The sequence below is a fragment of the Furipterus horrens genome, unplaced genomic scaffold (assembly GCF_987537825.1).
Source record: "Furipterus horrens unplaced genomic scaffold, mFurHor1.1.pri manual_scaffold_3, whole genome shotgun sequence".
Classification (NCBI taxonomy): Eukaryota; Metazoa; Chordata; class Mammalia; order Chiroptera; family Furipteridae; genus Furipterus; species Furipterus horrens.
The window spans coordinates 186,067,836-186,138,062 of NW_028327173.1; the positions used below are offsets into that span (position 1 = coordinate 186,067,836).

General features: G+C 48.2%; 1 protein-coding gene and 1 pseudogene across 1 annotated transcript; one reads left to right on the forward strand and one right to left on the reverse strand.

The window, feature by feature from the left end:
* Positions 1–39,178: 39,178 nt before the first annotated feature.
* ZFP36L1 (ZFP36 like 1 zinc finger CCCH-type) lies at positions 39,179–44,513 on the reverse strand. The gene is made up of 2 exons (XM_090271033.1): positions 44,395–44,513; positions 39,179–41,943 (listed from the first exon to the last, which is right to left on the reverse strand). The coding sequence occupies exons 1-2, from the start codon at positions 44,449–44,451 to the stop codon at positions 40,984–40,986; spliced, it is 1,017 nt and encodes a 338-aa protein (XP_090127159.1). The 5' UTR covers positions 44,452–44,513; the 3' UTR covers positions 39,179–40,983.
* A 1,676-nt stretch (positions 44,514–46,189) lies between these two features.
* LOC150016962 (uncharacterized) lies at positions 46,190–60,098 on the forward strand (annotated as a pseudogene).
* Positions 60,099–70,227: the final 10,129 nt, after the last annotated feature.

Here is a 70,227-nt window from a genome sequence, read left to right on the forward strand (position 1 = left end):
TCAGCGAAGAACATGTCACATGCACTTGGAGGGGCGTAAAAACAGTAAAAACCTCACCATTCAGGTCAAGTTTTGTTGCCAGATAAGATCTGGCACCAAATGGACACAGACAAAAAAAAAAAAAAAAAAAAAAGGTCAACTTTTTTTTTTTTAGGTCAGTATTATTCATGGTTACACACTTGGATTTTTCCGTCACCTAGAATGTAGTATGTGCTTGATGACTCTTTCCCAGAAAGCCTTGGAAAAAGCCTTGGCTCCGGAAGTCCTCCCTACTATCTCACCCCAACCTAACTCCCTCCCTTTGCATCCTTCAACCCATGGAATGGCGCTAGACAATCTGAGATGGTTTTATATTGGTATCTGCTGTATAGCCCCATATAAATAAGTCAACTCTTCGAGGGCAAAAACAGCATTTTCTGCCTCTCTGGTTACAATGTTGCAGCACAGAGTAGGCCCTTGGGGACTGGCAAAAGTTGCAAATGTACACCTTGGGCTCCTCCTCTGCTTTGCTGCCCAGTTTATCTTTCCACTTAACTCACCTCACCTAGTAACTCCTTATTCCTTTTGTGGTTCTCCACAATCTGATGGTTCTGTCGCAACATCATTCTCATTGCACATGCCCCTTGCTGTCCCTCCCTTCCTCCATCCTGGTGGGTCTCCAGCTGCCCTAGAGTCCCCTGGGGACCCAGCCTGCCTTTAAAGTGTAGGAAAAGTTGGATTTTTCCATCCAGAAATATAAAACCCAGGTGGCCTTCTTTTGTGAAGCCTTCACAGATGAATCTCACCCTGGAGCTTAAGGTACTGCTTATTTTACCAAATCAATTTGGTTTTCAGCAAATTTCTGCATATGAATCCTCTCTCTCCACTATTTCCATTATAAATTAGAAAATAGGTTTAAAAGAAAATGAGCTCATGGAAGGCCTCCCAGCATTCTGCTGTAGCAACTACAGGTCCCCACCCCAAGGACCTGCAGTGTCCTGTCCCACCGCGTTCCATGGGGAACCTCAGCCTGGTCCTGTCCCACTGTGGACCTCGGCCTTCCATTTTCACCCTCTCCTGGCCCCCTTTCTGCAAGGGGTCTTTGGCAGGAGTCAAGCTCTGGCCCACCCCTCCACCCCCACTTTCGAGTAGACGCAGCCCCTCCTCTTCTCTGCAGTGGGAAACATTTTCCTAAGGAGCTGCTCACTGTTTTCAGCCCTTTTTAAGCCAACCAGCCCCCGAGAGTTAATGTCCCCTGACGTCTCCAGCTCACAACAAATTACGGGGTGTCCTAAATCCCAGTTTTCTCAAACTGGAACTTTTGTTTCCTTCTCCTCTCACCTCCCACTCAGTTCTCACAGCTTCCTTGGGGGCCCCTCGCCCATCAAGGGAGGAGAACTCACACTCAGCCAACGAAACATTAGCAAACCTAAAACCCACATTTACATTTTATTACCTTGTAGGAAGATGACTTACAATACAACCTACAATAAACTGGGGGAAGAGAAACAGAACAGTTCTTCTGGGCGGCAGCTCCTACATATTATTTTTAAAACTTTTCTTAAATGAGAAAGTGCTTGATGAAGTAACCAGGCCTGTGGTATGCTGGCATCTTATACCACTGCTGTTTCATCTCATTTATTCAGTTTTTTTTTTTTAACTAGAGGAATTTTTTTTTAATGGGGAATGCCCTGATTTTGCGTTCAAAGCTCTCCAGATTTAGTTCTTCCCCTGTGTTTGTATGTTTATTTGTCAAACAGACATGGCCTGGGAATGTACACTTTAGAGGACAGGGACAGAGTCTGAGGTGCCTGCTGTGGGCTATGCTCTTACACTCAAACCTTCAAAAATAGTAAGTCACCCTGAGCCAATGCTATGTGTCCCCTGAGTCTATGACGTGACAGTGGGACCCCCAATGCCCCTGAAAAGCAAGGGCCATGCAAGCCTTGGAGAAAACGTTTCTTCGTTGATGCTGCTAGCCCTCTCCTACTCACTCAGCTCCCAGCTCCACAAGGGACACGGGGGGGGGGGGGGGGGGGGCTATTGACCACCACCCATCACTGCTGGCTCCTCTGCCCTCAGCCTGTCTGCTGAGAGACTCAGCCTGCAATGCTGGGGACACCCAGGGACAGAATGCCTGGAGGTGCCCCTCAGCCCTTGCACTTCAGGAGAAGAACGTTGCCTGCCTCTCAGTGGCTCTGCTAAGATCACAATAAGTTCAGGGGGGAAATCAAACCATGCTGCTCAGGGACTCTGGGGAGGCTTCACAGGGTGGTGGTCGTCACCCTGTCTGTGGTGGCCCTGCAGCGCCCCGTCTGAGGTCAGCCCTGCATTCCACCTGGACTCTGTCCTCTGGTGATGCCCAGGGTGCTGCCCTGAACTGGGTATTCTGTCTACCCAGTCAGTTCTTCCTCTGTTGAAGCTCTCCCATCAGCTCACACACATTTTACTACCTCCCATCTTAAAAGAAAAAGAAAAAAATCTCCTTTGGAACTAGGTCACTCTTCAGCTACCACCCTATTATTCTTCTCCCTTTCAGAATAAAATTCCTAAAAAGAATGATTGATTTTTACAACCACTACCGCCTCTCCTATTTTTTTTCTTGAACCCTTTACAACTGGGCTTTGCTCCCCACCATGCTCCTGAAACCAATCTCACTAAGGGTCACAATAGCTCTTACTGGTCAGCTCTCAGTCAACCTCCTCCACCTCTCAGCAGCATTTGGCCAGCTGATCGCTCCCTCCCTGTAGGAATACCTCCTTCTGTACCCTGACCCCCACCCCTGTCCCCGATGCTCCCTCCCTGACTACCATTCTCAGTCCACTTGGCTCTGGTCTCCATCCCAGGGCTTCTCCTTTCCTTGGCTGTGCTCACTTCTTTTTTTTCTTTTCTTTCTTTCTTTTCTTTCTTTTTTTTTTTTTAGTTTCATAAGTGGTTTTATTGCTGGTTGTGCTCACTTCTAGGGCAGCCCCATCCTACCCCAACTCTGAGAAACTTTCATGTTCATATCGATGCGTTCATATCCTGGCTAGGTGACCGTGGACAAGTCAATTAACCTCTGTGCCTGAGTCTCCTCATCTGTCAAAGGAGGAGTACCCTGTTCACAGGGCTGTTTTGAGATTGAGTTAGTATTTGTACAGCACTAACACATGCCTGGTATGTTTATTCAGTAAATGCTCTTCCCACCTGTTCACCTAGCCAACTTCAGCTCACCCTTGAGGTCTGAGTGTAAATGTTACTTCTCGTTTTTCTGTGCAGCTTCTTCTCCTTGTCACATCTAGAAAATTGTGATCAACATCTGATCTCTGTGACTGTTGACTGTTAACTACCTGGTTAGCCAGCCCCTAGGGAGCAAGGATAGTGACTTCCTTCATTACTGCTCTGTCCCCAGCACCCAGAGTGGTGGGGGGCACAGAGGTGGGCACTTCAGTGAAGAGTCACTGGATGAATGATAGAAAGACCAAACGTATGAATGAATGGCCTCTAAGTGACTGGTGGGTTCCTGTGGGGCTTACGAAGGGGGATCTGTCCTAAGAAAGGGGCCTTGGAAGGATTTTGACCAGAGCCTGGGCCGTGAAGGAGGCTGCAAATTGATATCACCATGACCACCACAGAGGCCTCTTTGTCCCTCTGTGCCCACTTTCTGTACCCTGGATGACATGGCTTCATCCCACAACAGGGGTTGCTGCATCTAAGCCACCTGATGTTCTGTGGCCAAAGCCCAAGCTAACCCACAGGTGCATTAGCCAGGGATTCTGCTTGTACTTGGACCTGAATGAAACTCAGTACTGAGCTGACATTCCTGAAATGGGCTTACTCTGGCCAGGCTGACTCCATGGAAGTGGCAAGTGAGATGAGAACAGACTTGGGTTTGAATCCTGGCTCTGCCCCTGATCACCTGCAAGGCCCTGGGAAGAAATGGTTGAAACTCAGGTTCTTCCATTATAAAATGTGACACTATGCTTTACATCTGATGTACATGCACATTTTTACTTCCCTCCCTCCAACATGGAATAGAAGTTTCCCACAGGTAATGAAAATGGTAAAAATTAAGGTCTAGGAAGGAGTAGAGCTCTTCTCCCATCAGAATCACACATACAGTATTTGACCTTGGGTAGGGCAAATCCAAGCATGGTTCTATTCAATTCAACTCAATTCAAGAGAAAACTGTTTATAAGGACCCTACTATGAACATGTGTATGTACTTGCCACCTAAGGAGAACATAACGAAAATCCAATTCCATACCCCTCTCTTTTTGTTTCTCTAGTAGTTTGTGTATAAAGCAATAAAGGACTTCTTAAAGTCTTTAAAGTCCTGTTCTATTAATCCCATGATTCTGTTGGAAGAAGCTTATAATAAGGGGAGGAAATAAATATTGCTTGAGTACCGACACTGCCAGGTGCCTTCACGTGCTTTCTGATGAAATCCTCAGCACCACCCTGTGATGTCAGTATCTAAACAACATCACTGAAATGCAGCCCCGTCTCTAGAATCCCAGCAGCAGGGCCTCCACGAAGGCCTGGAAAACTGCAGAGCCTCAGCACGAACAGAATCTGCCATGACCTGGGTGTGGGGAGAAGAGACGGGAGGAGCCAGGTCAGATCTTTAGGAATCCTAAGCTCTAAACTTACAGCACCATCTGTAATGTGCTCCGTGCCAGAAACACAACAGACTCCTTACACACAAAACTCACACGTATGCTGAAGTTAAAATTGTTTCTTCCCAGATGTTTCCAAACACAATATTCTGGGTAACTATCAAAGCTGTATTTTATTTGATTGTTCCTCATGGCCCTGACCTGCTGGTACAATGACCCTTGGCCTGCCCACTGGGATCAGCAGCAGCCAGTGTCTGCTGTGTCATCACAGGTCAGCTGTGTCCGAAACCTTTTCCACTGATAAGGGGCTGCTTGACTGAGCGCCTCATAGGGGCGCCCCTTATGAACTCTATTTTAAGAAGCAGAAAAACTGATGAGGCCATGAGATAACTAGATAGAAATAACTAGAGAAGAGTTTCAAGGTCAGTGGGTTTGGTTGGATATTCAAATTCATCTTTGTTTCTCTTTTCCCCTTCCCATGAAAATAAAGAGAGATGTGTTGTGTCTCCATGAATTGCTGCAATATCTGCGTTCGGGTGGAAAATCCTCATCCTCCTTGAATAAACTCCCAGTGCTCAGAGGGTTCCCTGAGAATTCTGTGGACAATTTCCTGTGGTCTTAGATCCAGGGGCTGCTCTCCAAAAGGCCGTGGGATTACAATTTTAACTATCTCTAGGAAGACATTGGAAGAACAGTCTCAAAATAATATTCAGCCTCAATATACTAAAGAATGCATGGCAAAAATGACATAAGAGCAAGGAGTGAGGAAATAGGAAATCTCACAAATTGTTGAAAGGAGTATAAATTGGTACAGTCTTTGTTGGAGAGCAATTTAGAAACCTATCAAATTGTTAAATGTATAAATATGCCATTTGACTCAGTTATTTCATGTCTAGAATTTTATCCAGTCATACGAGTACTCAAAGATATATGAGCAAAGATATTCATTGCAGTCATTTTCATAGTTTTTAAAATGAAAATTTTTGTTAATTAATGTTCATTAATGAAGAAAAAGTTAAACAATATTTGGTATATCTGTTCTATGGTATACTATGCAGCAGTTAAAAAAATGATGTTAAGATCCATCTATATGAAATGACATGGAAAGAAAGAAAGAATTAGTCATTAAATTAGAGACACAAGTTTTCAAACAGTATAAACCAATCATGTATGTGTGTTTTAAAGTATGCACATATATGTATATATATATGTATATATATTATAAGCATAGGGAAATATCAAGAAGATATTAGGGGAGGGGCTCTGGGTGGAAGGAGGTAGAGGAGCAGAGAATGGGGGACTTCTATCTGTTGTTTTTCCATGTCAGAGTTTTAAATTTTCCTACAAGGAACATATGTGACTTTCATAATAAGGTTGCTTTATTTTCTCAGGCATGTACAGAGGCCTTTGGCAATGGACCTTGGGATGGTGTTTCATTAACAGACTTGTGCCATGACCAGAGTCAAGGCCATCTCACCTCTGTGAGCACTGTTTCAAGTTCCATACTCCCCTGAGTGTGACTGAACCCAAAACTGGCAGCCAGGTGAGATGTGTTCACTGCCCTGTCTGCTTGTTGGGGACAGATGGAGCTTTGCCATTTGCATAGTGCCTTTACTACCTTATCTCACAACAGCCTGCAAGATAGGCAGGACAGAAAATTCTATTTTCACTTCTCCAGGGGAGGTACAGTGAGGTTACTGACCCAGCCCCTAGTCATGTGACTGGAAAGTCGGTGAACCACAGCTGGGTTAGGTTAGAAGCTAGTTAAGCAGATGTGCTCATCTCTACTGCAGAGATGCATACCTGTCACCAGGACCAGACAGGTGGCAACCCTGGGCCCAGAGCAGGCTCTCCCTGGTCAGGGCTCAGTGGAAACATCCCACGTTGCCTCTAACTTTTCATCTTCAAGTTGTCTGACACATTCCAGCAGTTAAATCTGACGTGTCAGGGACCCATTTGGGCTCTTTAAATGAGGTGTCTTTGTACAGCTCTTCTTCTAGAGTCTGTTACCTAGTGATGCATTGTAGGGGCTGCACTGTGTGCCCCCAAAATTCATAGACAGAAGTCCTGACCCCCAGTACTTCAGAAAGTGACCATATTTCGAAATAGGATCTTTAAAGAGCTAATTACATTAAAATGAGGTCATTGGGATGGATCCTAATCCAATAGGATTGGTGTCCTTACAAAAAGAGGGAATTCAGGCACAAACATGTACAGAAAGAAGATGAGGTGGGGACCCAGGGAGAGGGGCCTGGAACAGACCCTTCTCTTGTGGCCCTCAGAACAAACCAGCTGTGCCAGCAGCTTGGACTTCCAGCCTCCAGGACTAAGACAACACATTCCTAGTGTTTAAACCACCCAGTCTGTGGTTTCTTATGGTAGCCCTAGCAAACTAACACATATATCTCTCAGAACATGGCTTTGTTTTCCTTATCCCCAGCTTCCTGAGAGAGGAACTCGCTATTTTATAGAAGGAGTCATATCACCCAAAAAATTCTCAAGAGACCTGCATTAAGATGCTTCAACTCTATGAAATAATCAGTAGTACCACTTCAGACTGAGAGTTCTTTAGGTGGAACTTCTTGGATAACTCTAGAAGTTTATCAGCTGTCTACAGGTGAAGCCAGGCAGTGAGAACCCTTCCCAGAATGTCCTGTGCCATCTGCAGATGAAGAACCAGCATTGCTTTGCTTGAGGGTCCCCAGTCTGCTTACAGAGAAAACAAAACCCCTCAGCATATGAATCCCAGGAAACAGGAAGTCCTTTAATTTGGTCCAAGGCCAACAGTTGCTGTTTTAAAAGTATTAATTTATGGGGTTTTAGGATAAAAATAATGCACTTAGAATTTTTGAAAAACATTGAAAATGGGGGGGGGTGGCGTATAAAATCACCATAACCCTACCACCCTGACACTTTGGTTATTTCTTTATATATTGTTGCTTTCTTTTACATGGTCGTGTTTCATAAATGGATACAGAGTTATATACTCATATACAATCATACATACCTTTTTATTTAAATACAAAGCATTCCTCCATGTTAATTATAATCTCTCTGTAAACATTGTTTTAAATGACTGCAAAGTATCCCAGCAATTGATCAGTTTTCTCAAATGTGAACTGCAGAACATCTGCCTCAGAATTAATGGGGTATGTTAAAAATGCAGTTTTCTGGATCTCATCCCAGAACCATTAAATCAATTTCTAGGGGTGGAGACTGGGAATCCTCATTTTAATAAGCTTCTTAAGAAACTCAAAGTTATAAAAATTTGAAAACCACTGAAATTGGTATCACCATAGCTATATATCACCTTACCCCAAATGCTGAAAATTTGCAATTTTTGCTTTTATAAATAATTGTGTAAAGAACATCTTTGTGTGTAAAGCATTTGGCACTTTTATAACATTTCTTCAAGATGGTTTCCCAAAAGTGATATTATTTTGTCAAAAATGTGAACCTTTAAAGACTCTTTATAGCCCTGACCTGTGGACTGGCTCTGTTTGTTGGGCATCGTCCCACAAAGCAAGGGCACATGCCTGGGTTGTGGGTTTGGTTCCCATTTGGGGCGTGTACAGTGAGCAACTGATGGATGTTTCTCTCCCTCTCTTTCTTCCTCCATCCCCCTCTCAAATAAATAAATAAGTAAACAAACAAACAAACAAGCTCTTGATAAACATGCAAAACACCTGTACACACTTTTATGCATAGCCTGTTCAGGTTTCAGGGAAAGGTCAGAGGCCATTTACTTATCTATATTCCTGGTTTATAGTAGCTTTTGTTTTCCAGGGTTTTTTCAACAGTGATCTATTTTTATTACCAAAAATATTGAGTTGGCTTACAAGAAAGTAGGCAAGAAATGAGCAAACAGTCAATAAAATGCACTTTATTGATGCATAAGAGACTTTGGCCCAACCCCACGAGCAGATAACCACAGGCACTTCAAGGAGTCCAGACAGAAACGGGAACTGAAAATGGACCCAGCAGCGCCCCAGCACACCCATCCCACCTGCCACAGAAACAGTGCGCCCCTCATGACTGATACTTGAAGGCAGAGGCTAGGCTCATCCTCCCTGATAAGTAGGAATCATCTTTCAAAGAATAAAGAACACAGCAGCTGGCAGGATTTGGGGATCCGGGTGAGGAAAATTTGTTCCCAGAGTGGTAGTGAGCTCAGGGCAACTCATGAGCCATGAAACGAAATGTCAAGTGCCTCGCAAGTATATTGTTTTTAGACTGTGTGCTGAAACAGCTCAGAGAAGAGGAAATAGTACAAAGATATGGGCAACCTCAAGCAGCCCACTCGACCACTGATCAGAGCAACAAGAACTCATTCATTTGCTTCATTCGCCTTTACAGAGCAATTACCAAGCGCTGGGCACGGGTCTAAAAGCTTTACAATACGAACTAATTCAGTCCCCACAAATCAAGCCTGTAAGATAGCATCACCCCTCCCCCCATTCTACAGATGAGGAAACTGAGTGAGACACAGAGAGGCTAGGTAACTTGGCCAAAGTCACACAGCTAGTAAGTGGTGGAGCCAATATTGAATCCAAGCAGTCTGGGTCCAGAGTCCAGGCTTTTATCCACTACCCTGTCCTGTCTTAGAAGAAGGGACTAAGAAGCGTGGGAACTTAGCACACAGAGGAAAAGAGCAGTGAGTGAAGGCAAAGCCACAGAGTCAATTAAAGTGACATTCAGAGCAGAGGTGCTATCTGCTGACCCTCACACCCCGGCACATCTTGGAAAGATCAAGTTGTTCATTACCAACCAGCCTTTCAGCCTGTCTCCTCCTAATCACCCCGACTCCCCCCAAACTCACACCTCTCCCTTGGTCACGCTGTCTGCTAGCCTCAGAATGTGGGGCCTAAGCCTGTGGGGAGCCATGCTCCTAGTACACGTCCTCCTCTTAGGGACCTCGTCTGCATTTTATATGAAGGACCACAAACTCCATCATGAGAACCCCCATGCCTTGCCTCCAAGGCCTTCCACTGCTGAGATGAATTACTTGTGCTGTGAACTCCCATGTGGAAACAATCTCCAGGCTTTCTCATCAAACCTGGCTGGCTGGTCTGAAGCAAGCTGCCTCCCCTTTTAAACAAACACGTTAAGTTAATAATAACACTGACCACAGTTTGACAGCCACATTTACTAATTAATTCTTATGTGTCCCTTCTGTTAGGAAGGCGGTAGGATTTGCTCAATTTACAGATGAACTGAGATTCCTAATTGATTTCTTTTAAGGTGGCACCAAAATGTTATTGGAGAGTTTACCTGAGAACCTCCCTCTGTTCAGCCTTGTGGAGGTTGGAGAACCTAGCATCACCTCCTGCTCACTCCAGGTGGTGACCAGCCCTGCTCCTTGACATGAGTATATAGTAGTCCCTCTCTATATCATGGTTCACTTATTGCAGCCTCACTGTGTTGTGGGATTTTTTAAAATATTATATTTAATTATCACGGATTTTTTGCTATATCGTGGGATTTTGCGGTACTGTATACATATGTCGTTAAAGTTACATAGGTTTAAGAGTGTAGAATAAATGTAAGGTTCCTACCTTGCGCGGGTGGGTCCAGAATGTAATACCCGCGATAAGTGAGGGAATACTGTAGCTTGCTCCTCACAGCCACCCCTTCCATTCACCTGGTGGGACCAAAGCACGTGGTGATGTCATTCCCTCCTCACAATATTATGATCGCCATCACAGATGAACAACTGTGGCTCTGAGAGGTCAAATGACATGCTCAAGGTTACACAACTCAGAAGCAGCAAGACCTATTGTCTCTAGCCTCACTTTTTGCCCAGGGATGACTGATTCTGAAATTTGTCCCAGGCATGGAACAGACACTTCCAGGAGACTAGAAGTCTCTCTCCCTGCCCAGCCTTGGGCTCTGATCACAGAAGCTGCCCTCTCTTACACCACCTGCCTCCAAAGGCCTGTGGGCTCTGGTGGGAGGAGGAACCTGCCCTTACTCTGTAACCTCTGTTCCCTTAATCCAAATAAATGTATTTAAAGAGAATGCTGTTGGCTGGGTCGGATACCACTGGACTGAGGTCTTCAGCCATGTTGTTGGATCTATGCTGGACTTCCACCCCAAGCTATTTTTGCTCATGGATCCCAAGGCTGGGAAAGGGCACTGGGCGAGCATGCTCTCTGTCTGCTTATCTTAACTTCACACTCTATCCTCTCTCCCTCCTAGGACATTTATTGGGCATTTTTGATGTGCCAACTGTTCCACTGGGACCATTAACATTCTAGATCATGTTTCGTTCTTACAACAACCCCACAAGGCAGGTATTGTTATTGGGGACACTGAGGCATGGAGAGCTTATGTGCCTGACAAAGGTCATGAGGCTGCTGTGCAGCAGAACTGGGATCTGCCTTTGGAGTCTAGAGTTAGGACACTGGTCCCCAGCTCCCCCACCTCTTACCCTCACACAGCAGAGGGTGCCAAACTCTCAAGGCTAATGGCTCCACAGTCACATTTTTCACCCGATGATGACCTGTGGGGCTGATTATAGCCATGCATTATTTCCCAAGAGGACTCAGGGGCTCCATTGCAGAAACAGACACCCTCACCTCCACCCTGGCTGCTGGGCAAGGAGTGTCAGCTGACTCTGAGGACTGAGAGACCCAGGTTTCTGAGGTTGTACTAGAAAAAAAGGAAGCGCACTTGGCTTCCTGCTCAGTCTGGGCCTGGCTAACCACACCGCAGCTGGGATCAGCATGGCGGCCGGGACCTAATGAGTAATAACACCATCGGGCTCATCTTGAACCTCAAACCTCCATAGTTTTCTAGGGTCCCTCTAAGGCCCCATAGCTCTATGACAAACATGACCTCGTGTAGCCGCATGATACCCTCATGAGCAAGAATGAGCAGCGTGGCCAAAGGGGAGGTGACTGGGTTTGCCAGAAGTGAGTTGCATCAACTAAAATTCAGGTCCCATTAGCTGTCAGGAAACCATAGCCACAAGACCCCTCCATGCCTCACTCTAGTCTAAAAAATAATGGACAAGTTTCTAGGTCTCTCAAAGTGGCTGGACTGGAGGCAGCTCCAGGGCACATGCTTAAGGAAAGGCAGTGACCCTGATGGGAGAAAGACCAGATAGCAAGAACGAACAGTTTGGCCACTACCTGCAGATCTGCCTGTCTCCCGCACCCCTCCCCTCTCCCAGCCAACTGCCCTGCCCCAAGATAATGAGGCAGCAATGCTGCCCTGGGCACAACTGGCCACCCATGGACGCCACCTCTCCTCCATGCTGGATCCAAACCTGATTGCAAAGAGACTGTTCGCCCAGAGAGCTTAGTTTTTAAGCCCATACTAGCCCAGCTGTGCTCCATGGCAAGGTTCAAATGGGAGGTTTCTCTGCTCTTCTCCTGCCTCCGACAGCTCTGCTCAGCAGAGAGCTGACCAGGCATGGAAGTCCGTCTCAATAAGCAGGGTCCCTCAGCTGACTCCAGCTTCCTCGGAGGGTCTCCCAGGCTGGACCTGGACCTTAGAACCTCTGTAAAGGTGCCCATTAGGATGGCTAGGCCTGAGAGGGTGCCCTGATTCTTCACCAACCTCCTGCTAACTCTGCCTTTCCAGGTCCTCTTACCTGACTCCTTGCCCTGGCTTCTGTGACCCCCTGCGCATCTGCCTAGTCCCCTCATTCGGAACCACCTGGGCCAGCTCCGGGAACTCAATTTCCCCTACCTTGTCTTCCAGGCCCGCCACTAGTATGTGGTTTCTGCAGAGAACCTCAGAGGTGGGGGAAAAGAAACCAAGAGCCCCCCAACCCCCACATTTTCGTCGGCAGCCGTCCGTCTCGAGAGACGATGGTGTAGCTTCTTAAGAGTCTATCTGCACCGCCGAGAATGGCTGTGCAGTCCGACTCGGGAGTGACACGGTATCTGTCTCCTCCCGTGTTGAATCGACATCTTGCGATGACGCTGGAGTGTCCTCTCCAGTGAAGCTGAAGCTACAGAGCCTGGGCAGGGTGATATGGAGGGTCTGCTGTTGCCCATGCAGCAGACCCACCCCCACATTTTACACATGAGGAAACCATGACCCACAAAGGTTAAGTGACAGGTCCAGGACCACCATTTGGTAATAGCAGAGCCAGACTGGTTTCCAGGAATTCAAGAAATGTTTGTTCCACCAACCTGCACACAGAAAGTCAAATTAAAGTAACTGGGATGGCAGGTGGGGGTGAGGCCCAGGGAGGTAAAGGGGGCTTCCCAAGGCCCCATTTCACACTGGATGTTGGTTTGAGCTCTCAGATACAAAATAAATGGACCAGGGGCCCCAGTACTACTGCTGACAGCTGATGTCCAGACTGTGGGATTTTGTCACATCAATTAGTCACCTTTTAACAAGCAGCTCTGAATATCCTCCTTCCATAAATCCTCTGCCTGCAGGGGACTGTGTGCATCGCTGCTCCCAGGAAAGCTGCTCTGCACGGGGATTCGGTTTCCCAGTCAGAAAAGAGCCAAAGAATCTGAAAAGGAATAGGGCTTGGATAATACTTTCATTAAAAAAAAAATTTTTAATGAAGAAAGTTCTTTTTTTTTTTTTAGAAAGTTCTAAGTTATTTGAATGACAACTCACTAATTGCCTAGAGAATTCCTACTCATCCTTCAGGTGTGGGTACCTTGGCACTGGACAGCCCAGCTGGACCTCCCAGCTCAAGTTTCTTGGCCCCTTTGAGCCTCAGTTTTCTAATCTGTCAAACAGGAATATTATCCCCCTTTCTGCCTCTTTGTGAGGTCTGAGATTAGAGATTGGAGGAAAAGAAGACTCTGCTTTGTAAGGTGTTCTACAAACATAAGCAATTATTCATTATTAACATAATACTCTCCTGGCGTTTGAAAAAGGCCCTTGGTGGAGGGACCGGAAGGGCATTGGGGTCACTTGGCCAGGTTGCTCCCACCATTCTGATTTAATGAGCTCCCCTCTTTGTCATGGACGCTTCCCTCTCACTGTATCTGGCTCATTCCGTCAACTCTTTCTGAACTCCGCAATCACAGCTCACCTGCCCACACACTCCACCATCCCTCGCCCCGGCAGCCCACCCTGACCACAGACAATGGAGCCTCCACAGGGCTCTTAGGAAAGGGTTTCTCCTGCCTCCTCCCAGTCCCAGCTTCCCTCCAATGGGCCAGCTGACTGGACAGCCCTGGCAAAGCTGCCGCAGCCCCTTCTTTTCTTGTACAGGTGTCAGTCTCGTTGACCTGTGGTCTTTAAGGCAGTGCAGAGTCCCTCTTGTCTAACGTAGGTTAGAGTCTTCCTGTGACACCTCCCATTTTCTGAACCCCATGCTAAATCAGAGGGTGGGGCAGGGAATAAGCGTTTACTAATCCTCTGTTATGTGCCAGGCACTTGGCCCATGTTCGCGCTCCTTCCCATAATCCAGAGAGGGTATTATTATCTCCACTTAAGAGATGAGGTGAAACAGGTTCCAAGATGCTAAGAAACGTATCCATAATCACACAAGACAGAAGGGATGGAACAGGACTATGCTTCCAGGGTTCTCACCTCTGGGCAGGGGTGTGGGGGAAGATCACATCCAGCAGTCATTTCCTGAGTCTATATATAGCAGGTTTACTGAAGCACATGAAAAGAAAAGAGAGCATACAGCTCCATGGACTTCTGGATTTTTTATTATGATCTCATGTTAAACACTAGAAGTGAATGTAAAAAGTAAAAATAGTTGCTGTTAGAGAGAGATCTGTAATATTGTTGTGTTACCTTCTCAGTAAAAAACACCAAAAAGGTTCCTTCCTAACAATTTTCTGTTCACAAAGTGAGTGGCCAATATAGCAACTAATATTCATTGATCACTTATTACGCACAAGACCTTATACAGGGATGCTGTCATTTAATCCACCAACTGCCTATACAATCAGTAAAAATGTTCCCTGTTTTACAGAGAAGGAAACTGAGGTGCACAGATGATTTCCCCAGGTCACTGAGGTAGTTAGAAAATTTGAACCCCAAGAGTCCGATATTGGAGCCTCTACCCTGACCCATTAAACTTAATATTACCGCCTCTGGGACTTCCTGGACCGACAGCATGAACCAATGAAAGTACCTACCATGCTCAAGTGCCAGAGTCAAAAACATGCAATAACCATTGGCTGGAATGGAAGAAAGGAAGGGATGAGTAGGGGGCAAATGGATGATTTGCTGTGGGGGTCCAGAGGATGACTACATACATGGAAGGATTGAGTTGGCAATGCAAGATGTTCTGGATCCTTCTAACTGCCACCCTACAAGGGCGAGATGGGAATGGTGGGCAGATGCAGACAGCGTCAGAGAACACAGGCCCTACCTGGATGAGCTGCAGCTCAGCCTTCAGTCTGGATCCTTCCCATCATGCTTGGGAGATGCTGACCACCAAGGACGACATCACCAGTCTGGCGTTATCTCCAACCATCCAAGACTGGGCTGAGGGACCAGATACTGATTAGGCTTGAGGCCAACAGGAACACCCATGGGAAGGAGCCCCAAAGTCACAAGCATTTGCTGAGCACTGACTCTGGAAGGCAACCAGGTAAGACTGAAGAGACTTCTGGCTCCAGGATTTACCTTCTAAGAATATCTCAGAGATGACTGTGGCTCCCATTTCCCTGTAGAGGACAGTATCCTGGAATCCTCCCACCTCCCATTTCCAACCAGTCCATCAAAGCTCCTATTCTTTTCTTCCCTCCAGGTCCCCCTTCTTCCTTCTCTCTGCACCCCCTCCCTAAGATCTAGCCCCTGCCTACCTCTGCAGCCCCATTTCTCATTATTGCTTCCTTCCTCCTCTGGGTCTCACGAAACACCACTATTTTCTTTCCTTTTGGAATAGCCCACTCCCTTTTCTTCTTCGCTGCTTTCATCTGCAGTATTTTCTCTGCCTGAGATATTCCTCTGGTCGGTCCCAAATGTCTAGACAATTCTGCTCACCCTTCAGGAGTCTTGCCCAACCATATGCTTCTATAGCACATCCTGCCTTGGCCCATGATTCGTAAAACCACTCAATTGCTTTAAATAACCAGGACATGGACTGTGTCTGTTTTGTTCATTACTCTGTCCCTATTCCCTAGCACAGCACTAGCACATAGCAGTGGCTCTTCAATCATTTCCAGCTCCTCAGATATAGTATAGTTCAGGCTCAATTTCTTTCAGGAAGGCTGAGGAATGCAGTGCAGAAAAAGCAGTGCGGAATTAGCTTAATTAAGCGCGTTACTATAAACCTCTCTGCAGCTCGAAGTACCCAGAGACCCAGGAGGCCAGGTGAGAGGCAGAGGTGCCATGTCCACTGCTTTTTTGTGAAAGGCCTCACTTCAGGTGTGGAAAGCCTTGTAGTCCAGCTCACGCCATTGCCTAGCTGGCTTCTTACAGGAAGTTGAGGCGGGGTGGGGGGTGGGGGGGCAGTAAGGGGGAAATATGTAAGCCACCCAGGCCTTGGCCAGCTGAAAGCAAGCCTCTGTCCAGGAACCCCATACAGTCCTCTGTCCACATAGTTCCTCTGCCCCACCCCCAACCCCAATGGACCAGTGGCAAGAACCCAAGTATGTGTAAACAAGGCCACAGGAAAGCAAGCACCCTTATCTGTTATCAGTTCTCCTTCTCCAGCTCAGCCACTTGGCTGGACCCTCAGCCAGGAGGTGGGAGCTGGCCAGACTCCTCCCCTTTTCTCCCTTATCTTTTCTCTCTGACCAATGTCTCCTCCCCTGCAGCTTGAACTCCCTGGGGTCCCTGCTCTGCCAGCTGGAGAAGGGAGGTGGTTCTATCTTCACAGTCCAAGTCAAGGCCAAGTCTCTTGTCTGCCCTGGAGAGGCTCCCTCCTCCCTCCTTCCTTCCCTCCCCGTTCTCTCAGGATGGGGTGGCCCATGTGTTTATCTTGTTGGAGGAGACAGGGAGGGGTGGTGGGCAGCAGTCTGGAAGTTAGTTGAAGGGTGTGGAGTGCCCATGGGGTAAGGCTCTGGCTTTGACATGCAGGACAAGAGGGTTGCATTTGGGTCCTCGTGATGTTCAGGCATCTAGTTGGAATCAGATGGACAAGAGTTCATTAGGTGCAAGGTCTCTTCCTGCTCGAAAATTCCATACAACCAGTTAGAAGGCTGCGGGGGAAGGTTGTTGGCAGGGGTGAGTCTGCCTGTCTGCCTGTCTCCTCTTTGGACTTCTAATTACACAAGCCTGGTACTGACCCAGAAAAAGGGGGTGGCTGGCTAATACTCTCCAGACTGTCATATTACACCAGAGACATTCCAGCCTGAAAAAATCTGTGAGTCTGAGGTATCAGGTTCCATGAAATGAAAATATCTGAGCCACATCCCTAAGAAAATAGATTCTATACTTCTCAGACCAACTGAAATATGAGGTGAGAGGTGAGCTCCTCCCCCTTCATCAACCACAGGCCCTTGTCTTTCCCCCACAATAGTCTAGGGTGTCCTTGTAGAAGTCAAGCGGCGACTGAACCCATGACCCAAAAGTAAGACAGATGGAGGTACCAGTGGAATGGAGCACCTGGGATTTATAATAGCACTGTGAGACCTAAAACCTGGCCAGGTCAGGGATGTTTGGGAATGAACATAGTCCCAGATAACAAGAGATCTCAAAACTATAATACTGTGGCCCTTCATTTTATGCAGATGAAAGTGAAGTGATAAATGTATGACCCGACAGTGGTCCTGAAAGGGATACTGGAGAAGACAAGAAGCTTGAGAAGCCATCCCCGTGGCTAGACTAGGATAGGCCAACTACAACCCGCCAGCCAAATCTGACCTACTGCCTGTCTTTGCAAATAAAGTTTTATTGGGACATAGCCAGACTCAGAACATTTACACATTGTTTATGGCTGCTTTCGCATTACAACAGACTTGAGTACGTAGTTGCAACAGAGAGCATGTAATATGGCCTACAAAGCCTAAAATATTTAATATCTGCACTTTACAGAAAAAAAAAGTTTTCTAACTCCTGGGATAGACCAAAACAGGCTAAAAACACACCATCCCAGTGCAGAAGGGGAAGTCCCAGCTCATCTGGTTCCATCAGAGAGCTATGGGTTCTGTGGAGTGTGTCTGTCTCCACATCCAAACATATCAGAGTGTGGGACACAAATACTCCTTGGCTGATGCAGGAATAGTAAAATTGCATCTTAAACCCATTTATAATTCATTCAGCAACAAATATATGTTGAAGAGCCAGTTCTTGGCCCTTCGGATATTCCAGCAAACAAAATAGACCAAGAATGGTTCCTCGTGGAGCTTCTACCTTAGTGACTGGTTTATAACTCCACCTCAAGCCAGCTGTCCTCAACTGGATTCTGAGGTCTCTACATTTCACAAGGAGTAAGGCTGGACCCCAAGTATAGCCTGAAGCAGAACTGACTTTAGGGACTTTGTGTGATAGACTTTATTATGATTCAGTAGAGGAGGATTTTACTCCCCTCTTCCAGGAGAAATTAGGCTCGGCCATGTGACTTGCTTCGGTCAATGAAATGTGAACAGAGTGACAGGTGTCCCTTCCAGACAGAGTTTTAAGGATCAGTGAGTAATTCATCATGTTAGTCTCTTTTACTTCAGCTAGGAAACCATCAGTGTCCCATATCAAAAAGTGCCAATGTCCCTCTATCAGCCTGAGAGCGAAAACCACTGAACAAACCTACAGCCAACACATTACAGACATGTGGTACAAGTGACAAATAACCTTCGTTATCTTGAGCCACCAAGATTTTGTGGTAGCTACCACAGCATAACCACATACACTCTGACGTTGTTTTTGTACAATAGGTGTGTCCCAGTAAAGTTGACTATATGTTTGTTTATTTTTATTTTCCTATTGACTTTCATTGGGGAAATAATTCTAGCAGATGACATTAAAGTGTCCACAGACTGTATGGACCCCTTCACCACACTTCCCGTACAACACGGGCCTCCCCAGAAGATTTTTTATTCTGCTTGACTATTACCCTCACAGCTCTGCATACCTTCTTTTGTGATTCTGAAAGGCCAGTGTAGAGCTGGATTGTCATATCACATCTTTTAATAGGCAGAACATCTAACTCATACTTATATACCCTAGCCTAAAAATTGTAGTGGCAGCCACTGGTTATATGAAGCATATCCATATCCTCATGTGTCAGTCTTATTAGTTCAAAGTCACATATGTCAAATTCATTTGTGCATTATATGTAGCCAGAAGTAACCTGCACATCGGTGCCCAGCTGACTTTTCTCTCTTCAGCCTACACCCTAAGTCCAGCGTGTTTCATGTTGGCCCACTCCATCCCATCTCTACACAAGAAGCCATTTTCCCCTGTGGCCAACATGCTTGTTCTTCAGTGCATGCCCCAGTTTTCTTGTCAATAACATTTGTGTTTTGGGTTTCTACACACCTATCTTCTGACTCTGTTACTTTCCTGACCACTCTGGGGTAGTCTGCAAGTGCTAGCTTAGTTTCCAAAGCTAGAATCCTCAAGTTGGAAAGATGGGTGTGCTGATGGGGAAATATTGGGGCATTTATTCAGGCCAGGACTGGGGCTGCCATCTGTGCCATTTGGCAGGAAGGAAGCTAGGCCTGAGTCAGTGTGGGAGACAGGTGATGACCTTTGCCTCACATGTTGGCAGACCCACAGAGCACTGGCAGAGCAAGATGGCAAGCCATGGGTGGACCTAGTCAGTAGGACAGATGAGGAAAGGATCAGGGGTTACAGCAATGTCAAAAGGCCCAGGAGCTCTGTTCCCTCTCCCAGCCCAGAGCTTCTCCCCTCTGGGAGACACAGGAAGAGGGGTTCTACCTTCCTTGCCTTCCAGGGAACCCAAGTAAGCCAGGTATGGGGACACATCTCTGGGAAGAAAAAGGGGGCAGAATTAAGGAACAGTGAAGGGGCTGCTGGGAGAAGCGCTCCTTCAGAGCTTTATCCCCTCCTGCCACCCTTCTACAGAGCTGCATACAACAGGATAGCCCAATACAAGTTTTCAGCCCTGGAAACAGGGAGGAGAGAGATGGGAGGGTAAAGGTTAAGGCCCTCTTGAGAGTATATGGGGTGGAGGCAACTGAAATTCCTCAGTCCTCACCCAGTTCATGAGCTAATAGATGTGAAAGCCCTTTGTAAACTATGGAACACCACACAGATGTAAAGGATTGTTGTGGTTGACTATTCTCCCTATCAACCCCAGAACCCAATTTCTTCTGAAGGACACAGGGTCTGGCCACGTCCCCGGGTGTGTAGAAAAAACCCTGTGGTCAGTCTGTGGCATTTCCAATGCCTCGTCTCCCCCATGCCCCTCCTGGTCAGGGTGCTCGTCCTTTGGTTCTACCCACTCAAGTCCCCATCTCTTTTAAAGCCACAACTCATTCATGCTTTCTCTGCACCCACTCCCATCCCACTCTGACACAAAGACAGGGGCCACGTGGGGGATGTCCGAGATGATCCTTCCTTGTCCCAACACCTCTTCTTTCTACCCCCATCTCTTCTCCACAAGCCACTACATTTCTCTGGCTGTTCCCAGTTCTGAGCCCCACTGCCCTGCCCTACTGTGCAGCCCCTTTTCTTACACAGCACCCCAAACTTCAGGCCTTTAACAGCTTCTTCCAGTCCTACCAGTCCTGAGACTCATCTCTGCTCTGCTCTGAATAGCAGCCACTTAACTGCAATAAGGCCTCAGCCTTATTAAGCATCTTAATAAGTATCCAGCACTGTGATAAATGATGTGTGGATGTCCGTGGGACATGGTCCTCACACCTTCAAGGGAGTTAAAGAAACACGTACCTGGAGAAAGATATTGGTTCAAGGCTGAGGAGGCTCTGCGTGGTGTTCAACGTTCTGTGTGTTCATGGAGTTCTATGGAGCTCAGAGGTGGGGCCCAGATCTTCATGGAAGATGCATTTCATCCGGGCAGGGAGGAAAGGGTAGGCCTCGCTACCCTACACATTCTAGGGAGATGAAACGCTATCCTGTTTGTGAAAGGTCTCCAGGGCTGGAGGCTTCACTGCAACCCAGCGACCTGGCTGGCTATTTTCCTCTGGCCCCTTTCAGACACGGCTATTCACTGTGGCCTGAGCTCCCTGCTTGTCCCCAGGAGACGAAGAACAGCTGGTCACCAGCCTCAGCGCAATCACCCTTAGTGGCCAAGAAGATAGGCAGTCAAGGAGCGCCGATGTTGCTGAGAGCCGAGAAAACCAGCCCAGATGGGCCTTTCGGAAAAGGACTGAGCGAACAGCCCTGGCCAGTCATCCGATATCAGCCTCTGGTTTCTGTGAGTGACGGACACTTAATGAACCACCACACCGGCAAGGGGGCGGGAGGTGTTTGGGGTTCTTCTGGAGATGAGAACCTGAGTGCTCTGGGTGAGCGAGGACGGTCAGCAATGAAAATATGACCAGGTCGTGGGAGGAGGTGCCCCTACAGTCCCAGAGCCAGGGAGTTTAAGCTTCCAGACAGAGGAGGCTGCAAAATGAGTATGGTTCTGTCACGGCTGGTGGTCATGGACCCACCCAATATGACCAGAGGAGTGGGCAGCGTGCTGCTGGGAGGGCTGTACCACAGAGGAAGATGAACCTGCCTGGCCTTGGGGGCTGCTCATTGCACCAGGACCAGGCTTCCTGAGAGAAACACAGAAAAAGCCAGGTGGACACAGATGTCACCTCCCTGTCCTTGCCCATTCCCCTCGCTCCAGCCTGCCACAGCCACCATAACCACCAACATTTATGGAGCGCTTACCGCTCACTCCTCATCACGCAGAGATTGCATTTGACCCTCCCCCAGCACACAGCAGTTCTTTAAAATGGGTCGGGCATGTAACCCCTACCACAAGCACGAGCACACCTCAGAAGGTTTGGTGATTTTCCCAGAGTCACACCACAAGAAGTGTCCTTTCCGGGACACTTGACTTCCTGCTCCAAGATCCCCTGACTTAATCCACGGGACCCAAGCAGCAGAGGCAGATGTAACCCTGCTGCAGGGGCTAGAGGGAGACCAGCTAGGGCAGCAGAAGGCAAATGGGGGCCAGTCCCCTCCTCTGTCCTCCACCTTGCCGAAATAAGATGGGGAAGAACTCAGGCCTTTCCAGAAGCCCATTACCTGCAGGTCCCTCCTACAAGTCTGAACAAAATGTCCTCTCTATTGCTCATGTGCCACATGCCTCGTGATATGATTTCTTATACCTTGGTCTCTAAGCCTTTTATTTTGTTGTATTGTCATTTAACTTGTGTGCCTATTGGTTTGATTTCTGAGGAAGAAGGACTGAATTGTATTCACAGCTGCATCCTCCGTAATGCCCACAGGCATTTAGTAGGTCTCAGTAATTCCTTGCTCAGGGAGAGTTAAGATCTATCAGGTGGTCCCTGCCCTTTCCCCACCCAGGGTCCACATCACCTTCTCTCTTCGTTTGTTTCTCACCTCAGCACTAAGAGCCCTGGACTCTGGTCCACTCTGTTGGACTTTCTAGCCTAGCACAGTGCCTGGCACACAACTGCTATGGGTATAGAGTTGCTTAACACGTGTTCCATTTCTTCCACCAATTACCTCTTACATGCTTTACACACATTCCTTTGATTTTTAAACCATTACTCCATAAGAGTCCATAACATGGATATTCTCCCATTTTACAGATGAAAAAACCGAGTCCCGGAGAAGTTAGCCGAGCACACCCAGCTTGTAAGGGGCTGAGGCAAGATTCAAACCCAGGCTCATCTGGTGCCCAAAGTCAAGCTCCCTCTTGCAGACCCATTGCCTCCCCAGCCTTGAAGCAATAGCCTCTCTCATCTAACCCTTCAGGACCTGTGGGCTACAGAAGCGCGCACCCCAGCGGTTAGCTTGTTTCTTCTGGGACCCAGCAGGAGGTCGCAGGGAGCTCAGGCCTGGAGCTTCCATCACTGGAGTTGCAAGCGTGGGAAGCGGGCGTTTTTCTTCCTTGCAGCCTCAGTGTATCCGCCCTGGAGAATGACCGGAAGAAGTGGCTTCCGCCTGGCACAGGGAGGAGCCAGCTTCTTCCCTCTCTACAGAAAGGAGGATTTTGCTCCAAAGCAACAGCTGCCTCTGCCTTGCTGGGGGCACAAGAGGGTTTGGGTGCAGGGTCTGGATTCTGCCCCCTGCCTATTCAGGGCCTGGCCAGCTTTGGAACTCACTAACTGAAAAGTTTCAGGAGATTCAAGCTTTCTGACACCTGACCTAGGAGCTCCCAGGAACATGAAACTGGGACCCAGGACATTTCCTGGATGGAGGCTGGGGGAATGATCAATGAACACTTATTGAGCATGTCCTAGGTACAGGGGACTCTGAGATGGACTCTGGCTTTGCCTTAGTGTGACCTTAGGCAAGGTACTTAATTGTGCTGAGGCTATTTCCCCATCTGAAAATGGGAGAAAAACAATACTTATCTTATCAGGTTACTGGAACATTAATAAAAAAATATAAGCAAGTGGCTTAGAACGATGTCTGGCACATAATGAGTGTTCAGCAAATGTTCGGAAGCCAGTGGGAGCACCCTGGCAGGGTGGCTCGGTTGCAGCATCATCCCGTATACCAAAAGGGTTTGATCTCTGCTCAGGGAGGCAGCCAATCAATGCTTCTGTCTCACATCTCTCTCCCCTCTCCCACCTTCCACTCTCTCTAAAATCAATAAACATATCCTCGAGTGAAGAATTTAAAAAAGCAAACCATGTGAGAGCTACAGCAGACACTACTATCAGGGTGAATTTTCTTATCCAAAAATTGCTTCCAATTTACAAATGAGAAAACTGACACAGACAGTAGGAGTGAAGCCAGACTTGAATCTGGAGAGCCTGGTTTCAAAGCCTTCGTTCTTCACAGGACACCCCCACTCTTCTGTAGACTTCACAGCAAAAAGTCACACAGCCAGCATGTGGCAAAGCCAGGATTCCATCCTGATCCTGGAGAATCAGAATTAGGAAATGATGAATTGGGGATAATCATTACATTTGTTTTTAATATAATTTACTTAATTATGAGTTTTGCATAATTTACTATTTCATAATGGCGGTGTGTAACAACAGACTCAATAGCATGCGTGCCCATTCTCAGGTTTGTTGTAAAACTAAAGTGTCAGCCCTCAGTGTGCTGGAACCAGCAGAGAGACCTTGGGCAAGTTTCTTACCGACCGTGCACTTCAGATCTTTCCGTGTGTAGAGCAAGGCTGTTGTGAGGATAACATGAGAAAATGTATTTAAAGAATCTAGCCAGGGCAAGAGCAAGGTGAAGCAAACAAGGAGCCTACAGGGCAAAAATCCAACCAGATACCCCCTTTCAGGGTGCTGTGCTGTGCAAGGTTGGCACTGGGGCGCCTCCTTAGATGTTGTATGTTAGGTGCCTTACTTGCCTCACCCTAGTCCAGGCCCCTTCTGGCACATAGTATAAGTACTTGCTGTTATTACTACAAGAGCTTCAAGAAGGGTAGACCCTTAACAGAGCAGACAGGAAAAGTTATCTAAGAATACACAATAAAAACAATAGCTCAGGACATTGTCCAGAGGCATATGGTAGATACCCAGTGAGCCTTTCAGATAATGAGGGTTATATTTCAGCAAAAAAACCCACAGCCTGCCCATGAGACTGAGCCATCTCTAGAAGATGCAGAGTTGTCTGGGAACAGTTGTACCCTGGCTGGTATGGTTCAGTGGGTTGGGCACTAGTCTGCAAACTGAAAGGTCGCAGGTTCGATTTCCAGTCAGGGCATATGCCTGGGTTGTGGGTCAGGTCCCCAGTTGAGGCACTTACAAGAGACAACCAATTGGTGTTTTTTTCTCACATCAGTGTTTCTCTCCCTCTCTTTCACCTTCCTTTTCCCTCTCCCTAAAAATAAATAAAAAGATTTTCTTTCCATTAAATTGAGAGATAAAAACACCAGTCTTTAAAGTATACTTTCTCCTACATAGTAGGTAGATATATATTGTAGTATTATTCTCCCATAAAAACTTTTCCAATAAAATTGATGCAGGGGGAAGATGGGCCTGTTGACCTGAGGGTTCCCAAGTTCCCTGATACACCACTGTGCACCAACCAACTAAAGGTTAAATATAGGGAGGAAAGGGTACTGAGACACTGGCCATATCCTATCAGGGGACCCTGAGTGCTATATGGAATGGAGGTGGTGACGAGTTTTCCCTTGTTGAAGAGCATAGGGAAGGGGAATTGGGGTTTGTGTTAAGGTTCTGACTAATCCAGAGAAACGGAACCAATAGGATAGAGAGAGATATAGAGAAAGTGACTTTTCGTAAGGGATTGGCTCACACAATTATGGAGGCTGAGAAGTCCCACAACCTATCATTGTAAACATGAGGCCCAGGAAGGCCAGTGGTATAGTTCAGTCCAAACCTGAAGGCCTGAGAAGCAGGGGAGCTGATGGTGTAAGTCCTGGTCCCAGTCCCCACCCAATTCTAAAGGTCCAGAAGGTGGTGCAGCCAATGGTAAATTCCATCCTGAGTCTGAAGACCTGAGAATCAGGAGCACCAATGTCCAAGGGCAGGAGAAGATGGATATTCCAGCTCAGACAAAGAACAAACTTGCCCTTCTCCACCTTTTTGTTTTATCCAGCCCTCAATGAATTTGGATGATGTGCACCTGCCTTGGGGAGGGCCATCTTCTTTACTCAGTCTACCCATTCAAATGCTAATCTCTTCTGAAAACACCCTCACAGATACATCCAGAAGTAAACTTTCTATAAATATTTTACCAGCTCTTTGGGCATCCCTTAGCCCACTCAAGTTGACACATAAAATTAACCATTACAGGGTTGATGCCTTAAAAAAAAGTGGCTGGAAAAATTCCTCAAGTGTGTAACATTTCATAGGAAGACAACTCTCAAATCTCTAAATCATTTCAATGTAATATGTGAGCAAATTCCAGATTACTAGTGAGATATTGGGAGAAGAGAACTGGGTTTGGTATTAAAAGACTTGGTTTCCACTCTTTACTACCTCTGTAACCTTGGGTAAATCATTTGACTTCTAGGAGCCTCCACTTCTTCATCTATAAAATGCGCACTGTAGTGAGAAGAAAATATAAAAATGAGAACCCTTCAAGGTAAAGAGTTGCGATACAAATGATCACAATGGCTGTGGGATGGTTGAGCTTTTGAAGATCCCTGGTTAATGGCATCAAGAGCCAGGAAGAAGGTCCCTTTGGCTTCCAAGATGCATAGTAAACACTGTAGGGAAGGGCCACTCGCTCACACAGATAAGTCCTGACCCAGGAACTTTTGAAATATGCATGCTTAGTTCACAGCCAGCTGGTCCCATGTAGAGATACTGCAAGAACATTTATGCTGACTGGGTTTAAAGAAGGGACTTGCACTATAATCACTGCAAACTTGATTTTTTTTTTTTTTTAGATTTATTTGTTTTTAGAGAGAGGGGAAGGGAGGAAGAGAGAGGGAGAGAAACATCAATGTTCAAGAGAAACACCAATCAGTTGCCTTTCAGAGGCCCCCAACTGGAGACCCAGCCCACAACCCAGGATAATAGAATTGGTGAGCTTTCAGTTTACAGGATGATGCCCAACCCACCGAGCCACACCAGTCAGGGCTCAGGTTTGATGTCTTAATATCAAAGGTGTTCTCTCTGGCTTCCAGCCAAGATGGAGGCAGAGGTGGACATGCTTCACCTCCTCGCACAACCATTAAGGATTACAACTACTTCAAAACAAAGACAACCAAAACTACCAGAAAATCTAACAACCAAAAACTTAAAGGGGAAATGTTCATCCAGAGGGGTAAGAGGGGCAGAGAGGATGCAGTGTGGTGTTGGCTGCAGCAAGGCAGCAAGGCAGCAACTGTGACCTACAAAACATGTGGTCCCACATTATAAAAGCTGGGAGGGACACCTGGGGAGCAATCCGAGCCTGAGGCCAGACTGCGCAGCTCACTGTTCCAGCTCCAGGAAAATAAAGCCTCATTGCTTCTGGCTGTGAAAACCAGTGGGGATTGGGGTGGTGGAAGAAACCGCCCATCTCTCAGGAGAGTCCATCCAGAGGGCCCGCACAATCCTAGAACATACGCAAACCCACCCACTCTGGGAACCATCACCAAAGCAACAGCTAGAGGGGCACCAGGCACAAACAGGAAGCAGGTGAAGTGACTAGAAACCAGGTGAGTGCTGAGCAAGTGGCATTGTTCCCTCAGTGACCCATCCGCCACATATAGCACCAGAGGCAGTGAAAGGGGTCGCCCTGTACTGACGAATAACTAAGGCTCCGCCCCTTACAACGTAAAAGGTGTGGCATCTCTACCTAAGACACAGAGGCAAACACAGGAGGCTGTCAAGTTGAGGAGACAATGAAGTATGGCCCAAATGAAAGAACAGATCAAAACTCCAGAAAAAGAACTAAGCAAAAAGAAGATAGCCAACCAGTCAGATACAGAGTTCAAAACACTGGTTATAAGGATACTCAGAGAAACGACTGAGTACAGCCACAAAATAATGGAAGAAGTGAAGTTTATACAAAGTGAAATAAAGAAAAATATACAGGGAATCAACAGTGATGGGAAGGAACCTGGGATTCAAATCAACAATTTGGAACGTAAAGAAGAAATAAACATTCAAGCACAACAAAATGAAGAAACAAGAATTTAAAAAAACAAGGAGAGTTTACGACTCTGGAGCATCTCCAAAAGTGCCAACATCTGAATCATATGTATGCCAGAAGGAGAAGAGGAAGAGCAAGAAATTGAAAACTTATTTGAAAAAATAATGAAAGAAAACTTTCCTAATTTGGTGAAGTAGATAGACATACAGGCCCAGGAAGCACAGAACCAGAGCTGTCACTGGCCTCTCACCTCCATGTTCCATCCCCTCTCCAGTCATGAGTCAGCTGCATCAACACAGTCTATGATCCCACCCAACAGCCCTGAGTGCAAACACCCAAGGACAGCTGCTCATGGGGCTTCAGTGGCTTGAAGAACTACTCCATCTCTGGATTTGTCAGCTGTTGTTGCTTTTTCCTTTGCTGTCCAATGCACCAACTGCCTCATCATATAGTCTAGGGGGTGGAGGCGGAAAAGCTTAGAGAAGAAGAAGGGCCAGACTTGGAAGAGAAAGGTGTTGAGCCAGCTGGTCTGTCCTCACCAGTTCCTTTTACCCTGCTCAAATTTGATGAAAGGCCCAAACTGAGCCCCCAGCAGAATGTGGTACTCAGAGGGTCAAGTTCAGCAAACACAGCCCTGGACCAGTGCATACATTCAAAGATATTTACTGAGTGCCTCTTTGGTGCCAAGCACTGCTCTGGATGTTGGGATAAGTGCACACTGGCACACACGCACATGCATGCACACACATGCACACACACCACATGTATTTATCTATCACCCCAGATCAGGGATATCTCTCCTGGAGCCTCACAGCACATTGAAAGCAGAAGTAGAAATGGGTTCAGGGGTTAGACAGACCTGTGTTCAAATTCTGTCTCCACCCTCAAATAGCTGTGTTACCTGGGCATGTTAGTTAATCTCTGTGTCTATTTCCTCCTCTGTGAGGCAGGGAAAATAACAGTACTATCTTACAAGGTTGTTGGGAAGATTAAATGAGGTAACACCTGATACATGTAAACCTCAGCTCTTAGGGCTATTAAGGTAGTGACTCTGTTTTATAACCCACCGCGTTTCCCCCAAACCCCACTGGCACAGGGACCCACAGAAATGTACATGAGTGAGGCTGGTGGGATAAATTCCTCCAACACAACCACCCTTTATCTGCATGTTCTTCACTTCTATGAAGAAATAGGCTTTTCATTATTGCTTTAAAACACACACAGCCCTCTTGCCCTTTTATTTGTCTCATTCATGCTAGAGATATGAGTACAGAGAAATATTTCTCTACCAGTAGGAGAAAAATGTTTAGGCAGTCCTGGGGACTTCTTGGGAGCGGTAGGGACTGCGGCAGGCTGAACAGCACAAACCATGTCTTAAAAGTCACTGGCATGATTTCAGTCAACACCATGACTGATGTCACAATTGATACTAAGGGGAGTATGAGTCTTACATGGCCAGATATCCCAATGTTTCAAGAGATACCAGAAAAAAACGATTATAATAAACCTCTTGATGTTTTCAATGTTGGCTCAAATATTTAGAAATATTGGGTAGAGCACAGTGCATTTTAATGGGTCCCTTGAGACCTCTCCAACCTTGGCTCACCTCTAGACCTCTGCAGACTGAGCTGCTCCTGATGCAGGGCTGCCACACTACACAGCTCCAGTGGGTGCCATTCACTTATGGCTCAGAGCAGTGGCAGGGCCCCTCCTACACCCCCAGAGCCAGTCCAGTGGAGCTTCAAGCAAGCCTCTCTCCGGACAGACACTGGTCCTCTCCAGTCTCTCCCTCCCTCTCTTGTTGGCACTAAATGTACCACCCAATTAGCAATCACAAGCTACTATCCTCTAATTATCTCCAGCTAGTCTTTTATTGTATCAGCATACAAAGCTATCCAAGTACAAAGTCCAATCTCATTAATGGATGATTTCATTAGTTTATGTCTTGTCTCCCCAACTAACATATAAACTTTATGGACAGGGGTCACATTTTATGTCTTTTTGAACCATATAGCACCTCTTACACTCTATTAATGCCCCATACCTACCTACATGCTGACTGATTCATCACAGTGGTAATTCTGAATTGGTTGCTGTTGAGGGTGACATATGGATAACACTTCGAGATACAGAAGAAATCTCTTCCAGGAACACCAAGAAAGAGAAATACATAGGAGCCAGTCCTAAATTTATCTAAGAATAAACAAATTAGCCATCTCTGTGCCTGCCACGTCAACACATGCTAGTCATAAAGAGAAATCCTATAACAGGGGCTGTTTTAATGTAGCTTGTTTTTAATTTTCTCACTGGTAAAATGGAATCCTCTCAGCTTACTAACCACCTCTTAGAGGGGCCAAAGAGAAGAAAAAATGTATAAACCACCTCCATTTTATAAAGTATATTTAAAATCAAAGAATATTAGGTACATTGAGACTGAGTGCACTGTTAAGTGACAAAAGTATATCAGGAAAAAAATCCTGAATTGTTAATGTATACCTGGGTTGAATGACCTATCTTTAACCTACTGATTATTTAATTAAATTGTCTGTTCCCTTGGGATCTAGCTGTAGTCCTTCTACTTTGTTATGCAGCATAAAATAATTCTTTGCAGTTGCATTTACTCTTCACTTCCCAAGGCTACTTAATTTATTTTCTTTTTTAATAGGCCTAGAACCCCTAATAAAATAGAATTGGACAAACAGTTTGAGTACAGACGAGTGACTGCAAACACAGAATATTGAATCACAAGGTAGTCCAGCTGAAAAGAGCCTTAACGATAATAACAATCAACTCTCACCTTTTACAGATGAAGCAAGACTCACCCAAGGACACATGGCCAGTGACAAACTGTCCACATCCAGTTCCCAGCTCACTCAGATCTCATTAACCTCGGGACACCAGGGCTCCTTCAAACACCTGCAACAAGGCCCTTGAAGGCCTAATCCCATAGGACGGTGGCTTGTAGAATTGAAAGCTATAAAACTATGCTGATAGTAAAATGTTATCCATTCAGTGTTTGCTTAGTGTGTGCTAAGTGCCAGGAGACGAAACACTGGAGATCTAACTGTGAACAAGGACCCAGGCCCCTGCTTTTTCAGACATACCTTCAAGTTTGGGGAGATGATGACCAACAAGTAAAAAAATTCATAAACATGAAACTTTCAGAGAATGATAAATATGAAAATCCTAAACCAAGACGGTACAACAAAGAGCAAAGAGGAGGGAGCTGCTTTGGATAGGGTGTGAGAGGATCTCTCTGCAATGTTCCTGACTGGGGGAAAAGAGAGAGTGGGGGTTGGGGGGGTTAGCCCTGAGCTTTGGTTTGAATATTAATTACCTCTAACAGGAAATTCACTGCCTCTAATGGCCTGCTCAGCTTTTTAGCAAGTTCATTCCTGAACCCAGCTGAAATCTGCTCCCATGCTACTTCCAACTTCGGTACCAAATCCTCTGAGTGAATATCACAGAAACCAATCAGCTAATAGACATCGAGGAGCCTGTAAAATGCCAAGTACAATCCTAAAATAAGCCGGTTGTTTCAGTGTTTTAATTTAAAATGATGTTTTAAATTAAAATATACCAAGGAGATGACTTATATGTTCTCATTCAACCCCTACTTCATAACAGTGTTTCAAATCACCACTTCGAAGGAGGTTCAGACAGCCAGCCTCTGGAGTCCCAGACCTGTCCCTGTGAGCCACCTGACATCATTAACAGGACGCACCAACTCCCTTCTATCTAGAGCGCTAGTTGGGGCTTTACAGCACTGACATTGCTGGCCCCATTGTCCCCCCCATTTGGCATGGCAAAGGAAGATGGGCTCTGTGCTTTCTAAGACACTTGTGGAATCATAGGACCAAGAACTCACTCATCTGGTCCAACCTTCTTATTTCATAGACAAGGGAATGGGAGCCTGGAAAGAAGAAGTGACCACCCAGGCCAATCAGCAGGTATTTCCCCTCCAGCCCCCAAACCAGGTTGGGCAGCATTGGGCAGTTGCACTAATGTTTAACTCTCAGGTGTGCTCGCGTGTTGGCAGGAACTTCCAATGCTCCTGTGATTTTTAATGCCTGTTTAAGAAGAGAAAGCCCACCTCCCTAACTCCCTTTGCATGCAGCCCTGCAGTCCAGAAATCTTCCAAACATGATGACGCACTGAAGGGGACGAGGGACAAGCATTGTTTAGAACTGCTCCAAACTGAGCCAAAAGCTGTAGGATGAAGCCAGAGGAGTGCAAATCAGGGACAGCACAGAAGCCAAAAGTATTTCAGCTTTACCTGAGTCTGGAAGTCTTCCCACAATGCCTCGGGGTGCTCTAGGCTGGGCAGTAGAACGGTCAGTAACTGGGAATAAAGACGTCTGAGGACATGGGCTTTCTTGAGCCAATGAATGAAGATCCCCGGAGCTCCTCCTTTCCTCAGCTTGAAGCAGTTGGGGAGGATTTGAGCAGCGGCTGTAGCTGATAGGCTACTCTGCCCTCACTGGCTTCTGCTGCAGCTGGAACTCGAGAACAGATCATTTTTCTCCCCCCGACCCCAGGAATCACAGGAATAAATGACTTCCTTGGATGGAAGGAAAATGCTAGAAGGTCATTCAATAATTTTAGGCAGCAGCCCTCAGAAAAGAACGCACCAAAATCAGGAACACCAACCCTAACCACCAACTAGTGCCTCCCAGAGCAGGCCCCAGGGGCCCAAGTTTCAGGCGGACAATAAGGCCTGTTGCTGCATTACCCGGGTTTCTCCATCACATCACTCCCCAGGCAGGATGACACCCCTCTGAGCCGTAAACTGTTATGTAGTCCACCACCGGCCCACAGCAGCACAGCTGAGGTAGGACTTGGTTTCAATGCAGCTGCTACACCTGAGGGTGAACCCACTACAGTTGCCATGGCCATAGTGTACCTCAGTTTCCCCATTTGTAAAGGAGGCATAAAACAAGTCAGCCCCCCCACACACACACACACTTACCACCACAACCCCCTAGGCTGCAGAGAGGGAAACCAGATGGGATGGAAACATTCCAGGGAGGGCAGGCTGAGAGGAGACACATTCTCTCCCATAACTCAGGGTCCCCAGGGAACAGTGAATATTGGAATCTAGACCTGCTGAGTGACCCCAGTACCATCTCACATCCCTCCCAAGTCAAGTATGAGGGCTTTGAGTGTTGGAGTCAGACGGACCCCAAGTCCTGGCTTGGTCATGCATGACGATATGATTGGGCATAGTGACTTCTCCCTGAGCCTGATTTTTCCCACCTGTACAATGGGCCTAATGATAGTACTCTGTCATAGGTACTATCAAATGAGACCACGTGATGAGTGCTAAGGTCACTGCCTGGCATGCATGGTAAGTCTGCAACCTAGTATGCCAGGTGGCAGCAATAAAACTTCTCTGGAAGAAGGGCTCCACCACCCTAAAGACTACAAACTGCTCCCACATTCCCAGTACCACCTTTGTCCACAGCCTTTTCATTCCCAAGGCCCTTCCTCTCCATCTCATCTGATCCTTACGGCAGCCCTATAAGGTGAGCAGGGTGAATATGCTTCCTGAGCCCTGCTCAGAGGAGAAAACCGAGTCTCAGAGAGGTTAAGTAATTTGCCCAAGTTCACACAGCCAAGTCACAAATCCAGGCCTGCTTAACAGGGCTGGAATGAGAGGGAAGGAAGCAAGTGAGGTGCCAAGGTATAGAATTTAGGAAGGCACTCATTTGCACAATCTTGAGAGTGAGTGCCTCCTTAAATTCTGCCCTGATGCCTGACCCCAAGCTATGGGCCCCTCCCCGCACACGGGAGGCTGTGGCCTCCGCACGTTGCACCTCCAGGGCACCCCTGCCAGAACCTGCACCGGAGCCTTGGAGCGGCCAGATCGACTGGCTGTGCTGGGTATCTCCCTCACTCAGGATCCAAGAACGTTTTCCCAGAGCCCTGCTGCCGGAAACACTTTCCACAAGACTGAAGTGGAACAGAAGGCTGCCATGCACCCTTGAGTCATAGGGTCAGGGGAGACAGGCTGAGCCAGCCTCCATCTGCCTTACAGAGAGATGGGCCAGGACAGGCAGGCCACGTGGGCAGCTCCCAAGATGGTGGCCCCTTGATGCTGACCCACCCAGCCAAGCTCTCCTCCCTCCAGCCCCCCAGAGCCCCGCTAGGCCCCAACTTGGCCTCCTCCTACCTTACACAAAGTGTGAAAGGCACCAACTAGCTACAGGAGATTTATTTTAAATCTGCAAAGAGAGAAACTTTTTTATAATACGAATTATTACATTTATTAATAAGCCAGCTTGCTGGAGTCTGGATGACTACTTAATTAGCTTCTCTGAAGAAACAACACCTGTGTACCAAGGGCAAATCTAGGGCAGTAGGCAGCTCTGGAGGCTTGAGAGGTAATCTGCTGGGATTCAAATCCCACTTCACCTGGGCAAGTTACCTGCCCTGAACCCAGTCCTTCCATCTATAAAAAGAGGACAGAAACAGTACCATCAGTTTCAGGTTGTCGCTGTTTACAAAAAACAGCCATAATAAGTGCATATAATGAGCCAAGTACCGAATTTTATTTTATTTTTCTTGTAGATATAATTTAACACAACAACTCTGTACATTTTTATTTTTGAAATATAATTTATATACAGTAAAGTGCAAAAATCTTCATCATGCAGCTCAAATCATTTTTATGTGCATTATATTTTGTCTTCTAATCAAACCTCTATCAATGTAGATTAGTCTTGCCCGCTTATAAACTTCATATAAATGGACTCACAGCACGTGCTCTTTTGTGGCAGGTTTCTTTCACTCAACTTTGTGTTTTTCCAATTCGTCCATGTTGTTGTATATATAAGACATTTATTCTTTTATAGGGCTGTATAGTATTCCATTGTGTACCTATGCCACAGTTTATCCATTGAACTAGGTGTCATCGTTGTCATCATCCTGTTTTGCAAATGAAGAAACTGGGATTCTCAGCTGCTTACTAAAGTTTTAAGCTGAGGTTATGGAGAGAGGTTGACTCTGAGCAGGGACTTAAACCCAGGCCCCTGACACCAAAATCTGTTTCTTACCTGGACAGCAGAGTCTCCCATCCCCCTGGAATACTGGGGTGGGCAGAAATGAACTCAGTGCTGTGTGATCATGAGCAAGATCTTCTCCCTGAAGTACGGTTGGGAGTTGGGAAGCAACTACCTGACTGGCTCCAGGTGGTGAGAAAATTGCCTCAGGTTTGGCCATTGCCAATATTTATTTTCACTGTGCCCCAAGCTGACGGCGCAAGTAAGGTCGTCACAAACAGCCCTGTACCTTGAGACCTGGCCTTTGCCAACACGTCAGCGCAACTGCAAACAGCCTAAACTCAGTAGAGGCATCCTCGTCCCCTGACTAGCTGCTGACACTCATAGCAAGAGGAGGCCACCTGGCTGGCACTTGGGCATCCCCTGCCTGGCTCATCAGAGATGAATTTTCCATAATGATAATGCAGAGGTAACCCTTTGGGACTCCTCCAAGAAACATGATAGGCCTAGGGCTAAAAGTTTTCTCTGTAATCCAAGCTTTAACCACCATGAGCTGGTCACCACAGGGACCCCAGGACTGACATGACCTCAAGAAAAGGCTGAGGTTTCCTCCTGTTTCCCAACTCTGAATTTCTACTTTCTGCTCAGCAGACCAGCCTGAGAAGAGCCGTCCGGAAGGCAGCAAGTGGGTGGTGAGGATCCTGGCCAGTCTCCCCTGCCCCTCCCCCTCTGAACTCAGGTAGACGTGATTAAACGGTTGGCTACGTGCAGGGCAGGGAGACCCCGGGGGAAGAAGAGCACAGAGCCAACTCCCAAGGCACCTGGGGCACCCTCTTCTGTCAATCATTAACAGAAGTCACCCCTGCCGAAGGCAGAGAAGGGGAAAGTCCAAAGAGGTAGCCTGCCCCCTCCTCCCAGGCCCCATCCCCCAAACATGCCAATCCAGGGCCCCATGGGATGAGATCATGGAGGGGGTGTGTGCAGAGTTATCTAATCCAACTGGCTGCTCCTCATGTCCCTGCAAAATCTCCACAAAAGGCCAAGGGAGACAGGAACTAACACAGGTCGATTTGCAGTTACTATGTGCTAGGGACTGTGCCAAATGTATTCAGCATGCCAGCCTGTGACATGATGGTGATATGCAATGATGGACCAAGGCTGCCTGGGTTCAAATCCTGACACTTCTAGATGTGTGACAAATTAGTGAACTCTGCACCCCAATTTCCCCACATGTAGCATGGGGTTAGTATAGAACTTCCTCCATGGTGTCACTGTGAGCACTTGACAAGTTAACACACATGAAGTTCTCAGCCTACTGGGACTTATGAAGAGCTGTCATGGCTAATGTCCACTTGATCCTCACAATCACCCCTTGAAATACAGATGGCAAATCCAAGGTTGAGTCATTTGCCCAAGGAACAAACTGGTATGAGGGGAGCTGGGATGTGAATCTAGGTTGAAGGGCTTCGATATGTCTTCTTCCTCCATACCATAGAAACTTCCTCCTGCCATGACCCTTCTGCTCTTTGGCAGCCAGTGCTTCATGATTCAATTGGCTGCAAAGCCCAGCACTGGTCTGCCCCCACATTCTCTCAAAGGCCCTCCTTTCACCAAGTGCCTCTAGGAACAACAGGTTCCCAGCCTTCCTCTTTAAAATGAAGCTTCCAGGCCTAAAAGGTTAAGTCATCGCTCAGTGGCCAAAATAACTTATTTCATTGAGCTGCTCCAAGGAACAACCTTTAGCCATGGGCCAGACCATGGGCTGCAGGGCCAACAGCCATGGAGACCCTGCCCAGCCAGGGCAGACCTTGTGCAGACCCCCAAACCAGAGATGCCCCAAGATCTAGGGTGGGAGGTGGGGAAGTAGGCCTCATGCCCTAGGAAATTGGCTAACTAAGACTGGCCTGGCCTTCCCTGCCCCCCTTCCCTTTGTGTAGACCTTGCCTCCAGCTCTCTCTGCATGGCTCCTATGCCCCCCAGACTGTAGATGAGGATGAAGGTCCCCTGCCAGCTGGGCTCACACCTCCCTGGATCCCCTGCCAGCCCAGAGCACAGGATGGCCGCTGACGCCCTTCCATCTTCTAATATCCTGGGGAAAAGAATTCTCCCATTTCCTTTCCCCAGTAGCCTTCGACCTATCAACCTATTGCCTCTACTGTATATTTAGGATCTAGATGGTAGACACATTTTGTGCCTTAAGAGACTCAGAGCCAAACCTCACTTTGTAAGTTATGGAGACAAAGTTGTAAGAGGTTTTTTTTTTCTACCCCCCAAATTACATAGTACTTTCCAGTTCTATCAGGGATTCTATTTACTTGAAAATTGTTGTCTTACCACTTTCTTTAACATACCTAGGATCCATTGTTTTCCCCCAAAGACCTCTGGCTAAAATAGCGCAGATAAAACTAATAAGAAAAAATATATACTTCAGTAAAAATGGCATCATAGTAGGGAGAATCTACTCCCCCCCAAAAAATATATATATATATTATTTATTTAAATATATATATTTATTAAATATATATATATTTAAAATATAGAAAGGCGATCTTTAACTATATGTTCCAAAAGAAAAGGAGGAGAAAAATGATGCTTTCTCAAAATAGAAGTCCTTATAGATGATTTGATAATGGACACAAGTGTGGTCATTGATCATCGTTTAAACTTGCATGACTTTGACTTTGACATGGTCACTGTTGCAGTTTGAGACTCAGCATGGTGATGTGAAGAAAAGCCAAACCACTATCAGTAATTCCTGAATATGTAGTAGTACTCTTATTTGGGTTTCTGGTCCACTGCCAACTAACCTAGTGCTGATTATAAAACCTTTGATGTAGCCTTTATTGAACTTCCTTCTAAATTGCATGCACAGGCCATCCTGCATTGGTGAGAAAAAATGAAAATTGCTACAGACGTTGACTGTAATTACATAGTGTATTCTCAGAATACATCCAAAAAGTTCACATGTATGAGCCTACCCAGGTTTACTTTTGACCATGAATAGCAGTTTTGGGGGGCCTTTTCGATTAGTAAATCGACAAGCCACAATACATCCCAGGGCCTGCTGTACTTTCTTTGAACTGTGAGTCTTTAATTTTTCTTGATGGTGGTGGCTGTGACATGTTGAGGTCAAGTTACTAAAGGTTTGACTGTCATGGTTTTAGCAGGCTCTTGAAACCTCTCAGAAGAAGGTATAACCACCTTCAAGTTGCATATATCAACATATATGCCTTCATACAGCAGGTTTTTGGACTCTTCAACAGAAACAGGTATTTTATAGAATCAAGCCTTAACACACACACAGAGCTAACTGCCAAAATACATTGAGTGCAGTAACTGTTGAACATCTTATATCTAGAAATATTATGGTTAATGTTTAGTCCAGTGAACCAGTAACTTGTTTAACAGTCAAGGTTAGTATTTCAGGAGATTGAAGCGACAATGGTAATAATGATGTTTGTTAGAATGGTGAAAATATTGGAAATGTGTGTGTTTAGTTTGCCTTTAGAGGTTAAAGGCAGTTTTAAAATGTTTCTGTTTTATTTCTGCTTCACTGTCCTCGCAGAGTTTTTAATGAAACAAAATTCAATTGAAATGACAGTTTTCATCTCAAAAAAAAAACCTAGATGGTAGAAAAATCAGGCTCTTGGGCAACACAGCTCACTTGGAAGAGAGCTTCTCCAGACCATAGGGAGCCTCGCCTTGACTTTACAGATCACCCCCACCCTCCAGGGCTTCCTGCATTATCACTCAAGGACTCAATGGAGAAAATTCTGGGCAGGCAGTGGGTATGCTTAGTCCCCTCTGAACCCAACCAAGAACCAGGAAATTAGATGTCTGCCATATGCCCATCTATGCCTGAGGAAAAGAGCTCAAGGTGAGTGATTAAATAGAATGTCTTTTTTGCTTAATCAGAGGAAGATCACATGCCACCATGACCACCAACCAACACACACACACAATCATTCATTCCTCCTTAAGGGAAAGAGGTTCACTCTAGTCCCAGAACGCCTACTTTCCCTCCCTCTTTCTCCACCACCCTTTGCCATAAGAGGTAGTAGTGTCTTTCTTCTACTTCATATCTTTGTCCGCCCCGCCCCCATCCCCCAGAAGGCACCTAATGACTTGGGAAGGAAGAGTTGACAAGGTATATAAGGTAGGCCTCCCCTAGCCTCAAGGACAGCCCTGACCCAATCAATGTCTTCAACAGACCTGCCTTTGGCCAGATGGAGTCAAGCTGGAAATTCAGCTTACCTCCTGAAATTTATTGAATGCAAGGAACCAGAGGCAGCCGAAACTCAAATAGCAGTATCTCTGCCTCCCAAAGAAATCCTCCCAAGAACCAGACTTGAAGTTTTCAGAAGGAGCCAACCTCTGACAAGCAAAACATCTCCTCAGTAGTCATCTGACCTTGGCTCAGATGCTTTTAGCCAAGGAGACGTCAACCTTCCCAAGATGACAGTTTACCTACTCTGTCTGGCATCAGGGTGTCACAAAGACTAAGGGAGTGGTACCTAGGGACAACTTCCTGTTATGCTGGCCATTTTAGTATCCACTTCCCCTGAGCAGCCCTCCCAATACATAAGTTGCATCGGATCCAGGTGAAACCACCTCTATCCCCAGTGCCCTGTGATTGAGCCCCTCACCACCCTGCGCACCTCTCCAAGTCTACAATGCTTCATATTCACTCCAGGTAGTTTGAGGATAGAGCTTCAGGTCAATTTCCTTTGGGAAAATGAGCCTGGAAGCACCCACATTGTTCATTCAAATCCAAGTGCGCTGTTGTGCCATGTGCTATATCCCCCCTTCACCATTTTAACACCCCAAACTTCACCCACAGGCTGGAAGCCTCTGTGCCTCAGCAGCCCTGAAGAACCTGACCCCACAGCTGGTCACCAACACACTGGGCAGGTAATACAAAGAAGTACAGGCTCTTTTGCAATAAACCTCCACCTCATCCTAAGCTCAGCAGACTTCCAGCATCAATAAAGGAAGCTAGCTGTTGGTTTACCATGGCTACATATACAGGAAACAAACTGACAAAGTAGAATCACACACCAAACAAAACAGCTTCGCCATATTTCTTGAAAAAAAAATGGGGTTTATTGATTCTTAAACTGCAAATAGTCGTTACAAAAGTTTTTCTTTTAAATAAATTCACACAAAGAAAGAAATAGAAAGCGACGGTAGTGACCAGCAAGAGGAATAATAATTACATTCATCTTAATGTGTGTGTGCCAGTTCTGTTTGCATTAACATTGGAAAACTCTAAACCTGGAATCCAGAACCTCAAATCTGCGATCGGAATGTCTTGAGATGGGCACATGGAAGTCAAAGGGTTTCTTTTACTTTTTTTCCCTTTTAGAAGCTATACATAAAGTTGTTTTCCTTCTGTACTGTCACAGAACTTCTACATACATTCAGTCCTAGCTGTGAAAGGCCTAAAGAGAAAGAAACTCAATTTGCAGTCCAACACAAAGGGGGGAAGATTTCTAAAATAAATAATCCAACAGTTTTTTGCTTTTTTTTTTTAAATTAATTTTTCATTTTTTTAAAATAAAATAACCAAAAAAAGTGTAAAGTTACAAAAATGTTGTTGAAGAATAATATATTAAAACTGTGGAAAAAAGGGAAAAAGACACGTCACAAAATTTAAGATTAATATGAAGATCATAATTTAACATAAAAGAATATATTCTATGGATTTGTCATCCCGATAAATATGAACAAAATTAACAAAAAAAGCATAGTTTGGCAATAAATACGTTTTGATAAGTTAAATAAGCTTTTTTATATTGATGTGCAGTGACAAGCAAAAATTTTGCTCTCCAATTTCTGAAAGTTATATGAAGTTAAAAACCCAGGGAAAAAAGCATGGCGTGAGTGCTCTAAGGATAGACCTACGGTATTCTAGAGCCAAAACCATCAAAGCTACTTCTACGGGAAATCGTTTTACACAGATATTGTATGTGGAATGAATACCATTAACTCTCACCCCTTACATTTTTTTTTTTAGCTTTTCTCTCATTTTTTTGTCATTTTTTAAAAAGATGTCACATATGAACTGGGGAACTTTAGCACCAAAATCAAGTCTCTCATAGTCCATCTAGCTTCCCCTTCCTCCCCACTTAAAAAAAAAAAAAAAGAAAAAAAAATTAAATCACAAAGTCCCACTTATGTCACAATCTTCATCCACTTTTTTTTCAGTCTTCCTTCCTGTAGACCTACTAGAACCCAGGCAAGATTAGTCAACAAAGGTTCAGGTCGGGAAGAAAAAGGTTTTGAATGTCAAGATAGGTTTCCCCAGAAACCCAAGTCTGGCAACAACTCTTCCAAGGGGGTGTGGGGCGGGTTCACTGGGGAGGGGAGGAAGTGTGTGGGAGACTGAAATAAGGGAAGGTGCAGTTGTATCGCCAGTGGAGGGAGCTGCTGGTCTGGGCCCCCCTCCATGGGCAGAGGCTCTGGGAGGCCCACGGGTGCCCTCTGGCGCTGAAGAGGTAATGTAGTCACAGTGACAAAGTTAGATTACAAGGCACTAAGTTGCTTCTGTAAACTGTTACTGCTTTTTCTTTTGTGATTTGGCACTTAAGGCTTAAGCCGAGGGGAAAAAGGCATCTACTGACAAATATGGTACTTGTCTGTTATGCATGGTGAGTGGGTTATAAAATCAAGGGAGGAGGTTTCAAACCAGAGGAAGCTACTGACAAACTGACTTGTCCTTATGTTAAGGGGTTAAAAGGGTAGAGTGGGGAGCATTCCAAGGTTCTAAGGGAAAGGGTCTGAGCTTAACCTTGTTAATGTAGGGTTGTAGGGTAGGACAGGGACATGAGGAAAGGGGATGTGGGTATGGGGTGGGATGCTGGAGTGGGTAGGGGGTCCCTCCCTACCCTGGCTTAGTCATCTGAGATGGAAAGTCTGCTGAAAATGGGCAGGCGTCTTGAGTTGTCCAAGGTCGGGGAGTCAGAGCCACTGTGGCTGCTGCTGGAGCTGCTCAGGTAGCCCTCCTGGTCCGAGAGAGAATCCTGAGGGCTAGGGGGAGAGTCAAACATGTGAGGGGACTCAGACATGGGCCGGAAAAGGAAGGTAGTAGGGGAGCCACCCCCAGGCAGCCCCATGCTAGGGGCAAAGAGGCTCGCCAGCTCCTGGCTGGAGAAGGCAAAAGGGTTATTGGTGCCATCAGGCAGAGTGGGTGAGCCCAGGAGGTCATCGGCGCTCAGGATGGGGGGAGGGGTGATGGACGTGGGGCTGTCCAGCAGCCCCGTGGCAGCGGCGGTGGCAGCGGCACTGGGAAACCCAGCAAAGCTAAAGCTATGCTGGAGACGCGGACGGTCAGCAGGGAGATCCCGGGCCCCCGCCAGGGCGCGGCGCTCCTCGGCGTTGTGGATGAAGTGGCAGCGGGGCCCATACGGGCAAAAGCCGATGGTGTGGAAGGTGCGGCACAGCTCTGTCTTGTACTTGGGGTGGCGGGTCAGGCTCCGGAGCTCGTGGATGCCGTGCGCGAACTGGCACTTGTCTCCGTACTTACAGGCGCCATTCTCCTCGAAGGGGCGGCACAGCTCCGTCTTGTAGCGGCTGGAATTCACCTGGCCGCTCCCGGGCTGCTTCTGGGTAGGCAGCAGCCGCTCGCCCCCTTCGGAGAAAGAGCGGTCTCGGAAGCGACTCTCCCGAGAGCTCAGCGCCGGGGCCGGCTCACCCTTGAGGCTGCTGAGGAGCTGGTTCTGGTGGAACTTGGAGCTCGGCAGAGTAACAGAGTGCCTCCGGGGGAAGCCCCCACCAGTGGGGGTGCCCACCGCCTTCCTGTCCAGCAGGCAGCCCCCTGCACTGGGAGTACTATAGTTGAGCATCTTGTTACCCTGGAAGGAAGAGAGGAGAGAGGACGGTTAGTGACAAAGGCCATCCACCAGGCTCCGAGAGAGTACCCACCAAGGGGCAGCCCCTCTACAATCAGAAATGCTCATCTCTAAGGAAGCATCCCAGTCCTGTCCTAGCAAGCCCCCTCCCCTCTTCTCTCACAGAGTAGCCACCTGGTTTACTTTGGCCCCATGCATTTAAAAAAAAAAAAAAAAAATTCCTGGCCTATGTGAGAAATTGTTTTATGCATACACCCTACCCCACTCAGACTTCTGAAATGGACCCCCATATCCTCTCCCCAAAGCTACCACTTGTAGCCATAAAATCCAACATCTTTACCTCCCAAAGATTCCTCGCCTCAAAACATCTCACATCATTCAGACCTCTCTAGATTGCCCCTCCCCCTAACAAAAACTGTAGTAGGAAACTATGAGCCCCATCCCCTTTTGATCAGTCCCTGCTTAGATGCCCCCCCCCAAGACCTGGCCTAAGACTCTTAACTTCCTCCTTCAGAAGTGTTCCCTTCCTTTAGCAACAGGTTTCCAGACTGCCTTTGCTTTTATCTTACTGGGGGCACGAAGGAGGGTGGGAGGAGAAATCCTCTGCCCCCTGTCTGGGGTTAGGTAGGGAGAGAGATGTGATTCCTAAAAATAAAACTCACTGACCCATGCTCCGGAAAGGGGTGCCTTCCATAATTCTCTCCCCAACGTTCCCTGCCCACCCCTCTCCCCTCCCTCCGCTGGGAAGATGCCTCTGCAATTAGTCTTCTGGCTCCAAAAGCACGCTGGAATAAAAGTGCCAGTGTTTAATCTTTAACTCAAGGCTGCAGGTGGGAAGGAAAAGAAAAGCACCAAACCCCCCCAACCCGCCTGCTGGTCAGTAATGGATTTGGAGGGTGGGGGCAGAGCCACCACAGGCAGGTTTCTGTTCCAATGGGACCCTGGTCACCTGCTCAAACCGTACCCAAGATTTGGAAAGGGTGCTGGGGGGAGGAGGGGGGATGACCTGGGAGTTGGCTCCCAGCCCATGTGGGTGTCATTGTACAAATTCTAAAGTTGGTCCCTTAGGATCAGCTGCGGGGGATCGGGAATCTGTAACAGCAACCACCCCACAGAGAGCGGATTACAGGAACCAAGTTGAGAGCCGGTTCCCAACAATGAGGTTCATTTAAAAAGTACTGTGGGGGGAGGGGGCAAGAGAGAGAGAGAGAGAGAGAAAGAGAGATCAAAGAGCGAGAGAGCCGGGAAGAGAAGGAAGAAGTTCGGGAGAACTCAGGCAGCCGCCGGAGCAACTGGAGTCTGGGAACGCACAGGGAGGGACAGAAGCTGAGATTCCAAATTTTGGATGTTTCTCTTCAGCTCCTCGGCGTCCCTGCACCCCAACCCTGCAGCCCTGGGGCCCTGGCAGCTGCGCCGACTGGAGAAGCAAGCTGGGAAAGAGAGCAACATGACCCAACGTGTTTAAAAGGCAAAAATACTTTAGCAATTAAAAGAAGCCTAGCAGCTTCCCTATTTCTTGAGGAAGAAAACTGGGGAGAGGTAGCAAAAGAAAATCTAACACCCATGGGCTTTTTTCCCTCTCTCCACTTAAACTGCCCTCCTGGAACATTCCGAGTTTAAAACTTGCTTTTTCCCACATTGGCTGGCAAGCTGCATGGCTTAAAGACGCCCCCATTAAATCTTTCCTCGCGAAGACCCTTGAATTCACCGGCGTTTGTTATCGTCGTCCCCGCCCCCCCCCCATCTACGAGTCGCAATCCCACAGAACACAAGTAAGCGGGTCTACCCGAGTCCCACTTTCACCCCCCAAAGTTTGCAGGACGGCCGCGTATCCCAAGAGGAAGCCTGACCGAGCTGGGGCCAACTGAAGTCCCCCTGCAACTTTGCAACATCCTTTTGAATGACAACTCTCGGCCTTTTTCTTGCAGATTCCACCCCTTCAAAACATTAAGAGAAAAATCTCCCAGCAAAACGTCCGGGGAACTCATTTCACCAAGGGAGCCGCTTCCCAGCCCCACAGGCCGGCAATGTGTCCGGAGAGACTCGAACCCCTCGGATGGTGGCTGGACCCAGAGCACACGCCGGGGAGCCGAGCATACCAGCGGACCTGGGCGCCAGCCGCACGTGATCACCAAAAATTGCCCCCATCGAAGCCAGTGCCTCGCGTCCATCCGCGAGCCCCCGCCGCACACTTCACCCCCCAAAACTCTGGCCTCGGGATTACATTCCCATGCAATGCCCGCCAGGAACTGTTGAGACTCAAAGGGTGGGGAGGAGAGGACCGAATTCCTTCAAACTGGCGAGGAGGGGGGAATGGGATGAAAATTAAAAAGGCTATCTTAACTTTCTCCTTTTCCTCCCTGCTTCCCCAGAAACAAATTTTGGGGGTTGCCTTTTTAAGGCAAAAAAGAAAAGAGAAAATCTTTTAAAAGCAAACGCTCCCCCCCGCTTTACCTTGCATAAAACTTCGCTCAAGTCGAAGATGGTGGCAGACACGAGGGTGGTGGTCATCGTGGACGCTGGCACGGAGCAGGGACGAGGATCTGGTGTGTCGCGAAGGTCCGGTGCAGGGAAGGCGCAGCCTCCGGCTCTCCTCCGGCTCTCCTCCGGCTCTCCGGCTCTCCGGCTCTCCGGTCCTCCGTTCAGGAGTCCCAAACGCCTGCTCCCGGGGCCCCTCGCCTTTCTGACTCCGGTTGCGGCGCGCGAAGACTAATTTATAGTAGATCGGGAGAGGAGGGGTTTAAACTTATTTAAATGAGGAAGAGGAGGAAAAAAAGTTGATTGACACTGAAGTTGAATCAGCCATGCGGTCAAACTCGGGGAGGGGGGGGACTTTCAAAAGGAAGAAGGGGGAGGGGAGACGAGGAAAGAAGGCAAGGGGGAAAAAAAAACCTCCGAGCCGCGCACAACTTTTTTTTCTTAAAGAGGAAAAGTTTCGAGTCCGCCGGCTTCGCTAGCCGGCGCCCTTCTTTTCGGCCGCGCTCCCCTCCTTTGTCGGCCTGCGAGCTGGGTTCTGTGACATCATTCATTCCACCCTCTTCGGGGTTCTTGTTGTTGTGTTGTTGTTTTTTGTCGGGCAGGAAGGCGGGCTCAACTTTCTCTTTTTGCAAGCGGGAGCAGAAGCCCGTCCGGAGCCCCGCTGCGGTTTCCATCTTGAGCAGCTCTTTCTTCAAACTTCCAGGGCTCGCACCACCTACTCTTTTCCAGAGTTGTCTTCCGCACTCGACTCCCCTCCGCAAACCTGGCAGGACGAGGGGATTGGAAATTTGGAAATTTGGGACTCACAAAGCCTTCAACTCTAGGGTTTCACTTTTTTTGCTCCAACTGTTGCGGGGGGGGGGTGTGGGGGAGAGGCCGGGGGTCGCGAAAACGACCACTGCCCAGGCTGATTGTTTATTTTAGCTGGACTGGGAGTTGTATTTATTTCACGCCCAATCTTTAAACTTTTTTATAAAGAAAACCTAAATCCTCATGAACGCCCCCTCCTTTCCCCCCAAACCCGCCCAGCAGCACACGTTCCACGCGCGCTCTGAACTGGATCCGCGCCGAAACATACACTCGCACACTCGCCTAGACGCCTGAACAATGAAAAAAGTTACTTTGACAAGAATGAAGGTAAAGAGGTGGGGGAGGCGACACTTAACTTATTGTCGTTCCTCCTCCGCCCCCTCGGGAACGGAACATATGGCTTGTCACGCTGCGCTGTTGAGGCGAGATGGGGGGGAAGCGGGCATGAGACCCTCGAAACTGAAAGGCCTCGGATAGATTGTTACTCTTTTCAAAACTGTAAAATTGTATTTATTTACTGTTAGGTTCGGATGCCCCTCCGCTCACCCAAATAAAAAGTTGTTAACGTGTTCCCCACCCGCCCCCGTGCCTTCTCGGGTGTGCTGAAATGAGGGCCCAGACGGAAACCGCAGGGCTGCGTTTCTTTCCTATTCCCCCGCGTGCCGGGCCGCCTCCACAGCCCTCGCACGTTTCTTCCCAGCACTAGAGGCCGCCGGGTCTGTTATGAAACCCCGTACGCTGAGTGGCTAAGAGCGGGTTCCATTGCGATGTAATTAGGTCACCCCATTATGAGCACGTTTCTTTGGAAAGGACAGGGCGGGCCGAGCCACAGCGCTCGAGTCGCACTCTCACCACCACGACCGCCACACGCGCGGGCGCGCGCGCGCACACACACACACACACAGACACGTACGCACACGCGCTCTCTCTCGCGCGCGCAAACACACACACACACGTACGTTTTACTGCATTTCTTATTTATCTGTTAGGCTCCAGGCAAACCCAGGCAAACTTTCAATCACAACTGTTTTAGGAACTGGTTGTTTTTCATCTCTGCGAAACTTGCTGCAACGACGAATCTACGTGATCCCCAACCAGGTCGGCTTTCATTTGTCTGTCTTCTTTGACTTAAATTGATGGCCCCCGTTTTTAAACCGGCTTCTGCCCCTTTCTTCTGGGGCTGTCCAGCCGCCTGTTGCTTCCCTCCCTTTGCTCCCATTTTGCAGCTTTTCTTGAAATCTGGCAAGCGCCAAAGAGGGAAATCCACCTTAATTTAAATCAATCAAATGTAGGGTTTTTTCTTAAAGAGATGTTTGCTCGCTCCTTTCCCCCGCTCCAAGAAGGGGGTGAGGGGCGGTTTCGTGCAGTTTCTTGGTGATGAGGTAATGAGTTCCAGATTTCAGGACAGAGAAGGGTGCGCGTTAAAACCACAAGGTTAGTCTGCGTCCTGATGTGAAGCTATTTCGGTTTTGTATTCCCCCGCCCCCCCAAAGGGCCTATTGGTCTAACTCTGGAGGATTCAAGAAGCCGTGCTGGGGGGAGGGGAGACATGGAGAAGCGAGGAGTGAGGGGACCAGAGGCGGGCGGGATCCTCCCAGCCCAGGGCCGGGCCCGCACCCATTGCTCCCCCCTGCAGGGGGCGGTGCTTTCCCCCGGGGCTGTAGGACCCGCCGGAGCACCAGCATGCGGCCTCAGCGCCCCGGGCTAGTTAAAAAGCACTCCCCCCCAAAAGAGAACGCGATTCCTCGAATTTCCTCCGCTTTTCCAACTCCCAGAGGGAGCTCCCCTCCCCCGCTCCCGGGGGCGCGGGCTCCGCGGGGCGGCGGCCAGCCTGGTCCGCTTGCCCCGGAGTTGTTTACCGGCCCTGCCGACCGACCGGGTTTGTTCCAGCTCCCAGAGCCTGCCTCTATAATTAAACCCTTTTTCTAATTGTCGGGTTCAAACGTCATTTCGGGGACTTTCCAAGGGTGAGGGAGCCGAGGAGACGGAGCGAGCCTCCTTAACTCTTCGCTGACCCGGCGTCCACGGCCCGGCGGGCCAGAGAGCAACGTCCAGCAGGGCCGAGGAGGGGTGGGGGTCTCAGGGCCTGAGCCAGCCAGCCCCCAACGAGAAGTGCTCGGCAGGTGCCCGATGGTGGCGGGAACGGCAGCGAGCCACGACCCGGGCAGGAAGTCCGACGGGAGGCGTGCGCGGTCCTCCCCAGCTCTTTCGCTCGGCGGTCCGCCCTCCCGTTCCTCACTGGCGTCGTGCGCAGAGAGGCCGCCCCTTCACCTGCACTGCCGCTTCCGACGGGGAGGCCACGGGCCAGGTCCTCCGGCCGGGGCTCGACTTCCGGGTGCGGGTCTCCTCGCTGGGAGGGCCTAGCCAGGTATTTTTGGCTTTGGGGGTATTAGGTTTTGTGAACGGGGTAAAGTGAAAGTCCTCGGAATTAGGGAAACGCGATGGATATATTCAGTGATCAGTCTGGATCCGGGGCGCACCTCGAGGCAGGTGAGAGTGTGGGGCGCTGGACCGCTGAACCCTAGACCGCAAGGCCTTTTCACCCAGCGCTCTCCAGAGTCCCATCCTGGCCCTGGTTACTGCTCAGGACCTGCCGTCGTAGGGCCCTGATATGTTACCGTTCCTTCCAGGCTTCAGGTCATTCGCAAAATGCCCCAAATTCTTCGGATCGGGCCCCGCCCTTCCGCCCAACGTCTGCTACCTGAGACCCTGGGACAGCCACAAAATCTCTGGATTAGAGAGAAGGAGGGAGGGCCAAATGGAGCCAGAGAAGTGCATGGTTAAAATTTATTTTTAGTGCTTGTGGAATGCCGATTCCTCGGTTTGGACCCAGGCCCAGACGTTTGGTGTGGGGCTAGGAATCTGCATTTTAGTTAATTTTCTGGTAGTGACTCAAAAGCTAAGGTTTAAGAATCTGTGGTCCAGGATTTTCCAGTTTGGCCACTCTAAATCCACATCTTGGCTTTGTGACTTTTCATGACACTGACCAAAGCCTCAGTTTCCTCATCTCTAAAAGAGGGCTAATAATAGGCCTAAAGTTGGCCAGTAAAGTGCGTAGTTTCAGACCTAGCTGAAATCTTTAATGTGCCTAGCCATTGTATGTAAACTAAACCATTCTTGGGGCCTCATGACACCACAAAAATTCTGGGGCGTATTCATTTTGTGAAAGGATTCTTCAGCATAGCTGTCCATGAAATGGTCAACTGACAACTTTGATCTGGATCCCTTTCTTGTCCCTCCCCCATCCCAGGATAAGGCAGGCCCTGAGGCCTGGAAAGAGGAGAGGGCCCTAGCAACATGGTGTAATGCCTGAGCCCTAGTCTAGGAATCAGGAATCTTGGGTTCCAGAGCTACTCTGCCTCTGGTTCAGCTGCTCATTCTCTGCTCTGAGGTTCAATGTTCTGATCTTTCAAGATGGACAGTGTTGGACTAGACAGGTGGTATTCAAACATCACACTGAGCAGAATTACCTGGAGAGCTTTTAAAAATATATATGTGGACTGCCTCACTCCACCTCCATCCACCTTAAAAGATTCTGCTTCAGTTGGTCTGGAGGTAAGGCCCAGCATTTGTATTTTCTAAGGTCTTCAGATGATTCTATTAGGAAGCCAGAAACACTAGATTCAGCTATTTTAGAGCAGTGGTTCTCAACCAGGGGTGACTTTGCCTCCCAGTGAACATTTGGCAATGTCTAGAGACGTTTTTGGTTGTCACAGCTGGAGCGGGAAAAATCAGTACTACTGGCTTTTAGAAGGTAGAAGCTGGGGATGTTGCTAAACATCCTGTAGTGCACAGGACAATCCCCATAACAAAAAGATTGTTCTGTCCAAAATGTCAGTAGTACCAAGACTGACAAACTCTATTTTAGGGTTTTTTTTTTTCCAACTCCAAGCTTCCCCCATACTTAGTTAGGCTCCATCCCCACCCTCCCTCAAACCTATTTCCATGAGGCAATCCAAGTGATCTTTTTCAAAACCTAGATCTGATCTTGTGTTACAATTGCCTAAAACCCTTGGTTACCCATCCCTGTTAGAATAAAAACCAAATTCTTAGCCCAGCAAAATCTGACTCGTCCTGCTCCAGCCTCCTCCTCTTCCCAGCCACTACCTCTCCCACCCCTCAGGGCACTCCCTGTGCTCTCAGTAGTTTCAGATTAAAATGAACCATCCTTCCTCCTGCCCCAGGGCTTTGACATGTGCTACTTCTTCTATCTGAATTGCGCTTCCTTTGGCCACAATAAATTCTAAATCCTCCTTTAGAACCCAGCTCAAGCATCATTTCCTCAACCATTTTCGGTGCCCCCCTCCCACAATCAAGGCAAAGTGTCTGCCTTCTCTCTATGTCCTCATGGAATGTTTATGCCCTTCAAAGAAGTTAGTTCAGCTTGTGAGTATACAGTCATTCCTATAAACTTTGACTTTTTAATTTAACATACAGTAAAATTGACCTTTATTTGGTCAACTTAGTTCTATGAATTTTAATATGTGAATAGATTCACATAGCTACCACCATGATCAAAAAACAGAATAGTTCCATCAACCCCTTGTAGTCACATCGTCCCCCATCTCTTACTTTGTCAACCACTGATCTGTTTTCTGTACTATAATTTTGTTTTTTCCAGAATGCTATATAAATAGAATCATGCAGTCTGTATGCTTTCACACAGCTTCATGCCTTTGAGATTTATCCATGTTTTTGCATGTATTAATAGTACAGTCCTTTTAATTGAAAAATAATGTTTCACTGTATGTGCATACCACCAGTGTTTTATCCATTCATTTGTTGAAGAACATGGGATTATTTTCAGTTAGGGGCCATTGTGAATAGGGCTGCAATAAACATTTGTGTACAGATTTTTGTGGGAACATAAATTTTTATTTCTCTAGGATAAATAACTAGGAATGAGATCACTGGGTCATATGGTAAGAATATATCGAAATTTATAGACAACTGCCAAGTCATATTCAAGAGTGGATATAACATTTTGCATCTCCAACAGCAATATCTGAGAGTTTCCAGTTGCTCTGCTTCCTTACCTGCACTTATAATTGTATTTTTTATTTTAGTCATTCTAATATGTGTGTGGTGGTATCTTGTTGTTTTAATTTACATTTTTCTAATGAATAACGATGCTGGACATCTTTTCAAATGCTCATTTTCCCCCTGTATGTCCTGTGGTGAAATGTTTGTTCAAATCTTTTGCCCATTTTTTAATTGATTGTTTGTTTTCTTACTGTTGAGTTTTAAGGGTTCTTTATATATTCTGGGTAGAGCTGCTTTGTCAAAATGTGATTTGCAAATATTTTTTCCAACTTGTACCTTATCTTTTCATTCTCCCAACAAAGTATGTTAACAGAGCAAAAGTTAATAATTTTGATGAAGTCTAATTTATCGGTTTTATCTTCTCTGCATCATGCCTTCAGTGTCGCATCTAGGGACTCTTTGCCTAACCCTAGGTCAAGATTTTCTGTTTTATTCTAAAAGTTTCATAGTTTATAGTTTACAGCTATGATCCATCTGAAGCTAGTTTTTATTTAAAATGTGAGATTTAGGTTGAGGTTCTTTTTTTTTTTTTTTGCCTATGGGTGTCTAATCCCAGCACTATTTATTGAAATGACTATCATTTTTCCATTGAATTATTTTTGCACCTATCCAAAAATTAGTTGGCCATATTGGAATGGGTCTCTTTATTTTGTTCCTTTGATCTGTATGTCCATTCCTTTACCAGTACCACACTATCTTGATTATTATAGCTTTATAGTAAGTCTGAAAATTAGGTGTTGTAATTCCCCCAGCTTTATTTTTAATTTTCAAAACTGTCTTAAATATTCTAGTTCCATTGCCTTTTCATATACATTTCAGAACCAGCTTGTCTGTGTCTACAAAAAAATCATACTTGTATTTTTATTGGAATTGCATTAAGTCTATAGATTAATTTAGGAAGAAATAGCATTTTTACAATCTTGTCTTCTAATCCATGAACATGGTATGTCCATTTCTTTAGGTCTTCTTTTATTTCTTTAGTCAGAGTTTTATAGCTTTTAGCATACAGATACTATATATGTTTTTTTGCCTAATATTGTACCTAATATTTCTCTTTAGGGGGGTAACTATTGCAATTTTTTAAATTTCAGTTTGCAATTTTTCATTATTAGTTTATAGAAATAGTTGATTTTTGTGTATTACCCTTGTACTCTATAGTCTTAATCACTTAAGTTATAAGTGATTCCTTGAGTTTTGTTTTTACGTGTTTGCTTTGTTTTTTAATATAGACTATCATTATCTGCAAATAAGAATAGTCGAATTTCTTTCTTTTAATATTATGCATTATATTTCTTTTTCTTGCCTTATTGCCCTGTTTAAGACTTTCAATATGATGTTGAATGGGCATGGGGAAAGCGAACACAGTCACCTTCATCTCATTCTTAGGAGAAAGTATTCATTCTTTCACTATTGAGTATGATGTTAGTTGCTAGGTTTTTTGTAACCATTTAACTTTTTGACATCTCCCTTCCCACCAGGATATATGCTTCAAAAGCAGATTGTCTCTACTCTCAACTCAACCTTCAGTGCCTAGCACACAGTAGACCATCAATAAGTAATCCTCTACTTAGGTAACTTAGCCGTAACCACTCATCTGTGTGACAGACAACAGAGAAACTGAGCTGAACATGCTGCACCGATCACAAAAAAATAATCTCACAATAAATACTCCAATGGACCCAACTAGGCATTGGCCCCATGGAGCTGACAATTTAAAGGTGTAGAGCATCTATAGATCAGCTTCTAGCACGCCATATTGTGTCAAAGGAGTTGTCTATGAGGAATAGATGACTGCAGTAAAATAATTATTTTAGATTGAGAGCATTCCATTGCCAAAGGGAATTTAAACAAAAAGCTCTCAGCTCTGAAAAACAGGGGCTTTCAGGGTAAAGAGTCCCACTGCTCTGAAATCTTAGGCCCTCAGACGGGTGGGGTTGTTTTGCTAAATTTATTTCAGCCGCTTATAGAAACAGAAGGGGGAAGAAGGGGGCGGCTGCTTGCACAGCAGCCCTGGCTCTGGGGTATTAATATCTGCCAGGTCAGGCTTTTATTTGGGTTTTGTTTTACCTTTTGGGGGCGGGGAGGCAGGGAACAGGAATATCTCGCAGCTGCATTGGCTTGGGCTGTGGTTTCCCACCTTTCTCCCTGTATGCTCCCCCAAAGGCCACATGGAGCCCACTGCTCCCCTGCCTTGCCTTCCAATGGCTCTCTATCCACTCTGCCCAGCCCTGGGGCAAGGCTTTCTCTGCAGTCTCATGCAGGCACCTTTGACACTAGATTTTCTCCCATTCCCAGAAGGGGGTCTGGGCGTGAAAAGAGAGAAATTGAGATTTAGATTGAGTCTGTTTTCTTTCTGGCACAAGTGTAGGCCCAGGAAGACTGGAGCCGTGGTCTCTGGCCCCCACCAGAACTTCCTCCCCAACCCCACACCTCCACCCACAGTGGCTCCACGACTTGAAATTTGGGGTTCTTGGATATGAAACCCGGGCCTTTTTACCCCTGTGTTCCTTTTCCTAGCCTCCCCAAAGAACTGAACACACCTTCTTCAGGCCTGATACCTGAGCAGTCTCTTCTGTCTCACCCACCCCAGTCCCATATGTAGAAAAAGGAGTTAAATGAAACCATCATGTTGTTTAAAAAAAAAAACAAAAAAAAAACTGTTGTGCTGAATTTGGAATGTTTTGTGGAACACAGGTTAATTACTTCCCACAAATGGGGGAAACTGAGGCACCGGAGGGGAGGTGGCAGTAGGTGACCTGCACCCACTGCAAGTGGGTGAGAATAGTGTTTACTGGCTGGCTCTAGGAGGTGTTGAACCTGAAAGGACCAAAGAAAGGCAGGACTCTGTATCTAGGATCTTGCTGCTCTGTGGTCACTGTATGAGGGCAAGAAAGGGAGGCACACAAGGAAGCTCAAAAATCTGCTGGGCTTAAGACTTGAGTAATTACTTGAGGATATGGGGAAGTACCTCACACAGTGCCCAGCCCATGGGAACCTAACAAATGCTGGTTTGGTTTCTTGGCGAGCTCCTGCTTCCTGGGTCACTGAGAAAGGAGGGCATCTGTCCTCCCCACTCCCCAGCACCCAGGTACACTGCACAAGGTCTGGTGGGAGGGAAGATAGCCTGCGGCAGGAGCTGGGGAGAGGCCCAGTTTGAAGCATCTTCAGGGGGTTCTTGCTCCAAACCAGGGGGTCTGCTTCAGCCAAGGTTATAGTACATACTTGTAAACTGTAAAGTGCTCACAAGCAAACCAAGTTCCTATTTTTCCCTAACTCCAGCCAGTTTGCTTTGAAATAATCCTCCAGCCCAGACTGGGGCAGGCCCCACCCTGAGGAGCTGTTCCTTTGAGAAGCAGGACCCACGTCCCCAGCCAGAGCAGGGATCAGACAGCTCTTGGAGGGTCGCCACGTGGGCAGCCTGTGGAGGAGAGAGGATGGATCTTTGCCAAAGCCCTGTGACTTCTTTAGATCTGGTTTCTCCCGCCAACTGCACCCTCCACCCCGGCGGGGGAGGGGGCGGAGGGAGGCTGCAGGCCCCCAAGCCAGGGCCTGCCCTTGTCTGACCAAAGGCAACCAGATCTGCTGCAGCTGTTCAGTGAGAGAACAAGCTCTCCCAGAGACCGGGGAAGCAGCTGGAGAAAGATTCCTGCCAGCCCAGGGGTGTAAATATTTATACAGCGTGGTGCGTGGGAAGAGGCAAGGCTGAGGGAGGTGGCAGGAACCAGGCGGCACTGAGACCGCAGGTAGAAGGAGCCTGTGCTCTGGCCTCAGGTGGGAAGGGCAAGAGGGGGCTGGGACCCTAATCTCTACCTCAACTCCTACATCAAAGAGCCCGGGTCTACTCTCAGCTCTCCTCACAGAGTTGAGGGAAGAATTTAGAAAAAAATGCATCACCAGCCCCCTAATAGGTCTTCCTTCCCAGGATAACTCTTGAACCAGAGAGAAACCAAATCCACAAGGCCCAGGAGTGGGGGCCTACAGGCTCCTGGGTCCTATGGTTCCAGGATCTTAATACTGGATTCCAAGAGTTGGACTCTAGGGTTGAAGGCTCAGAAAACATAAGTAAATTACAAGCAGAATATAAAATATAAGTAAAGGTTTCTCTCAAGCCTCTATATAATCAACAGTATTTTTCTAAAGTGGCAGAGAACATTGTGCACTGATGAAGATGATGAGGAGGAATAGACAGCACCTGGCAAAAGAGCAATGTGTGGAGAAGGCGAGGGGGGCCTTGATGGCACTTGCAGAGAAGCACATGGCCACTGTCATCATGGGGCCTCAGAAAAGAGTACAGCTTAATGGGCGTCCACCTGATGCTCTTGGGCCCCACAATGCACTGCAGCCCCAGGTGTGCTCCAGGCAGAGCATTGATGCATCTGCCCCTTGACTGGGCTGTTAAGGACTCAGTCAGCGCCCAGTGGCATTGACACCCCGGGATGGGAAGCAAGCTGGGGCTTGGGGCAACAGCCAGATGGACTCCAGTCGATTTGCCTCAGACAGCTGGGGAGTAGAGCCAGGACACTCCTCGCTCCCCTCCCCACCACTCCAGACCAGGAGGGGTACGGCTGCAACTTCTAGGATTTCTCTGCCACCACGCCCATTGAGAAGTGCCACCTGCTTCTATCCGTACCAGGGCTGACCCTCAGGACCTCTCACAGGTGGGGTTTGTGTTGCTCCCCAGTGGCCAAGAGTCTTTAAGACACCTCACAGCTACCAGCCTCTTGCATTCTCCCCCCAACCCTGTGTTCTGAAAACACCCACTGGCCAGGCGTAGGGGCATTGGAAGGAAGAACCTTCTGCTGGAAAACTGCCTGTATTTCCCCAGCAGACAGCTCCAGATACCCAGGCCAACTTCAGCCAGAGAGCATGGATCAAAGGATCCCAGACTCCCCCAAGAGGCAGACCCTAGGCGGCAAGTCATTCCCACTCACAGCGCAGAGCTTGACAAGTGATACATGCCCAGGGGTGGGCCTCCCCTGAGCCCCAGCCTGCCTGGGTGGAACCTGGTGAATCCCCAACCCGTGCACCCAGAGAAGGGCGGGTTCCATGGCCACCCTGAGCAATGGAGCCAGGCCCACACAACGTGGAGGAAACACCATCTGCCCCCAGTACTCAGCCCTGGCCTGGCAGACAATGTCCACCCTCACAGGAGGAGCCCCTCTCCAGAAGGAAGCTCCTCTTCAAAGGACACCGGGGCTGGGGGAGACTCTTCAGATACCCAGGTCCTCTTCTGCCACTGTGGCCCTGCCTGCCGGCTGTGGCCTCCTTCTTGCCAGCACTGCTTAAGCAGATGAACAACAATAAAAGCCTGTGTGGCCCAAGGAAGTCTTTAGGGGAAAGAATTGAAGCTGAAGAAAAAGGGGGGGGGGGTGGCTATAAGAAATGGGAGAGGAGGGAAATTCAGGAAACAGACAAAATAAACCATCCGGGAATCCAGATGTAAAACAAGGAAGGCCAAAAGAAAAGAAAATGTATGCTAAGAAAGCAGCGTAGGGTGGGGAGGGGAATTGAGAATGAAAAAGAAGAAGGGGGCAGTTATAAATATTCTGCAAAGAGAGAATGTGAAAGCAAACAACACCAGGAAAAAAATAAAAAAACAGAGACCCAGGCGAGAAAAAGAGGCAGTATGAATTTAAAACAACTGCTTTGACCCTCAGCCAACCACTCTCATCAGTGTTCTGAGTCTTGCTGCTTCTTGTAGATTTCAGACTCTTCTGAACACTGAGCAGATAGTCCTAGAAAAGCAAGCTTTCCACCTTGCCCTTGCTTTTCCCACAATTTTCCCAGCTTACCCCCACTGTTGCTGTTTTTCAGAGTGAGAGGGCTGATCCCCCTGGGATGAGGCCGAAAACCCTATCGGTTCACTCCAGTCTGGTGGTTTCCATCATGGTGGCCTCTGGAAGGCTTGCTAGAGGGTCTGAGCTGGAGGAGCCCCACGGCACTAGGCGTGATGGAGCCCTGTCATCGACTTTGCATCTTCCAGGGAGGGGCTTATCCAGCCATCTCTCTGTGGACTGGGGCTAAACCAACCCACAGAAACACCATCCTGGAATAGCAGGGCATCATAGAAGACTGGCAAAACCAACTCTATGCAAAGCCAGAGGTGCCTCAGCAAGTGCCACTTTTGGAAACAACCTAGATGATTTTAAAGTCTCCAGGCATTACCAAAGAGACTTAAGATAGCCACAGCTTTCCATTGCCACAACTGGCAAACAGTTCCTTTAACGTCACTTTGTGTCCACAAACTCCATGAGCACTTAGAGGCTGGTTCCCTCCCCTTTGTCTGCTTAGCCTTTTTCAGCCTCTGTTGCCTCTTTCTTCTGTGAGTTGGCCAGTGCCTCTCTTCTCTGTGTTTGTTTGGGCTTTTCCATTCCTCTTACTTAATCACATCCACCCCTGCCCACTCTTCTGTTTCTCTAAGGCAGCAGGGGTTAGGAGAAAGCTGAAGCAAACCAAGGCAAAATTGAGAAGCAAAGGCAGTAAAACTGCAAGTGAGTTTGATTTAGCGTCCAGGCTTTGGTGTGCTAAGGCCATCTGCAGTGGGCGAGCTGGGCTCCTAATGGACAGGGGTCTGAGCCTCACCAAGCCACCTACAACTGCCCCTTTGAAGTTCATCCAAGGGGAAGCCACTCAGGCTGAACTCTGATCAACTGGGACAAACAAAATGGTGCCCGTGCCAGCCTGTCTCCCTCTAAGAATTCTTAAGTACTTGACCCTGATTCTGTACATTCTGTAAGTCATATTTTGCTTCTATCAGAAACTGAGAGATGTGACACAATACATAGAAGGGATAATGCCTAGGTTGTGGCCTTAGATACTCAACCCAGGTTCTTCCCATCCCTCCTAACCTTCAAACCTGTCTCAGTCATATAATCTGTGACTCAAGCTATTATTTAACCATGAAAAAAGACAAACCAGGAAATTAGAGGCTGAGTGACCTAAAATTTATTCCATTCAGCTGAGCTAATCTCCTAATAAGGGTGTGTATAATAATAAGTCATAATATATCTGTTCGGGAAGATGTGAACATGGCAGGAAAAAAGTACACGGTGACTGCACATTGCAACTTGTCAAGATTTGTCCTCAAAAGGGTAAGTGTCTGGTCCTTGGCCAAGTTGCCTAGCAGTTCGCTGAACGAGTCTCAACATTTCAGAACCAATATGCGGCGATGGAGAGCACCCATTGTTCAGGCTGACCACATTCAGATCCTGGCACCGCCACTTCCTAGGCAATTGAGGGCCTTACCTGCCCTCCCTCAGTCTTCTCCACTGTGAAATGTCAGTGACAGTAATACTGATCTCCTGGGGCTGTGGTAAGGATAGATGAGAAAAGCACTTGGCATGTGTGAGCAGCCCCCCTCCCTAAAAGCACCCCTAGTCAACTGTTGCTGTATGTGAAACAGTGCATTGGCAAGACCAAGAGGGCTGGAGGCGCACCGCCCCCCCCCCCCCAAGCGGGGTTCCACGGAGCCACTGGAACACAGTCAAGCATCCTGAGCAAGAGAGAGAACAGGGTCCCAGAGGAGGCCCAGGCAGCTGGCGGGTGGAGTGCTGCACAGAAAGCCAAGGACAGCCACTCACAGCCGGGATGTCCGCGTGGGTGGGAGGACGCAGGGGGCTGCCCTGCAGTCCTCCCGCATTAGCTCAGTAGGGCTGCAGCCCCACCCGGTCCGTGTTCATCCACCGTGAAACTCGGCCCACGCAGACCCTGCACCCGCCATGTGCACCGCTCTGACCACGCCGAGAGCTGTAACTGTGCGAGCTTACAAAGTGCTTGTTGGCCGCAGACACTTAATAACTGAGCAAGTCTGCCCAAATTCAGAAATCTGGCCTTTTAGGAACTAGATTGTTAGGACATGACCATATGCTGAGAAACTTATTTCAGAGCTGGGCTTTTTTTCCTTAAGAAGAAAAGGCAAGTTTATATATTTATAAAGTGTTCTGGAAATGTGAACACCAACTGAATCTTGGTTATATTTAGGCGGTATTATTAATTTTTGGCTGAAATAAGGACAATGTGGTTAAGTTTGATGAGTCTTTTTTTTGAGATACATGTGGAAATACGGATAATGATATGGTCTGATATATAGGATTTACTTCAAAATTATATGGGAAGTAGAGAGGCAGATTATGATAGAAATGGACAAGCGTGGCCAGGATTTGGTGATGTTGGCGATGGGTATATGGGGCGTCATCATACCATTCTGTCTCCTTCTGGATACATTCAGAATTTTCCATCCTAAAATGTTTTTAGTTCATAAAAACTGAAAGAATTTTCACTCAGGGATTCTTGTCTTATTGGTTCTTGCAGCACAATATTTACTTCCTGAGGACGTGTGCTCTTGTCCCAGAGATGCGGCTGTGTGGGGAGGTCTTCAAGGAACTGGAAAGGCTGGAGAACAGGAAGGCAGACCTCAGTGTTGGGGGAGCGCCTCAAAGCCCCTCCCCACACATGCTGAGGACCAAGAGTGTTGCCCTGCCCCTCGGGGCCGCTCAGTCCGGAAAAAACATTCAAAGGGCCAGGTGTCCATTGTATACTGCTTTTGAACTGAGTGAAAATGATTTCTAAATTGGTTTCAATGTATTTTAAACCACCATGGACTGTGGTTTAAGCTACTCAATCTTTCTAAATTCACTGTCCTCAACTGGAAAATGGGGGGTAAACACCCGGCCCCCATTTTCTCGGGTGATGGTAAATGAGATCAATGTGCGCAATGTGCCCTAGTGCTAGTCAACGCTGATAAAGAGTGGGTCTGATTTGAGGGGTTTGGGCAAATGTTGGCCTTTAGCCTCTGAAGAACACACTGGAGCCATCCCATCTCGGGCACTCTGAATCATAGATGCTGCACTTAAACATCTAACTTAAACAAAATTCAAGGCACACATACCCTGAGCTCTCTTTGATCCAGGCATCTTCCTGGATGTCAGCCCCTTAAGGTGTCACAGAAAAATCCCTGCTGTCTTCCTGCCTTTGCAGAGGAGCCGTCCAGGCCACTTGGGATGGAGCGCCCACTGCTTTCTCTCTGGTTGCAGAATGGATTGGAAAATGAAGAATAGGGCACTGCTCACTCTGTGCCCTGGCTCTGAATGGTGAAATGCATTTTGAGAAAGCAGACCCTCAGCAGATCAACCCATCCCCAAAGATGGAGCCAGTGGGGTTCAGGGTACACAGACCAAGAGCTGGCCCTATTCTCAGAAGCACCCTTCACAGGGACCTTCTGGAGCCTTCCCCAACTGATCCTGGGGCAAGTGGTCATGACGACTTCCAGACAGCAGGGGGCAACACAACACCCTTCCCAGTCAAAGGGACCTGCCAAATGGATAGGCAAGCTGACCTGGCCACAGACACATTTCCAAGAACAAATCTGAGGAGCCATGGCATGCCAAGGGAGGAATCCCAGGACAGGCAGGTGTCCCACACAGCCAGTTGTTAGGTCTTTGCCACTTGCCCCCAGGCAACTGGTTAGTGGCTTCCTGTGAGACACAGTTCAGCCAGAAGAGGGTGTTTGTGACTTCAGGTGGAAAACAGGGTCTGTCCCATGCCAACCTGCTCCACACCCAGCCTCTCCTGGCTGCCACTCTCCACTGAACCCCTGCATAGTCTCTGTACCTCTTCCTTAGGAAGAAAGAGTCCCAATGTTCTCAAGGGTCCTTGGGCTTTGGGACCTTTGAAATGCATTCCTGGGCTTATTCAAAACTCCCCGAAGCCCCATAGCTTCAGAGAAGAGAACAGTCTGAATCACAATGCCTAGGTTCAAATCTCAGCTCTGCTACTTAACCTGCCCTATAACAATGGGCAAGGTACTTACCACTCTGTGCTTCAGTTTCCTCCTCCTCCGTACATGAGGACAGTGGCTCTACCACAGTGACTGGCAAGTAGAAAGCCCTCAATTAGTATTAGCAAGTCCTCCTCCTCAGCTCAGTGGGCATGTGCTACTAATGACCCACAGGTCCTGGGAGAAATAACTGCAGTAAAGGAAGTGGAACGTTTTCATAGAAAGCAGCTCAGAGACATGCATAAGACCAAGAGCCCTTCCCCCACCCCCACCCCACCCCCAAATTTGTGCTTCTTTCCATCATGATGCGGTAGCTCAGGTAAACCACCAGTCTATGGAGGCTCCATGGAGCAGAACCCTCCTAAGTCTGGAGCAGGAATGGGTTTACCCAGTGTTTTCCTGGAGGAGTGGAGAAGGAAAATGATACTGGGCGCAGCCCTCCTGAGCTCACACGCGGAAGACATCATGCAAATCTCAGCTGGGTTGATGAAACCCATCGCCTGGGTCAGAGGCTGAGAGGAAAACTGGCTGCTCTGAGCGGGACAGGCCTGCTCCGGAGGATTCCGGGAGCCAATGGGCCTGGGAGCTGGCTGGGCTTCGCTGAGAAGGGGAGGAAAGAGTTAAGCCCACGCTGGGCTCTGGAGGAGGGCTCTGCTGCTATAAACAGTGAGCCAAGGGAGGGAGGGAGCTGACACAGGATGTGGCCAGGGCTCGAGCTGTCTGATTATTAACTTCACTTTTATTTGGAGGGGGATTCGATTCTCTGTTTTACTTCCCATCAAGGAAGTGAAAGCCCAGGTCTCGGAGGGGCCTGGTTTCAAATTGTTTTGTCACAGCTCATTTATTTTTCCTCTTAAGTAAATAAACAAAATCACCTCTTTGTTTTTCCCTTAATGAGCATTCAACAAATCATCTGTGGGTGAGGCATGAAAGGGGTTTTCTGGTGTCCTTCATAGGGCACTTCTGGCGTATTCTAAAAGGAAAAAAGGATTCTTCCTTGAGCTTCAGCCTGCTCTCCAAGACTCTCAAGACACTTGCGTTCCTGCCTCCTCGCAAGGTCTCAGCCTAAAATCAAGACCTCAAGCCCAGTTTAGAGCTTCCTTAGCTGGTTCTTGGGACCTCATGTGCTGACTGCCATCCCATGTCACAGGTGCCAAACCAAGGCCACACAGAGGAAGTAACCAATGCAAGACTCAGTGGTTAGTCCTCTTGGCTGGGCTAGGACCCATGGTTTTTGTTCCTATGGCACCCTGATATTTACACTAAAAATAACTTAAAGCAGTTAAACACAAAAGGATTCCATTACAGGGCTTAAGAAAACACCATTACATGTTCCTTTGCCCAAGGTTCAAAACATTTGGGAACTTCCCACACAATTGAAATTATTATTGAACTTACCATTCAATAATTTCACCATTCTCTTGCAACAGCCCTTTTCTAAAACACACAAAGGCCAATATCACAGGGTCCCTACCCTCACGGTGCACTCAGGGCAGCGAGGAAAGCCAGTGTCCTACAACAGAGGCTGAGGGTACTACAGGGGGGCAAAGGAAGAAAGAGACAGATTCAGCTGGAAGCAAAGGGAGGGAAACTGAGGAAGCCTTTCCAGGGGAGCTTATATTTAAGCTGGACCTTGAAAGGTTGACAATATTAAGAAGAAAGAATATTCTCGAAGCCAAAAAGTACCCAAATGACAGGAAGACATTATCAACGTGAGAACCAGGTCAGATGTAAGACACCAACCAGGATGGTGTGGCCTGTAGGGCTGGCAGCTCCTCAAATAGCATTCAGAATGGAATGTAGAGTCCTCGTGTTGGGAGGGACCTAACGTTGAGTCAGCCACTAAGAGTCTGCTCCAGGCTGCCAGTCCTTGACCCCTGGCTTGGAGACAGGCATGACCTGTGAAGGAGTCGCACTTTATGCTGTGAGCAACACGATACTACACTTGGATACGTGCTCCACTGGCCTGACACTCAGCTGCTGACAAACACTGATGACCAGCAGGAGCGATTTTACTGCCCCTGGCTTTATGCTTTTTGAATATGGGACAAGGAGAAAGATGACTGGAGCAAATCCAATTCACTTACAAACACTCGTCATGGCTAATGGAATGGGATTTCCAAACACCCCCAGGGAAGTTGCCAGGGTCCAAGGTTTTCCCAAAGTGCTTAGAAATTCCTCCCCATTCCCGGGGCATGTGAGCCTCCAAATCCTATGCTTGCCTTTGGCCAGCCAGGAGAGGGTTAAGCTGCCCTTGAAGATGGCCGACTTGTTTTGCACCTCAGAGGGGGTCACGAGGGAGGTTGCCCTTTGCCTCTGGGGAGGCAGTCAAGGTCTTGCCGCCCTCTCTGGCACCCTGCCCCAGGTGGCCTGACAGTATTGCCTGCAGTCCCAGGTCTCTGAACCTTCCAGGCTCAAGGTGGGCCAAACCCCAGCACCAGGCCAGGCTCTGGAGGGGCAAAGCAGGAAGGCCCCCTCAGAGATACAGGAGCCAGGGGTATGCACCACCTGAGCCCCTTTAGCTTCTACCTGGAGCCCAGAGGCCAAGACTGAGGCTGCTGCCTGGGACCAGATCCCTTTCTATTTCTTGGCTCCTGGCTAAGCTCTTCCCCACCCCCAGGTCAGCTGGTCTTCCCGGCAGGCCTCCTAAGGCGGCTCCTGCCTGAAGCCTTTGCATAGGCTCCATGGACGTGGTCACCCTGCCCTCCAGTGGCCGACTCACCAAATAGCACTCGTGTGCCCTGTGTTGGATCGGGGCACGGGGCCGGCCCCTGCTTAGTCGTGGGCTGCTACATTTGAAGACATGGCTGTGCTCGTCCCCAGCTCTCCTTTGCCACAGGGGACACTGACAGAACAACAGAGGATTTGCTTCCTCCAGTGGTTCTCAAACTTTAGTACGTACCTCAGTCCCCTGGGAGAGTTGGTTCGAACCCAGATGGCTGGGTTCCACACCCAAAGTCAGAGAACTTACTTTTCTAGCAAATTTCCAGGTGATGCTGCTGTTGCTGGTCCAATGGTCCTGAGACCACATTTGCAGAACTACTGGCTCAGGTCTCTCCTGCTGTCCTGAGGGTTCTGGCATCCACTCATTGCTAACAGAACGCACCCTGTGGGCATGGAGGACAAGAAGTGCCCATGACCACATTCCCATCCCACTAAGTAGGGCTTAGACTAACAGAAGAGACAGGCTTGGTTAAACGAATAATCTAAATAAATGTAAGATTCTATCTAAAAGGGGGAATGGGAGGGGCGCGCAGAAGGTCAGAGCACCTAGGTCTATACATCTGGTACCCAGAGACCTGCCTCTTAAGAAGGGAAAACATTCAGAGAAGAAGAGGAGACAAGATGGATCCTGAGCTTTTAGCCACTTCCTTCAGCACCCAACAATGGTGTCCCACCTTCAGGAACCTCAGCCTGTTGCCCATGAACTTCTCAGTGCCCGAACCAGATTTGCTTAGGCTCCTTCCCAAGGCCTGAAGGAGTCCCATTTGACGGGTTCAGGTCTGCAAGTCAATAGTAAGGAGACAAGGTATATCATCCACCCATCCATGCATTCAACATTGTGTCTCCCCCTCACTGGGGGGCCGGGACCCAGCCATTTCTCTAAGGAGCATGTTTAAGTGCCTCCTGTGTGTGTGTGTGCTGGAGCCACTGCAGTGACCTGTGAGACTGCCACCGGGGATGAGGCCTGTCCTGCATGCTCCCTCTGCTCCAGGAACCTTGCAGGGCAGGTAGGTGCAGTACCTCAGCCCTGTCCCAGTCTCAGCTCCCAGTCTGCTGCTAGCAGCGCCCAGAGTGCCTTGGCAGCTCTTTGGGAGTAACCCAGGCTGGCATATTCGAAAATAGAACATTCCTATGAAAACTTTCACCAGCCAACATGGTGTACAGCAAAAACAATTACCGTTAATTTATATGGAAAATATTTTAAGTGTTCCCAGACCTCAAAACCTACCAAACCATACTAAAGAACACATAAAACCTAAACTAACATATAGTAAAAGCAGGAATGCACAACATAAATCGCCATAAAGCACAGACACTCAATTCAAAGCTATGGCAACTTGACATTAAGTGTAGTTCCCAGGACAGAAGCTTGGTGGCGCCACTGTCACTGCTCAGGTGTGCACGTCCTTTATAACGCTGCCTACAATTTCCCGTTTCCTCATAAAAGCAAAAATCGTCTCCTGATTCCTTTCATTTGGCGAAAACAGGTACTTACTAATGTAGGTCCTTTGTAAAAGTGAAGTGGCGTTAGCCAAGCTTTTGAAAAATGTGGGATAGTATATTCTCTTGTGAGGACGCTTGTTACTTAGTGTCCATACCAGCTGTGGGGGAGCAGGTGGGTAAGCACTGGCTGGTCTCCCTGCTTCCTGATTCCTCCTGCTTTGATGAGGAGGCATCTTCCCACTGGGCCTGTCACCTCTCTGAGCTTCAACTTCCTCATCTGAGAAATGGAGATAACATTGTCCTTACCTCCTATAACTATTCTGAAGATTAATAGTAATAGCTACCACCTATCAAGTGCTTATTCTGTACAAGACACTGAGCTAAGGGCTTCCCATCAAGGACACGAGGTCATGCGAGGAAGCACTGGCCTTATGCCTGCAAGGAGTACAGCTCAAGAGTGAGGACCGGTGGTTGTCATTTCACAACAGCCCCTATCCAGGTCTTTGCACACATGGGTACATTCAATAGACAGAAAGAAGGAGCTTAGCAAGGCCTTACACAAATGCTGACGTTCACTAGTAGCCCGAGAAAAGGGTCCTTTGTGAAGAGGTCCTGCAGCAAAGAGAAATGGGGAGGGGTGAGTGACCCGAGCTGATGGCTTTCTCACTTCTTCCCAGGAGAGCCAGTCCCAAGTCTAGTTAGCTAGTGTCCCGGCTGCGACGGCTGGGACCTGGGACATCAGCTCTTACTCTTCCCAAGAAAGCAGCTAATTAGCCTCCCCACAGCCAGGAGCTTCCCAGATGAAAGCCGCTTAATACACATGCAAGGCGTGACCCCCATATTTATAACCAAGGTTCCCTGGGGTGAGGAAGGCCCAGGGGCAGAAAGACAGGCCAGATCAGTGCCTCGCCTTCTTTATGACAGAGGTTCTCAGGGAAGCAAGCCTGAGAACAAGGCTGCAAGGCGGTGGGTGTGAGGCCGCCCAGGTTCTGGGAGTGGGAGGAGCCAGGTGGCTGAGGGGGCAGAATGCTCCAGGCCCCAGGCTGCCTCCCAGCCCAGAAGCTCTCAGGCCAGGACACAGCCTAGGATAGGGAGGGTCAGAGTGAGGGCTCTGATGCTGGGGTGCCAGCTCGAGATCCCAGACCCAGGGTGTCCATGCCATGTGCCAGAGCCTCAGCGGCCTTACCTGCAAAGTGGGCATAATGACAGTCCTGACCTCACAGCTATTAACTGATAGCACCTACTACAAGCAGTACTTGGTACCCACTCTGTACAGAATGATGATTCATGCATTTGTTCATTCAACAGATGTTCAACAGACATTTATTGAACACCTACTATATGCCAGGCACTGGATGCTGGAAACACCATATGAACCAAAGAGATCAAGTGTTTCCTCCCATGGAGCTTGCATTCTGTGGGAAGACAGACAGTAAATACAAGAACCAGGAGGCTCCTGACACATCGCCTGGCAGTGGTCCACACACACAATTCTTGTTATGGCTGACTGCTATTCCATTGTGTGTAAGCACCTCCGTTTTACAGATGAGGAAACAGGCTTAGGGGAAATAAGCAACACACAAAGGGCATAGCCAGTCCCTGGCCGAGCAGGGATTTAATCCCAGCCTGAGCCCAGACTGTGGCAATGTGGCTGCAGACCTACTCTCCAGAGGGCCCCATCCAGGCACTGTCTCCAGGGAGGAGGGCTGCCGTTGGGGGCAGATGCTGGCTCCTCCACTTGTGCCCAGACTCTTCCCGGCACAGGCTCCCAGGTGTGAGCAAGGTGGCCTCCCTATCACCCTGCTCCAGGCAAGGCAATCATGGCTCAAGAGGCCACCTCCTCAGGGACAATTCCAGCTCCTGGCCACCCACAAGCCAGGGCTCCCAGGGTTCAAACCCTCCCCCTCAACTGGGTCAGGAGGTTGGGAGGTCCCTCAACCCTGGGACCAACTTGGTAAGCAGGCCAGGTCAAGGGCACTATCTCCAGCCAGCTCCCCTGGGCAGAACTACCAGGTCCATCCAGTAGGTGGCCACATCGGTGGACAGGCGTGTATTCAGCACCCACTCTAGGCCAGGCGCCATGTGGCCCCCACCTTTAAGGTGCCCCCTTTCTCAAGACAGTGCCAACACCCTAACAGAAAGTGGATGCTTGTGAAGAGGTCCTGCAGCAAAGAGAAATGTGGAGGGGTGAGCAGACCAAGGAACAGGACCTAAGGAATCCTGGACCTCCATCAAGGAGGCTGTACACATGCCAACTTGCCAACGTCCACCTCAGTATAGGTGGAGGGCACGGGGCAGGTGGGGCACAGGATGCTGGACCACCTGCCTGGGGATGCCCACCTTGGCTCACTCCATGCCCAAGCAAGACATGGTCTTCCCTGTGCATTTACCCTGTTTGGACCATGTGCCTGCCTAGTGTCCATTCACTCAGTCATCATTTTGTTACATTTCTTAAAATTGTTTTTCTATTACAGTTGTCCCATTTTTCCCCTGTTGCTCTCCCCTGCTCCACCCACCCCCACCCCGTTCCCACAGTCAACCCCCACCCTGTTGTCTATGTCCATGCGTCATTTCATTCATTCATTTTACTCACTCGGTCCATGCCAGTCACACTACTAGGCAACAAGGATCCCGGGGTTAAAAAAAAGGAAGGCCCTGTCCTTTGGGAGTTTAAAACTGAGCAGACTAAGCAAACTAACAATGACCACATGGCCAGGACCGCAACCCTGTGGGCAGCTGTGGCTGGAACGTGGGTGCACACCTGCTGCGTATGGCCCACAGCTGAGCCCACACCTACTATAATTCCCTCAAAAGCAGGTCCCTTCACTGAGTCAGGCTGAAAACAGGGTCTGAGGGCTTTGGGCTCCTTCAGCACTGCCCACACTCACACCCCTACCCAGGATGCAGGAGGCTTTTCCCAGCCAGAAAATGTCCCCCAAAGGTGCCACAAATGACTGGCTGATGGGAGGGGAAGAGCCCCCCAGAGCTCCTCCATTGCATCGCTGCAGGAGGCAACAGAGGGGGTGCTGGGCTGAGCTAAACGGCCAAGGGACTCCCGGAGGCTGATGCACAGCCACTGCCCACAGCAGTGTCACCCCTGACAACAGGGCACTTCCTAGGTCCCAAGTGCATACTGAGCACACCACATGCGTTCCAAAAACCGCTGAGATTTTTACCAGTGACAAGAGAATCTGAATTCTGGTCTAATTCACTCCCAAATCCACCACAGCTATCCTCACATCTCCCCCAGCCAAGGTTGGCATGCAGCACTCCCCTGGACACTAAGTAGACTCCCGGCCAAGCTGTCTGGGGGAGAAGAAGGAAACTCCCTCAACCCAGAGCCCCACCCCAACCCTGCTCCTGCCCCCAAGCCCTGCTCCAGCCCCGCAAATCTCTCCCACCAAGCTGACCCTTCCAACTCAACCAGACTTTTTGCAGTCCTGAAGCACCTTCTGTCCCCCCAGGAAGCCCCCAGGGCAGCTGGCTTGGGGGATGACTGGTTCCTGGCCATGTATAGTCTTTAGATGGGAGGAGAAATGACCCCTCAAAGGGGTCAGATGCTCTAGGCCTATCCCCACCCCCACAACTGTCATTGAGAACTCAGCAGGGGAGGGAGCAAGCTGGATCTTCCAGGTGTCTTGGCTGACCTTATGCAACCCCAGAGCACCCTTCAGGCAAGAAGGTAGAGGGAAGGGGTGCACAGGAAGGCCTGTGATTATCACCCTCCATTTCAGGGAGCATAGCCTGACCAAGAGGCAGGGATGATCCCCAGACTGGTGGGGTGGCCTTGGTTAATGTACTTTACATGCATTAATCTTGAAGCTAATCTTTACACACACCCTGGCAGAAGGAAGGTACACCAGTCCTCATGTTACAGATGAGGAGACTGAGGCTCAGAAAGTTGAGAAATGTGCCCACAGTCACACGGCCAGGAGACAGTACAGTCAGAAGTCACAACCAGTCCTGACCCCAGAGACTTTGCCCTTGACAATTAGAGCTCTTTTGCTGGCTGCAGCCTGCACCAGGACTGGTGCCTGAGATGTTCATACATTTGGTTGGGGAGGGAGGGAGCAGACAAGAGTAGAGAAGTGGAAAAATGTGGGGCAAGGGAGTGGAAAGTGCATGAGTGGACAAGTAGACTCGTGAACTCGTGAAGACTTGGGAGGATGGTGAAAGGGCTCAGCTGGGTATAGAAACAATGTTGCTTTGTCACATAGCCTCTGAGAAAGAAGAGGGACTGTGGCTTCAGAGAAACTCGGTGGCCCATTGGGACACTGGCTTACCATGAAGAGTACCTCCTAGGTCTGTCTCTCTAGACAGCAAGTCTCCAGGACAAGGGGTTCTGGAGTCCCTGGGGCCCCTGCCTGCAACGCACACACACACACACACACACACACACACACACACACTTAATGACCAGGTAACGGGCTGACCTGGTCAGTAGTGAAGGGCCACTGAGAGCTCCCTTGCTTAAGACAACCCTGGGCCAGGTACCAACCTGCCCACCGTGCTGGGAGGGAAAGAGGAGCAAGAGATCTGTTGGCCCTGCCTGAGGTAGCCGTGTGGGTGGGTGGCCGCGAAGCCCTCAGTGCTGCCCTGCACAAGCATATGGGTCCAGCCAGGACAGCACCCTGTGCCATGGCCCCTGGGCCCCAGGGTCACTGCCTGGGCTTGTTTGTCTAAGGGGGTGGGTGTGAGCTGGCATGGAAGCAGCTCATCATAGGTCACTGCTGTGCTCAGGGAGGGTCAAAGGCCTTTCTTCTGGGATAAGGCCCCACTTGGGATCTGGACTGGGGGGTGGAGCAGCCTGGACTGGACCCAAGAGTAGGGATAATGTGGCAGAAAGGGGATCAGGATGAGGGTGTTGCTCTACATTGGGGCTCTGTATCTTAGTATCTTAGAGGGAGGGGTGCTTACAGGTCTGTGAGCCCAGCCCCCAACACCTTCCAGAAGGGCCAGAGAGAAAGTAACTGGGTCAAATCAAGGGCAATTCCTTGAGTTAAAGGGCACAGACAGGACTCCCCTCACCGTACCCCTAGTCAACTCTCTGGGGGAGACTGAAGCAAGCAAGGGGCAGGTGGGGTCCCAAGTATCTGGGGAGCAAGTCCCACATACTGCTCAACTCTGGAACAGCAAAAGCCAAGAGGAGGCTCAGAGCCATGCCTACTGGGGCACAGCCCACCCACTCCAGCACCCTGAGCCCCAGGCATGACTTGTTATCCCAACCCCCAGTGGGGGTGACAGAGGTCCAGGGAGGTAGGTAACAGGGAGCTGTGAAGGGTGGGGACAGGGTACACACAAAACTGCTCAACTGCTTGGCTCCCTCCCCTGTGCTCCCTGGCCCTGCATGAGCACCCTGCCCCAAGGAAACCTTTAAAGGGACAGAGACCAGCCCTGCCCTCCCTGGCCTTTCGGTGCAGGGTCTCTCGAGTTTGTTAGATCCCTACCCCCAAATCGGGACTTTCTGGAGACTACACTCCACCCTACAAAATGCCACAGAGGTCAGTTACGACAGGGACCAGAGCGGTAGTGGGAGGCAGTTTGAGCCAGGAGACCTCCCAGCCTCAGCACAGGCCCGAGGAGGAGCGGGCGCCCTCTGGTGGCTCCTTGAGACGGTCACAACCACAGCCTCCCGCAGCCTAGGAGAGCATGTTAACAACCAACCCGCGATTTACTTAGAAGAAAAGAAAGAAAGTGACCCGACCTACAACAAAAGGACATTGTGAGGACTGCGCCACATTTGCAGCGCTCTTAGAAATACGTTCAACAATGATAATGACACCAAGAGCAAAAGTTGTTTTAATCCTCACAATGACCCAGTGAGGGAGGTGTTGTCATTTCCAGTTTTCAGATGAAATAAGGGCTTGCACAAGAGCACACAGATAGTAACTGGCAAAACTGGGATTTGAACGGAGGTGCAATGCCAAACTTCCACTGTTTTTTTAGGCAGTCCATTCTAACTGCTCAGATCCTAACAAGAAGGGTTGTTTCCAGCCAAGGCGTAGCCTTTTCTC

Coding starts and splice junctions, on each gene's coding strand:
- ZFP36L1 (XM_090271033.1), bottom strand. CDS start 44,451: ATGACCACCACCCTCGTGTCTGCCACCATCTTCGACTTGAGCGAAGTT. Junction 41,944..44,394: donor TGAGCGAAGTTTTATGCAAG/GTAAAGCGGGGG, acceptor TCTTCCTTCCAG/GGTAACAAGATGCTCAACTA.